The 72,089-nt window shown below is 42.3% G+C and overlaps 1 protein-coding gene and 1 long non-coding RNA gene across 3 annotated transcripts; one reads left to right on the forward strand and one right to left on the reverse strand.

The window, feature by feature from the left end:
* Positions 1–4,449: 4,449 nt before the first annotated feature.
* LOC121671082 lies at positions 4,450–8,493 on the reverse strand. Its single transcript, XR_006018381.1, has 2 exons — positions 7,702–8,493; positions 4,450–6,617 (listed from the first exon to the last, which is right to left on the reverse strand). It is a non-coding gene; the product is annotated as an uncharacterized LOC121671082 (long non-coding RNA).
* Positions 6,456–53,707, forward strand: BCHE (butyrylcholinesterase). Of its 2 annotated transcripts, none has more exons than XM_042042319.1 (4): positions 6,456–6,579; positions 28,389–29,910; positions 46,602–46,768; positions 53,462–53,707. In XM_042042319.1, the coding sequence occupies exons 2-4, from the start codon at positions 28,394–28,396 to the stop codon at positions 53,581–53,583; spliced, it is 1,806 nt and encodes a 601-aa protein (XP_041898253.1). In that variant the 5' UTR covers positions 6,456–6,579; positions 28,389–28,393; the 3' UTR covers positions 53,584–53,707. The 2 variants fall into 2 exon arrangements, with proteins under 2 accessions (XP_041898253.1, XP_041898252.1); XM_042042318.1 differs by lacking the exon at positions 6,456–6,579 and adding an exon at positions 25,428–25,517.
* The last annotated feature ends 18,382 nt before the right edge of the window (positions 53,708–72,089 follow it).

Genomic DNA, 72,089 nt, shown 5'->3' on the forward strand with positions numbered 1-72,089 from the left:
GTGCAACAGGTGTCAAGCCTTAAAATATGTTTGCAATAAAATAGAAGCCTTTGGCTTTCCTTAATTTCAATGGGTTTCTTCATTATTCAAAAGCCTCTTTAAATCTTTTATAGAATCAAATCTAGTATTTTAAGAAGAAATACATAATCCTTCAGTAATTAATCAAAGTGTCTGGATACTAAAAAATTGGGCATTGATGGTCCTTCTGTATTTTTCTCATGGAGGGAGAAAGCATTTTAATTCTTCAAAACTTGCTTATTGGCAGGCATTTGAATATATTAGAAAATGCTTTTCTGGTAATACCCTTCTAGAAGAAATGAAGGAACACCTTATAATTGGTTACTATGAGTTAATTTGAAATTCATCCTGGTGGCTGGAAATTAATTTGGATATGAAAGAAAGTTCATAGAAAGTTGCTGTTTGTTTAACCATGTAAAATAAAAAGAGTGAGGATACAGTGAGTTAATATAGACAAGAATAATTATTTTCATATTTTCATGTTTTCAGTGAATGAAAGGAATTAACGAAATGTTAAATAATATCTAAATACAACACAGAGTAGCTCTAAAACAGCCAGGCTGGATTATTTAAATTCACTATAAACAGCACTTCACTGCATGATTAGTCCCTCTGAAAGCTACAGAAATGGAGGATTAATGTCCAGCAATGAGATGGTCAAAATTCAGGTCCTCAGACCCTTTGAGGAAGAGCCCCCTGGATTTCAGAAGCCTGGGTTTGGTGGTTTGGGCACACCTGGTCACCAGGTGATGGCTGGAGGTGGAGAGAGATTTCTCTCACTGGAATAAAAATCAGTGAGTGGAATTACAGCTTCATCTGCTGCTTTTTGTATGATAAGGAATGGACAGGAGGTGTTCTCAAGCTATGTAAATTAAAATAATGGAGAGAATTGGGTGTCTGAGAGTGGATTTATCAGAAACTCCTGGTTGAGCTCACCCCAGTCACCGCAGAGTGAAGGAGAGAGATGTCTCTTCATGGTCTGCAAGCCCTGAGCTGGGTGGGCTTTGGGCAAACAGGCACTTCGAGTCTACCTTTGACAAGCACAATTTCAAAGTGATCCAGACATGGAAGAGTTGTTGATGTCTTTGTGTGGAATTAGCTTTAAACAGAGGGAGCGAGGGAATAAAAAGGAAAAGAAGATAAAGTCAGAAAAAAAATCTCAGTATGGGAGCTGACAGATATTTGGATTTTAGTAAATTATTTGACAGTGCCTCATGAAATATTAATTGAAAAATTAATGCAAGTCATCTTGGCTGCAGACAATGGTGTGTGGGTTGGATATAGGCTAAAGCACAAATTAAAAAAATGCTGATAAACACCTGGTAACAAGATGGGTGGAAATGTCCAGTGGGGTAACACACACTGATTGTTAATCTGAGTTTATATCTTCATTAATGGCTTAGAAAAAAGACATAATCAAGATCTTAATTAAATACACAGATTATGCTCATCCTAGAAAGTTTGGAATGTCAAAAAGGAGAGGGAGATAAAAAAGGATTGATAGGACAGATGGATAAAACATGGCTAAAATAGATTTGTCAAGGGAATAAAATTATTCTACTGCAAACACAAAACCAGCATAAACCAGAGCAACTCAAAAGATGAACAATGGTTTATCTTTTAGGGAATGGAACAGTGGCAATGGATAAAAGGGCTGGAGGATGCTACAAGAATTACAAAAAGTAAAATGAAAGTTCAGGATCTAGTGTCCTCTGCATCCAATGGAAGTTCAGCCATGGACTTCAAAGGATTTTGGGCATGGCTGGCAGTCCCAAAGCAGGGATTATCTGCAACCTTGTTCTGGCCACTGCATGCAACTCTAAGAGATGCTCTCCCAGCAAGATGTGAAATTGGCAGCAAATTAGAGAGGAGACAATGAAAAATGAAGGGGTTTTGTGAGAATTGAAGTGGGAAGAAAAATGAAGAGAATTAAGTGGTTATAATTTGGCCAAATACCGAATAAGCAGGAACACAACAACAGCCTTCAAATGTCTGAGGACATAAGCCTGTGTAAAGGATAATGATTATTCACTCTGTTACATGGCAGAACGATTTTAACAGGTGAAGGGAATACATTATGAGGGAAGAAAGACATTTGATGTGAATACCAGGAAATGCTGCATGTTAAACTGTTGAAGGATAGAGGAGATGGAAGTCCTGTGGTCTGGGATTTCTGAAACTCCGACTGAATGCCAGCTATTGAAATGCAGAGAGGAATCTTTTCAATTCCCCAGGACACCAGGAAATACATCTGCCTCAAAAAGATTAGGATCTTCTCCTGGCCTCTTCCTGTGCAAACTCCATATGTTTTAAAGCCCACACCAGGAGATGCAGAAATATCAGAGGATAAATTGTTCTTAATAGGGAATAAACACTCCTCAGACCTTCTGATTGTGTGATCTCCCCTCTGCTCCCACCCGTGTCTGACTGAGATCACAGCCTTTTCTCAAAGGTGGTACCCAAATCAATATCTTCAAACTGCTTTGGTCTACTCAGGCAAAAAAAACCCCTTTACTGGGGTGGGAAATGGGGATATTTGTAGCAGTAACCCAAAGATTTATTAGGAGAGGACATTTTTTATCTTAATTTGTCCCAGACTACTCTTTTCTTCTGCTAGAAATACTGTCTAGAGGTGGTGTAAGGCTTCTTTTCTGGAGTTTTTCTTCTCTGGCCTTCATTTTTTTCTTAGATCTTTAGATCCTAAAATTACTGACAACACTAAAGACCATTAGTAAATTTGCCTATTCGCATGTGCCCACTCATTCACATAGCAAAGAGTTTGACTAAAAATATGAATCAAAGAGAAAAATATAAAAATCTGACTTTTATTCCATCATGCAGTCCATGATAGGGGAGAGAGCTATTTCTATCCAGCAATTCCTGCCTTTTTCCACCCCCTGCCTTTTGGTTCCCAGCTCTCCACCAAACGTAGGAAGCAAAGACAAATTTCAGATGAGCAACAAGGAAGGTTTTTTCTTCCCTTTCAGTGTGCAAAAGGCAATTTTAAATAGAGCTAAATATTTGTAAACATGGGAAATGCCAGCTCTTACTTGGTGTAAATGATCCCAAATTGGTTCATTTTGATTCCAGCATGGCTGTTTACACTGGTGGAGGGTCCATACCCTGGGATTTTGCAGTGTGTGTTAAATTACAGGACTTCACTCACTTTAGTACCAGTTTTAATGATCAGTACTAAGCTTAGGCAACATTAAATCAGTTGTTAGGCTTTAGACACTGCTACAGTCTATGGTAGAACACATTGAAAAATACTTTTTGGCCATTTCTGTCTTGAGTTGATACTAATGCACAATGAATTGTGGATTAAGGAGAGACTAGGGAAGGTTTTCCATGTCTAAGTGTAAATCAATGTACTTTACCACAGCAAAACACGTTTTGTACATCTGCAATGCCATAAATTTATGCCTGGAAAATCAACATGTCCTGCACTGCAGAAATGAGAGATGGGAAGCTGAATATTCAGTGTCAGTACAATGCTGCAGGGAAGGCAAGGACACAACACCTGAAGGCAAAAGCAGGACAGGAAGGAGGTGGCATCTGTCCACAGAGCATTGCTGAGACCTTCACTGGAACAGTCTGTTTAATTCTGCAGCCTCATTTCCAGGCTGATACTGAAAATAGAAAATATTCTGAAAAAGGAAGGTGGGATGCCTGGAAAAGATATTTTATGGAGAGAAAGTTATGAAGCTGAATGAATTTGGTTTATATGAGTGCGGTTTGGGATGACTCTCTGGAAGCCAGGGAAGCACTGGTGTGAGATATCATGTAATAATAAGTTATTAAAAGCAGTAACTCTTCTGATCCTTACACAGACTCTGAGAGCAGCACTGGCATCGATGGAGCCCCACAGTTCTGGGAGTCAGAGTTCATAGTGGGGGCTTATCCTCAGTAAATTCAATCCCTGCTCTGATTTGCACTTGCCTGAAAAGACACTCAGGATCAGTCCCAATTCAGACTCAAGTTAAATTCAGTTTTGGATATATGCACAAATTATAAATACCTGGAAAGAAACTGATTAAGGATTAAGGCTGGTTAAATAAAGAATTAACTCAAAATTAAAGGGAAAACAATACATAAACCATAGACTGTAAAATGCCCTGACATTCTTGAAAATCGAGATTCTGTATTTCTGTACACATGTATTATGAACTTAAAAGCATGAATGTGTTTTATTCCTTGCCAGGTTTGTTCCTCTGCTTGGAAAACATTTATTCTGCTTCTTGTTTACACAGAATTCAGAATTAATGTTGCTGTTCTGGTTGAGCAAAAACAACCTTGACTTGTATTAGGCATCATTTTATCATGCCAAGATTTCTTGTGTAAAAACATAACACGAGCAGAGTTCTCAGAATTAAGCTGGTTAATTATTACTATATAAACAGGTCAAGGATCAAGAGAGACAGTAAATTCTTGTGAAGTGTGTGTAGATTGTATTTCCAAATTACAATACTGAAAGCCAGAGCTGTCTTAATGTGCACAGAAAAGGTCTGATATCCAGAGGTGAAATATTGTGGTCTCAGGGAACATTTTTCACACACTAATAATCAAAATTAAAATGCCAGTAGTTACTTATATAAAATAATGCACTGTTGCCATTAGTCAAGTATTTATTAGGTGCAATAATATTCACTGAAAAATTACATAATCCAAGCCACATTTTCTTATGTACTGTAGAAACAAACAGAAACTCCATCTGCAAGACTCCAGTCTGGTTTCCTGATGAGTTTTTCAACCTAAACCCCATTTCCCTGGTTCAGCTTTCCTCCCAGGGCCTGCTCAGACACTGCTCTCATCACCTTCCCCCAGGATTCCCACAGAGGAGATTTCTTTGGGGTCCCTTTATCTCTTTGCAGCATCACCCCACTAAAAACTGAATGTGCAGCTGTAACTTTACATTTTAAACAGACACCTTTCACTAAAAAAGCCCTGCCGGGGTGTTTTACACCTGAGCAGGGTGCTGTGAGCAGGGCATGGAATGTGGGACACAGCAGAGACTGAGCAGAGAAACCTGGCTCAGATGCAACAGGGGAAAGACTTTTCCACTGTAACTGGGTGGGGTGGGAGCTCCCAGAACAACAGGTGGCAATGAGGGTCGGGCAGCACAGATTTCAAACTGGAAAAGCAGCTGGTAGCAACTGGGAAACCCACCGAGGTCCCAGCACCCCCTCATAGTCTTCCACACCACTATCAGCACAGCTCCTGCTGTTACCAGTTAATCATTAGCAATCCCCTAACGAGCTAATTATGGTGTTGGAGTGGCTCTGCCCTTTGCTGCTGCTGCTGCTGCCAACACCAGTTTGTGGTTTACCACTGAACAAATCACAAAATCCCAGAATGGTTTGGGTGGGAAAGGACCTTGAATTCTCTCCCATTCCACCCCTGCCATGGGCAGGGACACCTTCCACTGTCCCAGGCTGCTCCAAGCCCTGTCCAACCCGGACTTGGACATTTCCTGAGTGTAACCCCTCTCTTCAGCTTTGGCCACGGTCACCTTTGAACCTTTTAAGACACTTAAAGTTTCATTTCATGGAATTAAGGGCATAATAACAGCACACTCCTTAGGCTGGGAATGGTCACGTAAGCAGCTGGAACCAGACAAGGGTTACGTCCTGCTGAGGTTCCTTGGGTTGTTCTAGATGGCCAAAATCCAGGACTAAATAAATGGCTCAGACTCCAGATTTTGTAAATACACACAGGACTGAAAATACAGTCGAGTGACAACATGAGAGTGACAACACTGCAGGTCTGCTGAGAACTGAGCAGTGGAGTTTCTTCAGCTGGAATTCTTTTTCAGACATTTTCTTTCTGGAGGTTTTTTATTCAATTATTTTGCTCACAGAAAACAGTATTACTAAAAAGCCCCAAACAACTACTTTCTTTTTTTTCTTTTTAGTGAGAAAATGGAACATAGAAAATAAAGTAGTTCAATGCTCCAGCAGCTCCCTGAGCAGAGCCAGGCCTTTCTAACTGAGCTGATGTCCCACACTTGGACAGCCAAGCAACACCAGACATGAGAACTGAATAACTGAGTTATCCTAGATGTTAAGGCTTCTTTGTCTCTAATAAAAGCAATGTAGAATCTAAATTCCATTCGACTGACACGTCAACCCCGTGAACTAAGACTCCAAACAGTTTTATAAAACAATTAAATCAACATGTATGTACTTTGTTGGGACCTTGAAAATGATTTCAAAACTAATAAAGAACTCTATCAGTAACTACAAAAAATCTGCAATAACAGGGAAAGGTCTCAGCAAAGTGGGAAAAGCACAGATGTGTAAACACAGCTGAGCAGAAATGTGTGTGTGGTTCATTCACTTGTTTGCCAAAGTGTCATTAGTTCAGTACATTATTTACAGATAAAAAATAGCATATCCTTGCAGTCATGTGGTGCTGCTGGCTCCTTAGCCTCCCACTTATCTGACAGGGTAACCAGCAATTCTGGGCATAAATAATTTGGCCACTTTGGTAGTCAGCTCTTGGCCCAGGAAAACTCTTTTATCCAAAGAAAGAAGCAGCCAGACGGGAAAATCAGCTGTCAAGGTTGGTCTTTTTCTGCTTCCTTTTCAAATCTGAGAGTGCTGAAAGTGGGAGAGGTGGAAGTGCTGATGTGATCAGACAGGCAGGTTACAGTAAATAAACAAAGCCCCACTGTCCCCCCCCCACCCCAGATTTCTGGGTTAATTTGATGCCACGGCTCTGACATTTCAGTGGGCACAGGATGAGAGCAGCGCAGCTGGAGGGGCTCCGGTGCCTCCGTGGTGTCCTTCAGTCCTGAACTCTGGACTGTCCCCTCGTTGGTCCCGCAGGCATTGTGGCTGGCACCTGACCAGAGCAGCTGGAGGGTGTTCAGAGCTGCAGCCAGCCACAAGAATCTGGGAAAACCATGGAATTGCACCCAGAGCCTGGAGCAGGTGCTGCACAAGTCTGGCCCTGGGTTTGGGCTGCACACGGGGCAGGGATTAAAGGTGTCAAGCAGGAAGCTGGGAGTTCCTCCTCTGTGGGAACCCCAAAGGACAATTAACTGATTGCTGATGGGGAGAAATGTCGTGGTGTTGGTCCTTTCCATATGCAAAATAAAGAAAGGAGTCCTAGAAAGGTTTGGGTTGGAAAGGACCTTGAAGATCATCTCTGCTGTGGGCAGGGGTGACACCACCTGGGTCAGGTTGCTCAGGGAATGCTCTGGAGAATGGATAAGCACTTAAATGTATTGCAGTACTCTACAGTTCTGTTTTACTGCTGAGAAATCTCACCTTAGACACAGAAAGGACATATAAATATTAGGGGACAATGGAAGACTCTACAAAATGTACAGGCACAGGGAAACGCAAGGGGATGGTTTGCACCTGGCTTATGTGGGGTCACCGCTGTGCAAAGGGGACTGGAGTAGGAACAAGCAGGGCTGCAGGGGAGGAAAAGACATCATCTAAATCTATTGTGGTCAAAAACCCCAATGTCAGCCTTAAAACTGCAGAGGAATATTGGAGGGACAATTAGCATTAGGTGGTGTAAAGTAACAAGATGATGGAACTGCACATATTCTTCTCTCTTTAAAGTGTTAGCAGGACATCGAGGTGGAATTGAAATATTTTGAATGTCAGTTGCTTGGTCCCACTGGGAGTTTCCCAATCACCACAAATCCAGCCATAATCAATGCACTCACACCTGTGCTGCAGTCTGCAGCTCCTTCTCTCTGCTGGTCCCCCTCTCAGGTGTCTCTGCAAGGTGTGTTACAAACACCAGAAACGGAGCTCGCCCTTCTGAGCTCACCTGCTGCTCCTCCAGGGCACAGAGTGGTGGCCAGAGAGTTGATTCTTCAAAAGTGTTTTCCTTTGTGCCACAGTCGTGCCATGAGATCACCAAAGCCCGGGTACTGAGATTTGCCATCACTCCATGGTGCTGTTCCAACCTGCTCGCTGCTTCTGCTGGGGAGGCTCTGAGATTGCAGGGCTGGGGAAGCTCCTCGGAGGCTCTTTGCAGATAATCCTTGGTCACAGCTCAGCAAGGCCCTGCTGATAACCCAGAGCTTTCTTTCACAGTTAAAAATTCCAGTTAGTAATGTAACCTGCCTGATAGCCCCGAGGAACGTCTCTTCCTTCTTCTCCAGCTTCCTCAGGGCACAAAAACTGCGCTCAGCTTTTCTCATTTCCCTTTTCTCTGCCAGTGACCCCAAGAGCACCTGCAGCCGGCAGGGCTGGCACAATTAAGTTAATCATTACCTGCTGCAGCTGTGGGGTCGATGCTCCAGGTAACTCAGCTGATTAACACTTGTGATCCTGCAGTGCTGGTTTCTCAAATCTTTGCATTCTTCCTCCTGGGATTAATCCCACTTTGTGGATTTGTGCTTAGGTCTTCGGATCCTGGAGAAGCCAGGCTGCTCCAGAGCTCCTCATCTTCTCGCTCTTTGCAAAAACACTTTTCCATAAGCAGCACTCTTGTTTTACTGAGAAATAGCAGCAAATCGTCGCATTTCTAAGAATTCTGAAAAATAAAGTTCCCAGGCTTTCCCAGCTGTAAAAGCCTCAGAAAGGCTTCTCTTCCCTTTCCTACACTCAGTTTCCTCTAGCAGAAGTATGTCTGTTACACAGCAATTTTCTTTCCATGTTTTTAAAGTGGCTGATTTTAATTTGGATGTATTTTCCCCTGCAAATCCTTTCAGTCAATACGGAATTACATAAAGTAGCTTTTTGAAGAGAAATTATATCTGGAGATGTTTCCACTGAGTGTGTCTGTATTTTACACAAATTATTTCTTTTTCTATGTCTTGGTGGCCCTATCATTTTTGATGACCTCTGCTCCACCAGCCTGATCTTAAAGAGATCAAATGAAAATAATGATGTAATATTTTTGATCCATCCACATCAAGAGTGATGCTTTCAAATGGAGACAGGGCGGGAAAAGTTTACTTGGATGATGGGAGGAAAGTAAATGTTTTTTATCCCCCAAAAAGATGAAAATAGGTTGGAATGGCTTAGAAATGTGTTTGCTTCGTAGAAGTTTAACATAAAGAAAGGGAAGAAATTGTAAAATTTAGAATAAAAAGAATTTTGTATAGATTTATCTGGAAAGGGGAATAAAGTTTCTAATCATGAGTGACTGTCAAATGCTCTTCCATAAGGGATCATCAAAACTTCCCAACTGCTAGTCTTGAACAGAAGGTGAATTCTTTGCATGTGCTATGCAAAACCTGAAGTAAAATACAAATATTGACTTCAGTTCTCCATTATTCCCAAAAGGGCAAAAGTACTGTGCAAGCTGGGAAAGCTCCCAAACGCGTTTTTAGGAACATGGGGTGTTTTAGGTGTCCTCCACCAGGCACTATTATTTATAATGCAAAGAAAAATATTCCAGAGTCTCACATATCAATGCAGGCTGCCTCAAGGCAGCTGATTTTCTGGGATCACAACTGCATCAACTGACAATGGAAATTAAACGCTTTGCCTGTGAAATAACACCTACGAGGGAACTTTTTGGCTGAGCATTCATCATATTCAAGATTTTTATCTTGCTTTATGTGCCCAGGATATTTGGGTCACGTTTCTCTGACCACTGTGCCCGTGGCAGCCTGGCAGCTTTCGGGACACTGCACAGCTGAAAGCCTTTTCCTGGTCAAAAAGGAGCAGAACCTCGTATAAAACCGCTTTTACACTTTTCAGAGCTCTCGCTGCCCTGAAGACGTTCCTGTCTTCTCCTTCGGAATGTTTTCCATATTTTCTGTCTTGTGACTGCATTTGAAATCAAGAGAATGTTCAATAACACCAAACTTTTATTTGGGGTTTATTACTTTTTGCCATGAAACACATTAACCATTTTGGGGTGGTTTTGAAGAATAAGCAGACACTTTTACTGCATTGTTTAATTTTTTTTGAACAATCAAACATCCACCTCTGAATCCATTAATATCTCTATTGGTAGACTCATAAATCTTCATCTGGATGAAAGTTCCTCCACTGTTTTCCAGTTGGCTCCATTTGCTGGCTTATTTCCATGCTGAACATCTGCACACATGGGTGGTATCACTCAAACCTTCAAGACAAAGTTTATTTTGGATTTAAAGGATCTTTTTGATGCTGATGCCATTCATTCAGACATAACAGCAACATTTTCCACAGCAGCAACATAGTTCCCAATTTTTTTTTTTTTAATACCTATACAAGGGAAAAATATGTTTTATCTACCTTGCAGAGCTTCAGACTCACAGGATGTTTAAAAGAAAAAAAAAGTCTTTGTTCTGATTTATGAGAAATCACAAGGGATACAGATTCCCCCCTTGGGATATCTCTAATGAAGTGGAACCACATCGAGACTGAGCTCCCTCCTCGTGTGCCCTGATTGTCTGCTGGGTGCTGTTACAAGCTGAGGCACAGCAGCTCGGGAGCCTGAGCTAAAGCAAGCACAAGGATTTATTGCAGTAGGGAAGTGCAGGATATTTGCTGAGTAAGCCAGGACTTCTTGCATTATGCCAGGGATTTAAAGGGACAAAAAACCTGTCTCAGCAGCAAATCTTGGGGCACTCCACATTAACCTCTCTGTATGGCAAGAATTAGATCTTTTTTCTTCTCCTTTGTTTTCCCTATCTCACGAGTACGTTTTACTCCATGGCAGAAATTTACCTTTTTACCCTGCAGTTTTCAAATTTCCCTAACAGGCTTTGAGGATGGATTGGGTCAAAAAACCTTCTAAAACCCACCACTGGATGATCTCTTTAGGTTTGCTTTTATTCTGTGGATCTTCCTGGCAGCACTCAACAGATCTGTGGGGCAAGATTTTGAACCATTCCAAAGGGAGGATGAGGATTTCCCCCTCTTTCCCCACTTTGTCAGTGTTCTGGAGTTTAATATTCACATTCATCAGCTCATCTCAGACTCTAAACTCGACACAGCAGGAGCTGCTTGTCGATAATTTAGACAGGAGGAAATCTGAGAACGTCCAACACATAATTACCCTCTTTCTGAAAGGACAGATTCACATCTCAGTGAAATAGATGGACAGGAGCAGGCTCTGAAGTGCTGCTGTGATTTCCAGTAGCTAAAAATCTGGTTGTATCCTTCAGGAGACTATTTTGGGAGAGAAAACCACTGTGCAGCAGATAATCTGCCACCAAAGTGTGCTCCACAAGCCAGGACAGCCCCAGCTCCCAGCAGGGAGCTGAATAACCTGAGTCGTGTTCCTCATGTTCTAACATCTCCTGATCTGGTGCATTCCCACTGAGGTGCATGAAAGAAAAGGATTCTTCCCCCTTCTTCTTTTCAAGCTGAGCTAAAAGCTTTTTTCCTTGGAGTGCTTTGAGGGAAGGTAGGAGACAGCGTGTGTGGCATCAGTGAGGAGAGCACACAACGTGAGGAAGCCACTCAGCACCAGGGAAAAAGTTCCAGGGTACTTGGGGAAGAGCCCTAAAATCCTCGGGAATATTGAGAGGAGAATAAACAGTCAGATGCTTAGTGATGTAAATTCAACTCAATCCTCCCCAGGTGTGACTCTGGGTGATTTGATCTAAATCTAAAGATTTGGGGCCCTGGTTTGAGTTTGTGTGGTGGGATGGCCTCATCTCTCATGCCACAAACCCATAAAACGGGTTTTATCCAATTACCTGCTTTTCTGAGGGGAAGGATCAGGATCCAGCCTTGAATCTTTGCCAGATTTGCTTTTTCCTTTATCACATGGGAGGCTGGCAGGTGGTGGGTTCAAAAGCAAACTGAAAGGAACAGTTCTTCACGGCTCATGGAATTTTTCACTAATGCAATGGATTTGGCGCCAGATGTTCGGAACACCGAATGTTTACAAGGCTGCAAAAAGTGCTCGGGTGAATTCAAGGAAGAAAAACCTCTGGGTGGCAATAGGAGACAAAAAACATCATCTCTTACTGGGATGCAGGTTTTTGTTGGCTGGAAAGTTTTACTTGTATAATTCTGTGCTTGGCCTGCTCTTCTGCTTTACTTCTGCAAACATCCCCAACATTTGGAGTGAGCCCAGAGGAGGCACCAGGATGATCAGAGGGGTGGAGCAGCTCTGCTGGGAGAGTTGGGATTGTTCAGCCTGGAGAAGAGAAGGCTCTGGGGAGGCTTTGTGTGGCCTTTCAGTATCTGAAGAAGGGCCTAAAATAAGGGTGGAAAGGGAATTTTTGTAAGGACGTGGAGTGACAGGCCAAGGGGGAATGGCTTTAAACCAAGAGCGGGGAGGTTTAGATGGGGTATTGGGAAGGAATTGTTCCCTGGTGGGGTGGGCAGGCCCTGGCACAGGGTGCCCAGAGCAGCTGGGGCTGCCCCTGGATCCCTGGCAGTGCCCAAGGCCAGGCTGGACATTGGGGCTTGGAGCAGCCTGGGACAGTGGGAGGTGTCCCTGCCCATGGCAGGGGTGGCACTGGGTGGGCTTTAAGTTCCCTTCCATCCCAAACCATCCTGACATTCCATGATTCTATTATTTGTTGATTTACCTTTGCTCAGGCTTTGCATGGCCATTCTTGAACATTCTTTATTTAATGAAAACTGTTATTAAGCCTCTGCAATTAACACATCTCTTTAGTCAGACGTCGTGGGAAAGTAATTTTGGGTCACTCCACTGTCTGAGGTGCTCGGTCCTGTAGAAACAAATCAGCTCAGTTTAGCTGTGATTTCCTTAGAAAATGTGCAATGGGAAACCTGAAAAGATTGAATTTGTCTAGAAATTTGCAAGAAAAATAAATAGGGTGGGTACAAACTATTAAAAAACCCACTAATTTTTGGGTGAGCTGTGCAGTGTTTGCATCCTCAGGCTGTGCTGATGGCTGATTTATTTTTAATTATTTTATCTTTATTATTTTAGTTTTATTTTTTAAATACATTTAATTTTACCGTTTATTTTTATTCTTTTTCCTACCTGAATTTCACGGCCAGCAAACACAGCTGGTGGCTTTCAAAGTGAGCCAGAATCCAGGGAAAAATATTGATCTGTAGAATCACAAGCTAGAAATGAGTCAGAGGCAACTGGTTTTCAAGGATTTCAGGGTCTTCCCAGACAAACTGCAGCCAGGAGCTGAGCACAGCTCTGTGGTGATGTGCATTGCTTAAGGGCAACAGCACAACCTGGTGGTTTATGGTTATTCCAATGCATCAGGATCTGCTCAGGAATTTCCCTTCCCCAGAACCCGGCTCGTTGCCTGCACAGAACTGAAGCCTGTGTTCATGAATTCATTTGTAAGATTCCATTTTACCCGAGGTTTTCAGAATAAGTGGAAAAGAGCAGACTGCAAGGGCATAAGCAAAAAAGATAAAGTAACAGGTCCTTCCCAACATACCTGATTCTGAAACCTCAAGGTGCTGGATATGTCTGAATTTTGCTTTCGAGATAATAACTAGAGGGATATAACTGAGAAAAAAAAAATCTTGCAATATGTACGATGCAAAATCCTGAGAAAAAAGAGAAAAAGGACAAAAGGAAAGTGTGAGCAGAAAAAAAAATGGAATTTTGCCTTGCTTTTTCTATTATGCCAAAGCCAAGAAAAGTATATAATGCATTTACATAGACCAAATATTCAGACACCAATAATAATATTTATTCTCTTTCTTGTGTGTCTTCAGGGTATGTGACGTTGGTCAGAGTTTAACTTCTGAGGTGGCAGTGAAATGAAACAGGCGGCAAATGTGCTCAGACCGAATTTTCAAATCTAATTAATTACATTTGCTCTTTTGCTCGCTTGTGAAGCAGGGGCTGTGCGATTGCCAGCAAGGCAGATGTGGGTGCTGAACAAAATAGCTTCCAAACTCCATATTCAGTTCATTTTCTGGTCACATAGGATGGGACAACAGCCACTGACTGTGACTAGAGAGTGTTTCCAGTGCAGTGCTGGCGCTGCTCCTGACACTGCGCAAGGCTTTTTCACGGAATATTCAAATTATAAAATGGTTTGGGTTTGAAGGCACCTTTAATTTCGTGCCTGCCATGGGCAGGGACACCTTCCACCCTCCCAGGTTGCTCCAAACCCCATCCAGCCTGGCCTTGGACACTTCCAGGGACTGGGAGTCTGCAACCTGTGTGGGTGATTCACCTAAACCTGAGACTGCTCAGTCCTGCTTGACTTGATACAAAGAACCTTTGATTTCACCTGTGTGGCCTTGGAGCCATGAACAAAGGGATTTTCAAAGGTTCCTCTCAAGGCACTGAAGGACTCCAGTGCTTTGGGGCAAAAGGCTCATTATTTTTATGCAGTGACTGTTCCTATAGGATTGTCTCCACATGGAAATGCTGAGGTGTCTCATAGCTTCCTCTTTGTCCTTTAGCCCAGTCCATGGCTGAGGAATGACTCACAGTCATTCCCAAGAAAGCACTGGAGTCCGTGTGGAGGTGTGACCCATGCATTTAAACTGATTAAGCGTTCTCTTAAGTTTCAGTTGTGTTATTGTGATCCAATGTGTATGAATTCTGCCAAAATTTGTGAAAATACTCATTATTCTGCTTTGGTTTATTAGAGAGGAAACACACTGTTACATAAATAGGACAAAATACTCTGAGGATCAGTGAGGATATTTCTGAAAAATTGTACAAAGAGCTTTGTAAAAGTGTAGATAGGGAGAAGAGAAAAAAAAAAAAAAAGAATTGTCTTCCTTTCCTTGAGTGCTGAATTGGAGGAGAAAATGATCAAAGACCAAATGCTGCCGTTCACAACCTTTCCCTGGATCCCACTGAAGCACAGGGAGGCGATGCAGTTCCTGAATCCCTCTGGAGCAGGCATGGGAAGGGTGTTGAGCTGTGCCACAGCTAGCCACAACCACGGACAGAAACCAAAGCCCTGAACGAACGCTGTGCCAGCTTCCCACACATCCTGCTTCAGGCTGGAGGAACAGGAGTATTTTTCAGCTCTCTAAAAACCTTTGGTGAGCACAGGGATGTCAGGTCTCCCTGCCTGATGTGCTTTGATCACCCATCAGTTCAGACACTGATCTGTGCTTTGCTCAGGAGCAGCAGGCAGTGTTGCTGCCTGGATGGAGAAGCTCAGATCAGCTGGGTTGAGCTGTCATTGCCACCTGCCCCTCCTGCCATGGGTGCTGGGTGGTCTGTGGCAGCACTGACAGGGTTAATTCTCTACTCTGCTTCCCCTGGCTTCCCAAAGTTATTCCATATTTTCATGCTAGCAGGAAGGATTTGTCAGCAAAAATTTAATGCACTACTGGGGACATCTTCCTATCATGGAATTATTAGGTTGGAAAAGCCCTCCAAGATCCTCGAGTCCAACCATTCCCCCAGCACTGCCAAGGCCACCACTAAACCGTGTCCCAGGGGCCTCATCCACACATTTCCAGGGATGCTTCCATTGCCTTTCACCCTTTCAGTGGAGAAATCTTCCCTGTTATCTCATCAAACCTGCCCTGGGGTCACTCGAGACCTTTCCTCTGCTCCTGTCACTTCTCACCTGGGAGAAGAGACCCACCGCGGTGTGAGCCCCTTTCAGGGACTTGTAGAGAACAAAATCTTGACAAATGGGTGTCAAACAGCCACTCAGACAAAAATCCCAGTTTTCATGCTAGGATAAAAGAAAATTTGCCTTTTTTCCATGCTAAATTGAGGGATCATGGAGAGGGTCTGCACTGTGTTTGTCCCCAAAGTGAAAGCTGCACCAGCACTTGCAGTACACACAGATGGTGAATCATCTTCTACCCAGAGGAGGACAAATTCTGTAGTAAAAATTCACTGTGTTCCCATATTTGTCCACCAAATTGTGTTCTCGTTGCTGTAAATTTTGTATTAAATTATTTAGGTCAGCTTAAATTTGGAAAGCAACAAAACAAGCACCATTTTTTTGCCTCATTTACATGTCTGTGGTTGTTGTAACACAGTTTGCTTCCTAAATTAAAGTGATGCAAGCAGTCTGCCAGGGAAATGAGCAGCAATATTTTTGGTTATATTTTTGAAAAGCTGGTTGTAACTCTCAGTCATTGACCCAAGAATAAGTGGAGAATGAAAATTCAGATTTCTTTCAGCATGCACTGGATCTGTGGATGCTCTGGTTTGAAGTTTCATAATTTTCCTGTGAATTAAGAGCATTTTCAGTCTTTGCTTAATGGTTTAAGCATATCAATATCTGTGATCCTGTGATTAAGGCCTGCCTGAGGGCAGGTATTGTCAGGATCCAGGGGATCATATTAAAAGCCATTAATAGCTGCATCCTGTGCTCTGACATGATGCAATCCAGCAGCTGCCCCGTGCAGAAACTCTCCAGGCATCGTGTCAAAGGGACACAATGCTAATAACTGAGTTAGGGTGGGTTTATGGCACCCTGATGGTGCCAGAGCCCTTCCCGTGCCTTCGGAAAGACTCATCCTCAGGGCCTGCCCTCATCCTACCTCTTGTTTTCATTGCTGGTGAGATTCCAGCTCCTGCCAAAAACTCCAGACCCCATTTCTGGCTGGCTCTGTCCCAGGCAAACACCTCTCTGTCCCTCAGTGCTTCCCATAAACATTTCCACACCGCAGTCTCAGCTCCTATTGCCTGACATTCCTGTGGGGGTACCCTGGATGTGCTGACAAACGATGCTTTGTGGGTTTCTCTGGGTGGGTTCCATCTTTCTGCTCCCACCAGATGCCACGTACCATAAATGGAAAGGCTTTTTCCACTGAGGCTGCTCATAGCTGATCTTCTTTGCATGAATCCGGCCATGGAGTGACCCAGTACAGCTTTCCAAGCAAAAGGTTCTGCTGGTGGAAGCACTGCAGGCCTTCTGCTTCCTCTTTATTTATTTATATTGTTTTTATCTGTATTTTTTCTCCCACTCTGGAGAACCTCTGTGCTGATCCCAAAGACTGAATTCCCATTGCCCATGCACCAGCACAAACCAAATTCCCCGTCCCCAGGCACCCATCACGGCAACACCTGGATCAGCAGTAGCTGAAAATCACTTATGTGGTGACACACTGGGATCGCCTAATCCCAGAAGGACAATGATTTGGGAAGCATGGAAAGAGCTGGATCCATTCACTTACATTCCCTTGGGTCAAACATCTTGGTTCCTGTCTGTTCTGGTATAATTATCCCAGCAACATTTGATAAATTTTACTCCTTGCCCATCTTCTCTGGAATAGCTTCCAGGTTTCTCTATAAAACCCTCAGATTCAGGCCCTTTTCCTATGTCATGCACCAATACTTAATTTTTCTACAGGTTTTTATTGATTGTTTCTTGTGTTAATTTTTTTTTTTTTTTTTGCTGTTTTACGGCTGCTGTTAACATTTGCTGGAGGAATTATTCTATGTAAGGATATCACAGCAGATTTTTTGGCAACAAGAATAGCAACTAAAATTTGGGATGGGAGGGTGTGGAATAAAAGGAGGAGGAGGAGAGGAAAAGCAGCATAGGAGGGTGAGCAAATTGCTTTTCCCTTTTCAGTGGTTAAATCCTAACCACTGGTAAGTGCCCTTTCAGTGGGGAGGGCAGCTATGATATGGGTATAAATGGGCTCAATCAGAAAGGCAACCCCACAGGCACTTCCATTTCTTCATGTGACATTCAAAACTTCTGACGTTTTCAGCAGCTGGTGATGGGATTTACTCTTTTTTCTCTTTTCTTTTGCGTGAACACGAGAATTAAAATCACTTGAAGGCTTTCACCGAGCAAGACCTCACCGTCGAGCTTTGATCCTCCAGGGGCACTGGGAAATAGACTGACAGTCTTTGCCAACCTTATTGATGCTGTGATTCTGTTTTATGGAAGCTGTGCTCCCGCGGGAGAGGCAAGGGAAGGCAATCCCTGTGCAACTCAGCAGCACCCACCCACCCACCTGTGGGCTTTCTCCAGCGTGAGCAGGTTGTTGCTTTGGCAAAAATGAAAGCAAAAATGCAGTTTGTGCCACGAGGTTCCATCTGTGCCTCCTGAATCCATTTCCAGGCCGAGTCATCACTACAGCCTTCATTGGGATTGATTATTGTGCACACAAGATTCACAGCTGTGCTGGTGGCTCCAACTAGAAGCACTGGCAGTTCCTGGGTGGGCTGATCCCAAGTAGTTTTCCTTCCCCAGGGGCTGGCTGCCAGCTCAGGAGCCCAGGAATATTCTGCATAACATCTTATGGTTGCTGCCTGGGGTGACTCCTAGAAAATGTAACCTCTGAATCCCAAGGGCTGACTTCTGCTTACTGTGGAAAATGGATGGAAATGCTGCTTTTATTCAAAATTACCATCAACAAGTCCTTATTTTTTAGTGATATATTGAGAGAAAACATATAAAACTGCAGCTATAAAAGTGGGCTGTTGAAAACAAACCAAAAAGGATGGTGGTGTCCTGAAATGCTGAGTGTCTGAATGCAATCCAGTCTTTCTTATGATCTTGGGCGCATCTTTCAATTGCCCGGGCTCCATGGTCTGACAACTTAAACAGAAAGTCTTTCAGGCCCTGGACTCTCTTCATGCATTTTGTCCTGAACCTGCCTCCAGGCAGAAGGGAGAAAATGAGCAGAGAATCAGAACATTCCTGCAGCCACTAAAACTCCTGTCCCTAGCCGAGGTCCGCGAGCTCTGCCAGGCTCTCCAGCACCGCACTGAAGATTTCCTTTCCTGTTTTAACCTCTTGCAACTCCTGCTAAGGGAAAGTACACTTAAGGATCACTTTTGGAGTTAAAATGCTCCGACATGATGGAGGGCAAGGGATTGGAAAAGTTGGTTTTTAGGCTTGTATGGTTTTCGTCATGCAAACAAAAGCGGGAGGAAAGAAAGAGAAGTTTATGGGGTGCATGAACCATCAGGGATCTGCATAGGGCAGGATGATCATGAGCAGGAAGTACTGTTATTAAACTAATGAAAGAGAATTCTAACTCCTCTATAATAAAATATTTCCTAATAGTTCTGCATGGATAAGGTTTGGAATCAATACGGCCTCATCATTTTCACTTGTACCGTCAAAATCCGTACTGAGCATCACATTTTGCGCATCATCTTCTTTCACTTAGTGTTATGTACTTAATATATAAACACATAGCAAGACCTGAGGGAGTGTCCTGTATTTCAGCAGGAGGCCACCTGTTCTGGCAGGGCTGTTGTCCAAGCAGATGGCCCCGTGATGGATTATCCGCTCCTCACCCATCGCGGTGTCTTCCCAAAGAATTTGCACAGATGTTCATAATGAGATTTTGGTTCTCATACAACACTTGCACACCCACAGGACAAAGGGACCTTCTGTTGAGAAGTCACCCAGCCTGAGAAGTTTGTTTCTCCGCTGGGAAGGAGCTTTCCCGAGCCTGTTTCCCAACGGGATCTGGGCATGACCCTTCGGAAGAGGTCGGCGTGTGGTGCCCCAGGGGTAACAGAATAAGCACAACCTAGTCCAGGTCATCTGTTATACACAAAGTTATATTTTTTTTCGTGAAACAAAAAAGCCAAAGAGATCAAATCTCCTAGGAATTAGAGAACATAAAGGAAAAACGGCTCTGGAATATTTTTTAGTTTTGCCATGATGCAGTAATAATAAGGAATAATAAGGAAAAAGTGTCCTGATGTTGACCAACACATCACAGAATCATTTAGGCTGGAAAAGCCCTTTAAGATCATTGAGTCCAACTACTCATTGCACCGCAAAGCCCAGCACTAAACCATCCCTAAATGCCACATCCACATGTTTTTTAAATCCTTCCATCCCCACTATTTTCCTCCTGCTGGAGCACAGCATTTGGGAAGGTGCAACCCAGCTGCACGGGGGCTGCACTTGACTCTCAAACCTCCTCTCCACAAACCTCAGACCTACAACAGGGCACCAGTGGACCTGAGGTTTTATCTCATGACAAACACCCAATTATTCCCACTCAAATCCATGGTTGTGACATATTCAGGAGCTGTGACCCTTTAATGGGATCTCAGACTGGGACACACTGAACTTGTTCCCTCTGTAACTTCCCACCTGTAGGTCCCAGCTGGTCCTGAGGTCAGGCTCAATTTTTTAACTCCTATTTTCACCATGCTGGATTCTATTGGAGTCTGAAAACTGCAGTGGCTCAGGCTGAACCTTTGAACATCCTTATGGCATTTCCATCAGAGCCAACGTCTCTTTTGGGGGTGCAGAAACTCAAAGGCAGAGGATCATAGTAGAAAAAGCCTAAAATAGTGAGAATTAGGGGGGCTGGGAAGAATTCCCACTTTTCAGATACAAAATCTGCTTAAGAGGTTCAAATGAGTTCATTGATCCACCAAACTTCTTAGTTATTTGCAGAGTTTGGGTATGGGAGGACATAAAATAGTGAATTTCAAGCTGCTGTTGTTAGGTGATCATGGGAATTCAAATATCTTTATTTTAAACAATTAGAGTTTTACTACCCACAGGAAAGAAACAGGAAGCAGAAATGGAAAACATTACACAGTCAATGAATTAATTGTCTGCAGAAATCTGTGAAACCTAACTTATAATTTAATTAGTTTTTTTCTTACAAGCTAAACACCAGGCTGTAATAATGGCGTGCAAGTCATATTGAGTACACATTAATCATTTTTTATTTTCTTCATTGAACCTGATCCCTATACGAGACAAAATTCAGAATTATGTAATACCACTAGGAATTTAGAATATGTGAAGATTCAAAAGACATTAATAATAATAATAATAATAATAATAATAGTAATACCTTTCTGTTTTCACTGGCTTTATTTTCTCAGTGGCTCTGATTTCTCCGAGACATTTATACAAGTACAGACCATAACTGTGCTAATAAAGAGGAAATTATGCCGATCTATAATTAGAGTAATAAGGAGAAAGGTACAGCAGATCATAATTGAGCCAATAAGGGGAAAATATAATCGTGTTTAATGGCTTACATGAGTGTTAGCATCTTCTGTATACTTCATAAATTGGCACCCATTTTCATGGTGTGCATCTGAGACACCTTTCCTGATATTATCAAATTACTCTTCAGATCTGTTTTTGGGAACTTCTGCTGGTCCTGAAAGCCTCTCTGGGGCAAGACCTCTTGGAATAAGTAGAAAAAGAGCAGAATTTTGGATGGTTTGACCGTTAGCTACAATCACCTTCAGCTCTGTCCAGGTTTATTTGGGGTGTCCCTGATTTAAATCCATGGATAAACAGGTGGGGAGTCTCATAACAAGGGTGAGATTTGGAAAAAGAAATACGGAAATGCTTGTGAGGTGTAAACATTCGGGGTCACTGTGTTTGGGCATCCAAATATGCTCTGCAAGCAGGATATGCTCGAAGGACAAGGCAATGATTTATTTCCTAATATTCACAGTAGAATAACGTGGCTGCAAGCCCCAGAGCTGAGCATCAGTAATTCCTTGCTGCTGCTGCTGAGCTCCCACCTTCGATGGGTTTTTTTACCTGAAAATTTCACAGCTTGCAGCTTTGATGTGTTTGCCTGCCAGTCCTTGAGCTGCTAACTGTCCCCTTCTCAGCAATCTTCCCCCTGTCTGCAGTCTGCCCTTTCGGAGCTCATACAGCCCGAGTTTACTTGTTTCCCTCACAGCTTTTTCTCACAACCTGGTGGTTTGCTCAGAGCTTCCAGCCAAGGTCACGCAGATGCTCGGTGTGAGAATCCAGCCAGGGATCAGAGCCAGAGCTGAGCCCTCCCAGGGGAGTTTACCAAGGCTGAAGTTTAAAACAGCCTCCCCACATCTTCAGAGAAATGACAGAAAATATAGTTTAGCTACAATCTGCCTTTTGATTTCCCTCCCAGCCATTAAAAAACTAAGGATGTTTCCTACTTTTACATACTGTGAGTATGTAAATATTTCCTCAGGCATGCCCACATTTGGTGAGTGACATCCTTTACTTTGAAGTGACGCTTGCCAAGATTTTCAGCCCAGTTCTCCTGGCAGGAGCCCAGGTACTCTTTTTGAGCTGTGGATGGCTTGGAAGGGCAGGACCAAATCTAGTGGATGGGACTCTTTATGCGCAGGCTCAGGGAACACCTTGGGAGAGAGGCTCATGCTTTCCACTAGAAACATCTGAGATATGTATTTTTCCAAACATTTTCTCTCTCAAAGATTTCTCAGCTCTACTAAGTCCTGAAGATGAATGGAAAGAGAGAATTTACAAGAGCATGGAGTGACAGGACAAGGGGAGATGGCATCAAATTGAGAGAGAGGAGGTTTAGATGGGATATTGGGAAGGAATTCCTCCCTGTGAGGGTGGCGAGGCCCTGGAATAGAATTCCCAGAGAAGCTGTGGCTGCCCCTGGATCCCTGGAAGTGTTCAAGGCCAGGTTGGACGGGGCTTGGAGCAACCTGGGACAGTGGGAGGTGTCCCTGCCCATGGCAGGGGTGGCACTGGATGGGCTTTGAGGTCCCTTCCATCCCAAACCATCCTGGGATTCCATGATTCTATGATAACATGGAATGTGTGTGACTTAGGATGTTAATAATACTTAGGTACCATCCTGAAGGGCAGTTAATGAACTAAATCCTAACAAAATATTATATGTTTGTAACACATTTTTTAATGTATTTCCATAAATATTTATGTATTTATATATGATACCTATTGTTCTCTAAGCTTCTTAGACTACTAAATATCAGCCATCCCTTGAGCTGAACTTGGCTTTCATTTCTTAAGGCTCTTGGACATTTCTTTGATCAAAGTTCCTATGTCAATGTGACAATAATTTCACATGCACACGTGAAGTAACGAAAAGGCACTTTCATATTTTGAGGTGATTTTTAAAAACATTGCCCTAAATTTAAAAAGTTGACATAACCTCATAAAACCTCCTTAGACAGATGGATAGAGTTATTAAAAAAAAAAAGAAAAAGTTAAAATAACAGTAGAAATATATAAATGTATGTAGGTGTACAGCACTCATATGTATCTACCTGCATATATATATATATATATATATATAAAATATTTCACCCACTGGTTTGCACCTCCTTTTCTGCCACTGTCCCAAAGGATCACTGAGAAAATGACCACTCCCCACACAATCACTGAGAGCATTAAATGTATTTAATCTCCAATTTTCGCACAGGTATTTTTAGCAAGCTAAGTGATAACTAAAAGAAGTGTTTCCTCTCACAGCACACAGTTGTGGGACTTTAATTTATATGTTAATTTTTTTAATTAAAGGGGGAAAATTATAGAAATGGGCTTAGTTTTCTTTAAAAGTACAGCAAAATGGTCTAACATTAGGCTGCAGGATAATAATGGAGAGGTCTGAAGCTGTAACCACTCTTCCCTGAAGACATCCAGGTAACCCCAAGGCTGAACTCGCAGTTTCCTGGTGCCTTGGAAACAGCCTGAGACAGGGGATTCACCCATCCCACGGTCACCTTGTCAGAAAGGCTCCACATTTTGCACTTAGGAAAGCAGTGCCTCGGAGCAGGAGGCTGCTCTGGGTGCCTTGGGCTCTGTGAAGGGGAGCAGGAGGGGAAGGCATAGCCCTGACAGCAAATGAAGGAAAAAACGGACAATGTTTGAAAATAGATGAAGCCAGAAGCAGCATTTTTAGTGTTTGAGTCTCCTGCTTCTCTACTGCTCAAGGCAAAGAGGTTTGAGAACACAAGCGTCATCATAAGCATCTGAAATTTGCTTTAAAGTGGCCTCTAACAAGATTTGGGGTTTATGATTCATCCCTCTGATGTCACAGAAATGAAGGAAGTGTGTGTCACCTGGCCACGTCCCCAAACGGGGTGAGGAGGCAGCAGAGAAAGGCAGCAAATGCTGAAACATTGAGAACTGCCTCAGTTTGAATAGCACCATTTAGTGCTTCCTGCACTTGAAAGGTTTTGATCAGCAAGAGTTGTCACCAGAAATAATTCTGAATGAACCCTGTTTTATTATTAAGTATTTCCATTACGCTGCTGACTTAACAATCTTGGCTAAGGATTCCGAAATCCCGCTGGATTGGACAGTTCTGTGCTGAAAAGTTAGGGATTTATCATAGAATCATGGAATCCTTGAAAGGCCTGGGTTGAAGGGAGCTTAAAAATCAACCAGTTGAACCTGCTGCCATGGTGGTTTAGGTTTAGAGTGGGACATATTCTCTCCAGTGAATGTATCCACACAAAATACCTCTGGAGTGTCTGAGCCTAAAGGATGCTGTAAAATTACCAGGAGGAATGAAATGACCCTACTTTCTTGAACTTTCCTCTGTTAAAACCATAATTCCCATGCTGGCTTTAAAAACTCCACTTGTAATCTCCATATTAAGGTCTATAAACTTCATCCTTAACTTTTTATTTCGGCTTTATTCCTGTTCTACGCGTTGCCAAATATTGCTTTTGTGTAATTGAAACAGAGCTGTAATTTGATTATTAAACAGGCAAAGTAATTGTGTTCAGCTCTAAAGGGGGAAGCAAATGTGGACAGCAGGAAAAAAACTTAAATTGTGGAAAAATTGCTGTTTTTTCAGGGCAGAGCTAGAGAGCAGATGCTGCTGGAGGACAGCAGTCCCAGCACCATGGGGTGGCCTTCTGGTCCTGTGGGGTGGCTCAGGAAGGGGGTTTGACAAGAAAGTTTGTAAGGGTGCTGTATGGAATTTTTTTCTTTTCTCCACCCCTCTGTTTTCATCTGTACCTTGCAGAATATTTGCATTTCAATGTTGTGTTGCAGGACATGTCCCCAGCAGTGCTGCAGCCCTGAGCAGGGGTTCAGGCTGGCTTTGCAGCTGCAGTGTGGAGGAATTCTGGTGGGAGCAATGCTCAGGAGGCTCAGGAAAAAGGAGGATATCAGGTGTGCTCAGCACCATGGGTGATTTCCTGCTTGCAGCCTAAGAAAAGAGAGCAGCCAGCATGTGACAGCACATGGGTCCCATTTTTAACCCTACCATCAGAAGGGGACAACGCAGATCTGTGCTGGGGCCTGGGTGGGCAGGAGCCAAGTGATGCAGCTGGTGCTTGCCAGTTGCTGACATGTCCAGGCAGGGCACATTCCTGCTTTATCTGCCACAGTTGCTAAAACCCAAAACAAATATTTACAGTGAAAATCTGAGGTTTGAGTACAGCAAAAAAACCAAAAAAATAATACAGGTGAGAGAGCGCTCTAAGGAAGATGAGAGGCTAGATTTATTACATTTGCATTTCTATTTATTCTTCTAAACCAGATGCCCCACGCAAGGAACAAATCCCTGTGTTCCCCCAGCCCTGTGCCTGGTTTTGCCCAGCCTGGGTTTGTCCCTGGAGCAGATGTGGGATGGGAGGCAGAGGCTGCCTGCAGACCGAGCGGCTGCTGCCAACTCTCGCGAGCTCCATGTCAGAAAGAGTTGATTATAATGTCAGCACTGGCCAATTTACGGGCTTAGAGCAGCAGCTGCACCGCTGCATCTCCCCCGAGGGATCCCAAGATCCCGACTCTTAAAAACTTTGTGCTTCTTGTAATAGGAGTGGGGTAAGTGATTCTCCGTTTGCACGTCTCTGCCTGCCAGGATAATTTACGGTTCAGCTTGATTTGCACGGGGATTGGGATCTTTGAAAACGCTCTGCTCTGCCCATTTGTTGCTCTCCGGGGGAAGCTGCCTCTGCTCTGCACATGGAACGAGTGAGCAGCGTGTGTAGCAGACCTTGGCATTATTCAAGGGATCCTGGGCTAAGTAAATTAAGCTGAGCTAGAAATCACTTATTAATTCAACCATCTTTCCTATTTAAATAGCGATTATGTAGTCGGGTGTATAGATTTTTTGGCTGGGTAAAGATTTGCAAGGGGGAGGAAATAGGCATTGAAATAAATAGTGTTCCCTCGCTGAATAAGAATGCAACAGTGGAGTCTGTTTAACTTTTGCTGGGGGAAACTACTACAGCAGCAGCTTTCTAAAATATGCAGATTCATTGCACGGTAGAACTCTGCTGGGTTGGTGCTGATGAGCTAAAGCAATCTTCTGACCCTTTTGCTCTCATTGTAATAATCAGGTAATGTTTGTTTTGCTCGCTGTGCTTCACATTGCTGAGTTTGGTTTAAAGCAGCATTAAAATCCTTATTAAATGTAATATTTGCCAGGCATTCAAGGTGTAATAATAATCCCCTGTCACTTGCTACTTTTTTTAATATTAGCAGAGTGACCTGAGAGTAGATGAGTCCTCTCATTCAGCAGCATAAAACTTCTGTGTTTTTCAAGCTTGATCCAACTTTTTCTTTGAAATGCCAGAGCTAATTTAAACGGTACAGAACTGAATTTTTTTTTATTCTTTTCTCACTAATTTATTTTCTAAAACTTCTGCCTCTATGTTTTGCAATGTTACATTGTTTTCCTCCCATCCCTTTTTAATTAACAGGAAAGACCAGGGGGAGAATTAATTTTAATTACCATTTAGATGGATTAATCTTGAAGAACTTTAAAGTCTCTTGCATTTCTTAGCTCCATTTTCTCTTCATAATGACAATATTTGAAATATCTTATTATTTCCAGCTTGTTGTGGTTTGGTCATGATCTTTCTTCACAAATTCAGTGAAGTAACAGTGTCACAACAACAGACTTAGAGAAATTACTTCTCCCATCTCATGGTACTGGCTGCTCCAAAACCCAGCTGGATCCCTCCTCCATCCCACCTCCATTATCATCCTCCCAGCTCAGGTGGCTGTTCAGGATTTTGGGTTTGGTTTTGCAGAGGGGCTGAGAGAAGCCCTGGGATGTTCAACACTAATGAATTTTTAAGTGCAGATTTACAGAGCAAAGCAAATTACTCTTCTCACCTCTGCTTCCATGGCTGCTCTTAAATCTTCTCGAGAAAGTTTTACAATGAAACGTTCTGAGTTAAAAAAATAATCCCAAGTCTGTGTTGGTTTAGCAGGCTGGAAATATTCAGCAAACTGGGTGAGTTATGGCCAATTCTCTCAAAGACAGTGGGATTTAGGCTTCAGTGTTTTAGCAAACTGAGGTAACTGCAAGTACAGGCTCTTGTTTTGGCCTCCGGGGAGATTTGGGTTGAGTACCAGAAAAGGTTCTTCCCCCAGAGGGTGCTGGGCACTGCCCAGGCTCCCCAGGGAATGGTCCCGGCCCCGAGGCTGCCAGAGCTGCAGGAGCGTTTGGGCACCGCTCCCAGGGATGCACAGGGTGGGGTTGTTGGGGTGTCTGTGCAGGGCCAGGGCTTGGACTGGATGATCCCTGTGGATCCCATCCAACTCAGGATATTCCATTTTTCTATGCCTGGCACATAGGGAGGGAGAGACAAAAGCCACTGAATGCTGTGAGTGAGCCTCCTGCCTGTGCTGACCCAAACTCCTTGGGAGCTGCTGGACCCCATGAGCTGACAACTCACATCTCTAATATTTAACAAAAAAGGGGGGCAATTGCAGGTTTCTGTCAGTCAAGCTGAAGACGGGGTGGAGTGTGAGACCAACTCTCAAGTCTATTGCCCTCATTCACCGCCTCATCTATTTTACTTTAACAAAACAACCAGAGCGTAAGCGTTTATGTTTTCTAAAATTTATCTATTTTCTGTCTAGATGAATGCTAAGAATGTTGTTCCTGAGGATTCCTCCCTGCTCCTTTGATGCTGTCTCAAAGCTAGGAACCCCTTTGCACAAAACCTTCCAGTTCCCCCCTCCACTGCATTTTCTTCCCAAGAACAGGCAAACAAGCAGGAGCAGCTCAAATTAGGCCACAGCTGTATTTTCCAGAGAAATTATCCTCGTTCCTTTTAAGGACATGAGTGCTCCTCATTAACAAAGAGTGGCCTGTTTAAAGGGACAGGACAGAGCACGCGATATGTGACAGGGCAACAAGCAAAAAAAAAAATAGAAAGGAGCTTTGTTGAGCATTTTCACATATGTAAACCACAGAAATGGATTTATGCACATAGGATTTTCCTGAATTTTTAGATTCAAGGGGATGGTGCTGAGGTGTTATTTGGAAAGGTGGGGTAAACAAGATTATTAGTGTGCTTAAATTTGATGTATAATCAACGTTTATAGCCTTAGCTTTAAGGTAATACTGATTAGCATTTGGAAAAGTTCTCAGGAAGGAAAGAGCAAATCATACCCAAATTATTAGGCACCATTGTCATATATTCAAAAATCCTTGATATTTTAGCATTTTAGTATTCATTCCAAATATGACATTCGTGCTTCATGTGACTCTGATGGTTGTAAGCTTGGTTAAGGTGCTCTAGAAAAACAAGGTCTTAGAAGAAATTATTCCTGTAGGTTTTGGTTGGTGGGTAGATCATCTGCAATGGTCAGAGCCTGCTTGTATGACTTCATCTCTCCTGGTTTGTCTTCCTCAGTTCTGTAGTTTTTAGCAAGAAAATTTTTCTGAAGTACTGGCCAAATACTAAACAAATGGACAGAGTCTTTGCAACACAAATAACCAACAAGAACTTACAGTTAAAGCCTTCTGTGCCGTGTGCAGCAGCACCTTCTCATTTTCACCGCCCCTGGGATGAGCCATGCCCTTATTTAACACACCATTGTGATACTGATATATTGCAACACTAATTCTGAATTTATTTTTTGTCCTGTTTTTCAGGCATCATGATTTGGACAAATGGTTTAAGTCTCTCTACCAGATTTCTGATGGGGTTTCTTCTCCTGTCTGTGTTCGTCAGGAAGGTGGCACCTGAGGAGAGCATCATTGCAACCAAGAAGGGCAAAGTCAGAGGTACCAGCCTGCAGGTGCTGGGGGGAACTGTGACAGCTTTCCTTGGGATCCCTTATGGACAGCCCCCCATCGGGAGGCTGCGATTCCAAAAGCCAGAACCTCGGGAGAAGTGGGCAGATGTTTGGGATGCCACCAAGCACACAAACTCCTGTTACCAGCCCATAGACACAACTTACCCAGGGTTTGCTGGGTCAGAGATGTGGAACCCAAAAACCAACCTGAGTGAGGACTGCTTATACCTGAATGTATGGATTCCTTCTCCCAAGCCCAAGAACGCCACTGTCATGGTGTGGATTTATGGTGGTGGCTTTGAGTCTGGGTCCACTTCCCTGCCTGTCTACGATGGGAAGTTTCTGGCCAGGGTGGAAAGAGTGGTCGTGGTTTCCATGAACTACAGGACTGGTGCTTTGGGATTTCTGTCCTTGCCAGGGAACCAGAAAGCTCCTGGAAATGCAGGTTTATTTGATCAAAGGTTGGCACTTCAGTGGGTCCAGGGGAATATAGCAGCCTTTGGAGGCAATCCCAAAAGCGTGACTCTGTTTGGAGAGAGCGCTGGCTCGGCCTCTGTCACCTATCACCTCCTCTCTCCGAAAAGCCACCCTTTATTCACCAGGGCTATCCTGCAGAGTGGGTCTGCAAACGCCCCCTGGGCTGCAGTCACAGCTTCTGAGGCCAGGAACAGAACAGTGGCTTTGGCCAAACAGCTCCAGTGTCCCACTAGCAACGAGTCCGAGCTCATCCTCTGCCTCCAAGACAAGGACCCGAAGGAAATACTGGAAAATGAAATTTTTGTGGTTCCATATGGCTCTCTTTTACAAGTATATTTCTGCCCAAGCGTGGATGGGGATTTTCTGGTGGACATGCCAGAAGTGTTGATCAAGAATGGTCTTTTCAAACAGACCCAGATCTTGGTGGGTGTTAATAAAGATGAAGGGTCATCATTTCTGGCATACGGAGTCCCTGGCCTCGACAAGGATAGCGATGGCTTGATCAACAAAACCCAGTTTGAAGCAGCTTTAAATCTGACCTTCCCAGGAGTGAGCAAACTTGCGATAGAATCGATCATCTTTCACTACACGGACTGGGAAAACGTGGAAAAGCCGGAGCACTACAGGGATGCCATCGATGACGTGATCGGGGACTACAACATCATCTGTCCCGTGATGGAATTCACCACCAGCTTCGCCCAGCTGGGGCACCATGTGTTCTTTTATTTCTTTGAGCATCGCTCCTCCAAGCTGCCCTGGCCAGAGTGGATGGGGGTCATGCATGGCTACGAGATTGAGTTTGTGTTCGGGCTGCCCCTGGAGAGGAGAGTGAATTACACCAGGGCTGAGGAGCTCCTGAGCCGCTCCATGATGAGATACTGGGCAACTTTTGCCAAAACTGGGTAAGTTTACTCTGGAAGTTTGTTTGGTTGGTCCGATGTTTGTTGTTTCACCAGGGGAAAAAGCTTAATGGTTTCAGTGCTGCTTTGGAGCCTGACTGGAACGATGGGAGCAGATTAATTGTTCAGTTATCCAGAATTCCTATTTTAGTTCTGACAAAAGCACTGTTATAATAAAATAAACTGTGGATGTGTTGCTGCCTGTATTGGACAAACTTAAGGAAACAATGTTTATCCACCCATAAAAGCAAATGCAAAACATTTCTTTGCCGTGGCAGCGGTTGTTGCAAAGACAGGTAATGGCTTCAAGTGTTAGAAACAAAATATTTCAAATGCTAGAAAATGCTTCCAGCAGTACAAGTAGTGACAAAAAGCCCAATTCCCTTGAGGATGTAATTTGCTCAGAACATTCAGGTGTTTAACAGGGAGGTGTGTTATGTTCACATGATGAAGAGATTGGGATTTCAGAAAGCCTCTCCTCCCCTGCGTGCTGTGAGTGCAAGCCCGTGACAAATCACTCTCCAGTTCCAGGTCACTCATCTTGAAGTGAAATATGGCCCAGCCTGCACAAGGAGCAAATAAGAATATTTCGTGTGGGTGTTTGGAATGGGTTAAATCCCCTCTCCAGCTGGAGTCCAGGAGAAGTGAGGCAGCCCTTGCTCCTCTCAGCAGGGCTGGGGGCTCTCCATGTGATGCTCAGTTTGAAATGAAAACGTTTCAGAGCAGTAACAAAACCAGCCCCCACCCCAGTCCTGTAGGGTTAGTCCCAAGCCTGGTGGGAAGGGGAGGTATCTTTATCCAGAAGTTTGGTTTGTGGTCTTTCCTGAGAAAATTATATATACAAAAGTCTGTGCCTCTGAGAACACACAACCAAATGCTTAATTCACACTCTAAAAACATTTCTTTACCTGAAATGTTAAAATCCTGTATTAATTCTCTTCCTAAGGTGGACCCTTTCTTTGAGTTGTCAAGGATATATAGATTTGTAAAGGCTGAAATCAACATTGGAACAGGATCTAATTAATTTTTTTAATAGATTAGAAACCAGAGGAGACCACTGTGCTCATTCAGTCCACCTAACCTCGTACATAACACAAAACACAGGTAGGACTGAAATGTTTCCACTGATTGAAAATGTTTCCATTGATTAAAATTCCAGAACAAACATGGTTAGGTTGTTTAAATCTTAATTCCACTTAAAATGGTTACAATTATAAAAGCGCTGTTTCTAGACTGAATTTGCCTATTGTACTACATTTTCCAGGCATTATATTTTGTTTGACAATGTGTAAGATTTATTTTATGACTTTTGGTTCCTTTTTCTTTTTTTTTTTTTTAATTGTTCATTAAACAAGCCAGGTCATACCCTTGAGACTCTCACTAACATGTTGTTTCTCAAGTAACAACTCTCCACCTTTAAACCTGTGATTCATCCACACCTTGTTGGAACTTTCCCTGCTGGAATTAAACACTGTCATCCCCACGGAGTTGTAATTCCAGGTGTCATCTCTCCCTTCCTGTTCAAGCTGATATTCTCTGTTTGTCCATCCAAGGAAAGTGCTGTTCGTGCTTTGTGGTGTTATCCAGGGAGCTGCCAGGTGCCAAGGGCTCCACCATCCACCCCAAATCCATGTTCCTCTGCTGCGTGGGTTCTCTCCAGCTCCAGGACACCCCAAACTTGGTGGCTGCCAACCCCCAGCCCTGTGTTGTCCCTTCACCTCACCCTCCACAGTGAACTCACAGTTTATTTTTATGTGCATCCCTTTTTTAACAGATTTACTTACCAGTAGGTTTGATTGATTGATTAATTGATTGATTTGCAGGAGGATTAATTACCTTAACAACTCCTGTCCCCTGTATGTTCTGGAGCTTGTAATATTTCTCTTACCGGAAGAGATGAGCATATTAAAACTCAGAAAGTAGCTGTACCAATAGCTTTACTCATCACTGACTAATGCTTTAATCCAGGTATAATTATGGTAAAATTTAATCTAAAATGTAATCCACGAGCTCTTCCTGCCTCCCTCTCTGCTCAGAGCCTGAGCACACACCTCCATGTGAGTTTGGCAGGGAAGGCTGTGATGCAGAGCAAAGCTTTCCATGGTGCACACTCTGGAACTGAGCTGTGAGGTTGATCTATCAATGCCAAAAATGCATCTGATAGATTCCCAAGATCAAGTCTGAGGCTGGGAAAGGCTTGGGAACACTTCCTGCATTGTGAAGATGTGCAGTGACACCATTCCTTTGGCACTGGTGTCATTAGGGCCTTGGTGGAGAGCAAACTGAGTGGAAGTTCCTTATCCCATCCTGCAGCTTCCCATCCTGCCCTGCAGGAGCTTGCAGCCAGGATCTTCCACCAGACACAGCACATCCTGCCATTAAATAGAATTATTTCTTAGTGGAAAAAGAGAAATTCAGGTCTACATCTGATTTTGCAGGGTGATATTTACATTTCTTTGAACTACTGGTTTCCACTGGATTGTGTATAGATTTAATTTTCATGTATATAACTTTTATGTATATATTTAGATAAATCTCAATAACCTGCTCTGCAAAACACTGTTCCTGTCACTGCAGCTCCTAAAATTAGACAACATAAGGTACATTCAGCTTTAAGTTTGTGGAAGACAGTCCTGTCACCTACTCTGATCATCATTCACACTATAATTAGATTACCCCACAGATTGAATTGCAAGTGGTTTCCACAGCAAACAGCAAATAATCCCTCCCTCTCCTTCCACCACGAGGATCCAAACCATCACTATTGGGAAAAACAGTACAGTCCTGCAATTTGTGTATTAGTAAAAGATCTGGTCAGGATTAACCCTCGGTGTGACCCTTTACTCATTATCCAGAACACGGACCCCTAAAGCTCTGTATCCCTCTATTCAGAGTGTGCAAGGAGTGGGGAAGTCATAATAATTCCTGATAATTCCAAGATTAATAGGCCATCCTTTTTTTCCTGGCACATTTGAGCACAGCAAACATTTATAAGGAACTGGGGAAGCCCTGTTTTGACATAATGTTTATAGGAAATTCTGGCATGATCAAAGGGCAAACCTCTGAGGGGAAAATTACCACTGGTGTCTCCAGCAGAGGAAGAGAAAATCAAGCAAAAATGAGGAGTATTGAACAGCACATTTTTTAGTGAGGGTGTTTGACCTAATATTCTAATGTGCTGGAGTACAAAAGCACAAGGGAGGGGAGAGCAGCCTGCAGAGGAAAGGAGATGAAGGAGAGTCAACAAAACTGGAAGAAATCATGTTTTTCCTGGTGTTTTCTGGCTGGGAGGGACTGAAAGTTGCCAGAGCTGCTTCTCATGAGGGGTCTTCAAGCCCAGACTTTGACCTTAGTGATCTCTGGGTTTTATTCTCATGTGAGGAATAAAAATGCTGATAGGGAAAGTTTAAAATGTGCATTTAGGAGCATTTTCTGTTTCTGTCATGGTTTAACCCCAGCCAGAAGCTAAACCCCACAAAACTGCTGCCCTCTCCACCCTCTGTGGGGTGGGAGAGAGAATCAGAAGGGTCAAAGCAAGAAAACTTGTGAGAAATCCCAAATGTCGTGTAAGGACAAAAGAAAAAATGCTAGGGACAGAAAGTGACTCCTTCAAAGCATCCCAAGAGGGTGAAATCCTCCATTTCTGCATTTCTCTGTAACTAAAAGGACACTGTTAGCCAGCCCAGGGGTTTCCCAGTCCACCACCATCCCCAGCAGTACTGGATGCAATTTTCCAGATCTCTGGGTAGTTCCTATTTCACATCCTGGCTAAGAATAACCATCAGTGATTACTGACCATTTTTCCTGAAAAATTACAGGCACAAAGAATTTCTATCTTTGAATTTAAGCAGGGAATGGAGATGTAGAGGATTCAGCAGGAGACAGGAACAGATATTTCTCCTGTGAGCCTTGGAGCTGGTGCTGGACTCCAATCTTTCTCTTCTGGATCCCAAGGAATAGTGTCATTTTCAGGAATCTGCCATGTATTTACACATGTGGATCTGTGAAGATCCTGCTTAAAAAGTCTTTTTCATGACTGAGTTTGGGTATCAAATAAGTCTGACCAAGTATCCCAGCCATTCCTAGTGCTATTAAGGTATTTCATAAAACCTATTTTTCATAAATTTGAGCCTTGAAAGAGCAACATTTTCATCATACCCTGAAAAATGCCTCTTTATCAGCAAGAGAAGAAAGAGACTTATTACTCCTGCTGTCTGAATAAATCAAGGCTAAGGAAATATTTGGGTTACAAGAAAGAACAGATTCCAAAATCGAAGTTCTTCGTTTACACTTTGAGGTTAAATTCCTCCCTTCACCTTGACCTGGGGTCTCCTCAGCTTGTTCCTGCATTTAAGAGTATTGGCAGTTGAATATCAATTCATAGCCTCAAAATCATTTGCTAGAACACCAGATATCATCACAGTTAGACAAATTGGATTGGGCAGATTGGATCCAGCAGGAAACCATAGTGTGGTGTCATATGAAAAGTGATGGATCAGGCCCAGTATGATTCTGTTTGTGTGGAAATAACCTTTATTTTAACAACACTGTTAATTTTCAGTGGCCTTCTCCTGAATTCTTTCCAGCACACTTGATTTTAAGCTACACCCACGGTGAAAGAATTTAAATTTCTCTTTTTAAACATTTTTAAAGTTCATTTTTCTGCCGTGCTTTTGTTATTCTTCAGAAAGCTTTTGAAAGCAGGCAGGGGACACTACCAGGTCCTACCAATCCCAAGCAGCAGGATGCTCTGCCAGCTCTGGGAAGAGGAAATTTTATTTATCCTGAAAAACTGGAGGACATCCCAAACCTATGGATGCCTTTTCTGTTCCTTTATCCATTTGATTTGGTAACTCTTTAGTCATGAGAGATGCAAAGTGACAAGAGCCAGACAAATCAGATGAGCTGAAAACTCAAGCAAGACTATAACGGAGCTCACAAAGATAATATTTTTTAAGGCTTTGTGAAAAATGTTTCGGATAAAAGGAAACGGGCAAAACTTGTCTCCCTGCCAGTTTTACAACTGCTGAAACAAATCTTTGCAGCTTTTTCTATAAAGTGAAGCCTTTGAAATATTTCCTCCTATGTTTTAGGGGAATTTGTGAGGCTTTGATTGTCCCACTAAAGCTTTGAAGCACTTTGTCTGGTTATTATTGCCTTTCCCTGATGTTCCACTGGTAGGCACATAATAAATTTCAGTGCTTTTGTTACCAACTTCTCCCACCCTGTTTATAGAGAGCAGTTTCAGAGCAGTGAGAACAAAACCAACAGCCTCATATAGAGTCCAGGCAGCACTTGAACTGGGGACCTATATACTCTGGCTGTGGGAAGGACTGAATATACTGGGAAAAAATAAAAATAAAAAACTCCAAGCACTTTTAATTTCCCTATACTTCAGGAAGTTGGAAGTTTTATGTCCCACTGAGCCATTTCAAGGGAAGAAATTTACTGTGGGCTGTATTTCTGCCAGAGATTCGCTCGTGTTCACAGGGATAGAGGAAAGTTTTTGGGTTGCAGGCATTCTGATCCTCACAGGGTCTTCAAACATTGCAAAGCCACAGCTCGGGGGGACCAAGAGGAGCCTTTCCCTGAGGCTGCCGCTCCTGAGATCTCACACTCATCCAGAAAAATGAATTTTTCATCTTAACAAGTGATTTTTCCTGACCACATCAAGAAACCAGAAGAAAAGATTTCTGGATTTAAAAAAAAAAAAAAAAAGGAATATGAACAAAGCAAGAGAGAGGTTCCCAAAATTACAAAAATGTGTATGGAAAGTCTTTCTTTCCCACGTTAGGGAAAATCAAAGCTTTCATTTCGACTCAAAAGGACACATTTATTCTCACATTTGCTGTCTTTCTTGTGAGTAATTTCTGAGCCATGAAAAAAAATTGCAGATATTATAGACTTGAACAAAAAGGGGGAAAAAAAAAAGTTTAATTTTTAAGAAAATTTCCTCCTATTGTTCCACCTTCAGTTTTGAGTTCTTAAAAGTGACTCATCATCTTTACCAGAGTTTACATCCATTGTTATATTCAGAAACGGTAATGGAAACACCTTTTTAGCAAACTGTTAGGAAACAGTGGATCATGGAAAATATCAGTAACCAGAGACTCACCTTGGCAGGCAACTCTCTCTCTCTCTGGCTTGCAAGCTGACAAGCTGTCATTGAATTTCAAAACTGAAAACAGGAGTATTTGATTCAGATGTCTTTTGAAAATAAGTCTGGGATACAAATTGTTGAGACTGGTTTAATTTTATTACAAATATTGCAAATTACAAGAAGCTGTCTTGTTCCTTTCCATATGTGCAGCAAACGCAATTCTGTCCACGCGGATTTTCCTCCCTCCAACAGATGAGTCAAACCATTATTTTCAAACAGGAGATGAGAACATCTATTAAGGAAATATTGTCCAAATATTGTAGGAGTCATTGAGTGAGAATAAAATTAAACCTAGAGCTAAAATGCAGAGGTTTGCCTGGAAAAGAACAGCGACAATGCTTTATGGAGCAGGGTAAGCCCAAATTCAATTGTCAAAGGCTGCAGGATCAAAACCATCAGTGGTGATTCACAGGCCTGGGGCTGAGCAAGGTGAGCTCCTGAGCCCTGGAAGAGAGGGAGATCTGGGGGGCTGGAGGGTGTTTGGAGAAAGAAATGAAGCTGGGAAGGGGCTGGAGCCCCAGGAGAGGCTGAGGGAGCTGGAAAGGGGCTCAGGCTGGAGCAAAGGAGGCTCAGGGGGGACCTTGTGGCTCTGCACAAGTCCCTGACAGGAGGGGGCAGCCGGGGGGGTCGGGCTCTGCTCGCAGGGAACAGGGACAGGAGGAGAGGGAACGGCCTCAAGTTGCACCAAGGGAGGTTTAAGTTGGATGTTAGGAAAAATTCCTCATGGAAAGGACTGTTCTGTCCTGGTGAAACCTGCCCAGGACCATGGTGGAATCCCTGTCCCTTGAGGGATTGAAAATCCGTGTGGATGTGGCACTTGGGGACATGGCACAGTGGTGGCCTTGGCAGTGCTGGGTCACAGTTGGACTTAGACATCCTGGGAGGTCCTTTCCAACCTAACTGATTCAGTGATTCTATGGATCCAAATCTTGGATAAGGCCTCATAACTGAGAAAGGTTGAACAGCCTGCACTGGATGGACAGCGTTCCCTGCTGTCCCAAGGGCCTGGCGGAGTCTGCACAGACACATTCCGGGCAAAGGAGAGGGATGAAGAGAAACAAGTGTTTCAAGAGTGAAATAAAACCATGGTGTCATTGCCACCTCAAATTTGGGAGTGAGAGTAACAAACCTGGGTGGAGATAATTTAGTGTTTGAAGGGAAGTAAGGAAAATGGAAAAGCGAGAGAGGGAAATGCAACTGCTGCAAGACATCAGGCGACCAAGAAATGCACAAAGAAGACAGAACAAAAAAGAGATTGAAATATGAAAGCAGAAAATGGCTGAAAGACTTTCAAACCATTTTGGGGGGAGAACAAGTCTGTGAACAGAGAGACGAAGGAAGGGCCCACATGAACTTATGGGGTAAGTCTAAGGCAGATTCACATACAAAGCCAGACACTAAAATACCAGAGAGTATTTTACAGGCACGTAAACACATGGCTTCAAAAGGCACTGTGAAATTCTAATTAACGTTCACCCACAGTTAATCCCCTTTTGGAGGGCCACTCTTCTTCCGTGCTGCTTTCCTGCAGCTTAGCCCTTGTTCCACCATCAGAAGGCAGAAATGGAAGTTTGAAAGGTCTGCAAACCCCATTTTTCCTGGTGGTTCTGGAACACTAATCTGAGGTGATGCTGAGAAGTTTCACGGGAGGAATGGAAACCTTTCAGTGCACATTTTAATTTACTCCCCAGCGCCAGAGATTGGCTGTTCCAGGGAAGTGGCAAAGGGGAGAGGAGAGGAAATGAGGAGCAGCAGAGGTTACCTAACACCACGTTTTTTAAGGGAGCTCAATATGGTGTTTAATTCTGTTTTCAATCAGCTGCAGGGGAAGGCAGTGGTGGGGAAATGTAGTCAGAAATCCGGTGCTGGGATTTGGGAGAGTCTGTCCCCAGAAATCTGAAGCTGTGTTGGTAGAAATTGGGCATTTTGTGCTCACAGTTGGGGATGTTGCACAATTCTATAAGAACATAAAATTAAAAGCTGCCATTCTCTGCTTTCCCGGACACCTCTGGCCACCATCTGTGTCCTCTACCTTTCCTTGCAGGAACATAAGAGAACTTCTTCGTAACATACAAACCCTGAAGAGCGTTACCTGTAATTTACACCTGACAGATCCTTTTCCTGCTGGAACAGCTGTTCAAATACTGTGATTTTTTAATTCTAGCAAAGTTTTTTGTTTTAATGAAGTCTTAAATATCTGCCTCTCATGCATCTTATTCATGGTGAAACCTCCAAGTGAATTTTCTGTACAACTGGAAATGGTCAGAGGTTTAACAGCTGTTTTTTTCCTAGTTACAAAGTAATCTGCATACCATAATTTCCACAAAACCCCCCTCAATTTTGAAAGTGAAGAACTTTAAACAGGTTCCTTCTGTCTTTTCATATTGTTTCTAGTTAAGAGCACCCCTTCCATGGCTCCTGGTCCATGTGTTGGTATTTGGAGGTCTCCCTCTTGCTGCAGTTCAAAACAGAAGATGTTACAAGAATGGGACATAATTTGAATTTGTTTACCAAAGGAAGTGTCACATCTAACTTCCACCCATAAATGTCAGGCCTACAATGAATTTATGCCATAAGAAAATATTAGATTATCATTATTATTTTTCATTAATATTAATATTGATATTATTAATATTTTAAAACAGTTTTTGGGGTGTAGAGAGCACTCTGTCTTCTTGTCTACATTTCCCAGCATGAAGCTGCAGTGCTTCTGTTTCTGATGAAGCAGTAACACAAATTCGCCCTGCTGACAGCTACCCAATAGTTTCATTTTTAGGACTGCTCAATTTGGCCTAGATTACATGGTCGTGAAAGTTTGTGACTCATGCACTTCCTCCCACTCACAGAAATACAGCAGTAGTAGAAAATATAAAGAAAAATGCCACTGTGATGAAATCCATCAGGACACAACGAATCCAGAGGATTTTGGTTGGTGCAGGGCTCTGTGGAGCATCCGTCCTGAAAATAAATCATGATTAGGGCAATTTCTATTGAAAACAAATTTGAACTATCATATCCTGGTTTAGTATCAACTACACACTCTCAATTGCAAATTTAGTCTCTAGCGATAAGAAAAGCATTGAACACATTTATCCAACAATTTCTGAGGGCCTGGGATGAACTTTATTAATGGGAAGGAAAGGAAGGAAGGGAACAAGCAATAATATCCATGAGCACAGTATTTAGTCTTTCTCAGAACCAGCTGGGCTGACAAATTTTACCAAAGGCACTGGGAATTTAAAACCCGGTATTAATGGCTTTATGGCTATAAAAACATTTTTCTCTCTCTTCACGCCCTCTTTGTTGTTTCTGATGAAGCCCTGGTTTGTTCCAGGGAGCAATTCTGGTTCAGATATTGCGTAGGTTTGTGTTTTTCCAGGTCATGAAGAGGAAGAGAGGTTGCAGAGGAGATAAAACAGCCTCAGAGAATGACTAAAAGGGCAAGTGCCAGGTGCCTTCCTACCTACTTTTTCTTTTACTTACCTGCTATGGAAGGTACTTCCTCCAAGGTCTCAGTGGGGTTCAGGACCTTCTTCCATTTCCAAATATCCCTCTTCAACCTCTACAAGATAAGAATAAAACTAGAGTTCCATTTGATTTCTTGCTGCAGCCAGGAGTGTTAAGAAATAGCAGCTTTGAAAAGCGGCCCTTGAAAGTGGAAATTGATACCACACAAAAGGGCCAAAGGGTCTTACAAAAGGCTTTACAGGAATACTGGAAAAAAAAAAGGCAGAGCTGTTCCTCCAGCACGAAGAAGGACTAAGGTGCAGCGCTGCCTCTCTCATGTCTATCTAAAAGTGGTGTAAATATGACATGTGAATTTCACCACCAGGACCTGAGTCCTGGAGAAGGTGTGAAATCATCTCTGTGGCCCTTACACAGAACAGCGGGACAGTTCCAGACCTCGTATGATAAAATCCCGTCTCATCCATGCTCTGCATGGAGTTTGGGGTTCCTGAAACAGCCCCAAACTTGGCTGGAACATTTCTGAGTGAAGGAGACCCATGTGCAGCATGGCCCAGGGGGTCAGAAATGCAGGCAGGGGTTGAAGGGCTCGTTAGCTCTGGCTCAAGCTCTTTATTTCTCCTGACACCAGAGCAGGCTCCCATCCAGGAGCCAGGGGTTGGAAGCACCCAGCTCCTAAATGCACAGCAAACAGCTCAGGCAGAACCTCCTGCATCTAAATGTCTCAAATACTCCATCATTTATGACCCATGTCTTGAGGCCTACCTTATATATAGCAGGAATTCATGACCTGCATGAGCAAGAATTGTTTCAGCTCAATGGGTGCTCCATGAGGCTCTTTGGAGCACAACACAAGACAAAAAAACATAACAAATAGCACAAAATAACACGAATAACACCCCCCAAAAAAAGGAGTAACAACTTGTTGCTTCATTTCCTGAAACTGATATTGGTCATAATAGCACATACCACGATAATTTATAGTTTAAGGCATTTAAACAGGCAGCTGCTGTCAGCAGGCTGGAATCTGGAAGGAACATCCTGAGCTTTATTTAGCCTGTGAAGGTGTAAGAAAGCCTAGCTGCAAAGGTTCTTCTCCAGTTTCTGTCGGTTAAAGACTTTGCCAGCTGGATCCTGCTGCTTTCTTCAGGGATCAGCAGAAGGAATAATATTTACCCAGGCTAGAACTTGCAAAGCAGTTTCCCTTCGCTCTGGCTCAGGGACACTCTGTAGTCACTGGATTATGGACTCATGTGTGTGATCTGGGAGTGAGAACTGAGCACAGCAGGGCATAATGAACTTCCCCACCCAGCTGATTAAAAAGGGAGTTTGAAGGATTCAAGTCTGCACATCCCTCAGACTCGTAGTGCTCATCAGAGGAGCCCTTTTATTCCTTGATGTGGGAATCTCAGTAAGGCTCAAATGCCACAAAATCAGGGTTTTTGTGCCTCACTAAGGAGAATTACATGAGAAATTTTTTATTTCAATTCCATGAGAATTTAAATCAATTCTATGATAAATGTTTAATTACTTACAATTTCAGAAACTGGTTGCTATTTTCTCACAATAATTAAATTCTAATAAATAAAATGATTTTAAATATGATTTTTTTTCCCAGGTTCCCCAGTTCTTCATAGTACTACAGGTAGTGATACTTTGGGAAGAGCAAAACTCCAAGGAAGTTCATGAAACTGAAAATCATGGATGCTTTCCAATCACCCAGTATTCCACATGCTGACAATCCCCCTGCCTGAGCTGTTATCTTTCAGTGTGATAGTTTTTAAAGCTTGGCTGCTAATAATAATAATAATAATAATAATAATTTCTTTTATTTCAGCTATAGATTGGATAGCTGCTGTCTGTCCCATTAGTCTAGGAGGATAAAGAATGTAACTTCCCCTTGCTTGTTATTCCAGATAGGTCAACTCATAAATTTTGAATAATGGACAGAAAAGTGCCCCTCCCATTTTTGCTTTTGCAATTTCTCATAGCAAACAGCCTCAGAGTCTACAATTTAGTGTAAAATATTTTGGCATAATGTAAGGATTTTACCCATCCAGCCACTTCTGTAGGTGGTAGAAGAGTAGCTGATTTGGGAAAACATCCTGGGTAACTGCCCGAATTAAAAAAAAAAATCTAAGGATAAGTTCATTGTACTGAATCACAGAAACAGCGACCCAATTGGTGGTGATATTGCATCAGATTCAATCTACACATTCATGCAGAGAATTTCTGATTGGTAGGGGCTTCAGTCTCTGAATGAAAATTTTGTGCATTAGTTACAGCTTCAGGGGATATTTTATAGCTACCTTTTTTTTTTACCAGTTACAGATATTTCTTCATCCTTTCCCTTTCTAACTTTTCTAAGGCAACTTTCCAGAGCAGGTTCATTTTCTTTGTTCCAAGAGCTGGAGCTGCTCCTCAGGTTAAGGACTTAGGGTTTTCAAACTCATGGACCTCTCTGGTGCCTACTTAGCAGCGAGTCATCTGAAACGAATGGCCTGGTATGAAAAACTGGGATTGAGCCAAATTGTTTGAGGGTTTGAGAAGACTCAGCCAGGAGTTAACAGTAAAATCTGCTTTTCTTTTTAATGGCACTGGACTGGGAAGTGTCTGTTAAGCTCCCAGTGGTGCTATCCAAGCACCTTACACAACCTTCTGCTGTCCCTACCCAATCACCCCCCGGGGACCACACCACCACCCCAAACTGAGATTAGCCTGGCAGCCAGTGTGCTGCAATGGGAAAATGAGCATAGGTATAAATATCACACGTCCTGGCCTTTAGAAATCATGTGAGACATCTGGCTGCGTTGGCCTGACTAATGCCACAAACACTTCCCGTCCCTCCAGGGTGGGGGGCTGGGGCAGCACAGGGGGGCCTGGTGCTCCTCATCAGCATTCCTGCTAATTAGGAGTGTCCTCCTGGCCAAGTGGGAAAGAGGGAAAACAACAAAATGTTTTCTTCCAGAATGTGTGTGTGTGTGTGGGGGGAAATAAATATCATCTGTGTGGTTTAGACCTTAAAATCACCCAACCTCAGACGTGTGCAGAACCACCCCTTTTACTCCCAGAGCTACCCTTGGGGTGAAACTTCTACACTGTGCTTCTTATTTGATGCTGAGCTGACTGTTCCGTGATTCTCCGAGGTTTTGCACTGCAGCTGCAGGAAATCTGCAAGAGTTGGGGTTATTTTTGCTGTTGCATTCCCTCCAAGGCCATTCCCCCTCCCGTTTGTCTAGAGCCCATGGTAAGATTCCATAAAACGTCATCCCATGGGAACCAGCTGATTGCCAGTGCTGCCCAACAGCCACCAGGAATCCCAAAAGCCAATAAAAAGGGTTCACATTCCCTCTCCCCTGCCTTTAAACCAGCTTTTAAGAGAAAAGGGGCCAAATTGGAAACGAGCATCAGCAGGTCCAACCAGGGTGAAGCCAGTGCAGTCACACTGGGAGGGACAGGTCTCCGTTGGATTTCAGTTCTTCCTGCACAGGGTGAAGCAGAATTATCATTAATTTTCATTCATCTTAGTGGGCACTGAGATGTGGGATTGTTTTTCTTGTCCTCTGGAGAAACACACAACAAAAGTCACAAAGAGAGCAGCTAAATAGGAATGTGGAGAAAGCTTGGGACAGCCTAAGCTGGAGTGTGGGACAGTGGTTTTACAAAGGTAAATCCTAAAGCAGCCTAAAAATGTTTGCAGGAGAGTTAGCAGAGAATATTTTCCATTCTGGCCTTCTTCAAAATACAACTGAACAGTACAAAAGAATGTGCTAAATGATGGAATTCACTCTTTGAGTCTTCACTCTGCTGTTCAGAGCTCACTCACAAAAATAAAGGGAATATTTTCCTGGTACTTTATATCCTAAATGTTTACCAAAACCAGTCAGATGATGAATGACATTTTTTTGTGTATGATAAAGCATTTGTAAAGGTAATGCTGTGTGAATATTAATAAAAATGCAGTGAGCTGGTGTTGTATCTCAGGCTATATTGATCATATTAATGAGAACGGTAATGTATGTATGTTTATTATGATTAACAGAACTCTGTTCATGTTGCATTTTCCATTTGAATGAAATTAACTTTTTCTAAAGTTGCTGAAGATGAATATTAAATACAGAGAAATGATTGGTGAATAATCTCTTCCAAAACCCTCTTCACACCCATATCAAATCTCATACACTTGCTATAAATTAATCTTGAAAACTAAAAGTTATTGGCAATTGTGGATGGAAAAACCCATAAGGGAAAGAACCTGATCTGAGTAACAACAAGTGCAATCAAGAAACTTCCACTTAAAGACATATCTTAACAAAATAATTTGCTATTAATGAGCTGCTGTGCCACTACCAGAGTAGAGAGAATCCAGCCTGTAATTTCAGGGCATATGCAAAGAAAAAATGTAGCTGAAGGAATGAGACAAATTCTGTTTACACCAAAGTTTAAACACAGGTGGTTTGAGTTTATTTTGTTTTGTTTTGTTTTTCTCTCTTGCGTTTCTTTTCTGGGAGCAATTCAAAGAATTGTATTTCTTCACTGCCTTAAGAGGTGCTCCTGCAAACAGTAAAAGGGGTAGAAAAGGAGCCAGGTTCTTTCTAAGATACTCAGTGAAGCTCATACTCCTGGTCTCTTTGAAGATGTCCCTGCTCATTGCAGGGAGTTGGATCTTCCAAGGTCCCTTCTAAGCCATATCATTTGATGACTTTGTTCAAACAAAATTAAGGTCTTCCCTGAATAAAGCTTGTCCAAGAAAGGTGATTTGACAAGATAAAACCACAAAATTCAGGCCTGGACTGAAGATGCGCAGCCCAAAGCCTTTCAGGACACACCATCAGACCCCAGCAACAGCACTGAAGTGGCAAAACTGTAATTACTGAAGCAGAGGTGATTAAGCAGTACCAGGAGATGAAAGAGCAGAGGTTTGAGGACTTGATAAAAGATGATAGAATGGAGGTTTCTATGCAAACTGAACTCGTTTTTTTTTTGGTAAAAACAAGTTTCTGTAATCTGTCAGCAAAGATTGTCCATCCAAACCTAAATGGGCAGAGACAAGTTTGTGCAGGGTATTGGATTCCTGTCTGCTCGCTGAAGGTATTCCCACCATACTTCCACTGTTCTATTCTAATATTATTTGACTTTGAATTTGGTGCAAAGAACAGGGAATTTTACAGCCTATTCTGGGCACTGCAATTCTCATCATGAAGTTATTAGCAAGAAAGAACGAACAGTAATTGTGAGGGAACAACAAGGTTATAATCATAACTTGTTCCAAATTATACTCCTGTGATCTCCCTTTTGCTCCGACCGGGAGCTGCTTTTTAACCTGGGAAATTTTCAATAATGAAGCTAAGAAGGAAATTACTGGGCATTTCTTTGAGCAGTAAACTTCCTAGAAATGCAGAGATTGTCATAATCAGCAGGTTCATGGGCTTCAAAGTGCTGTGTTCACCTGACAGTTCTTTCAATCATTTTTTAGTAAAATACATCTGTAGCCATCGAGGCATTGTGTAATCCCCCCACACACCTGTAAATTATAATGTGCGATGTCATGATTTATTTCATAGCATAAAAGCTGTTAAATGAATACTGACAGCACCATTAGCGTCCTGATCTTGAGCTCAAGTGCAAGTCAGCTCTGCTTAAGTCATCATTCTCAGGAGCCACAAATAAATGTGCACTTTAGAAAGGTGCCATAGGTTAATCAGAGCTGAATTAGTCAAGAAAAATCCGTGAGGAAGGGTGCAGTTCAGGAAATGACAGCCTGAAGCTCTTATTGCAATGCTGGTTCTTGCAGCAGCCAATGCCAAAGATCCCACAATGGAAAAAACATGGGCTGAAAACTTGATTAATTCGGAATTAACTGAGAGATATTGATATTGCTTCAGCATCTTGTGCTCTGACTGCTCCCACCCACACCTCATGCCTTGTTCCCACTTTTGGGAAGCAGAACCCAAATGGGCTCCACTCCCTGGACTCCTCTTTGCCTTCTGCCTTCTGGGAAGTGTCCTGGTGAAAAGTAGAGAGAACCAAATTTACTCAGCTCAGAGTTAATTTCTCCCACCAAGAATCATCAATTACTGTTGCTCTGCCTTAAATCCCAGATTCCTTGATATCAGCTTCTAGGAAAGAAAATGGCTCCTGTGCTTGCACTGAAATAAAGTATTTCATTTCTATCCTTAACCTCTTCTGAGTTAATGGTGATCTTTGACTGTCTGAAATACAAATCTACTTCTATTCCTGTAAATCATATTCTGTTTTGTTTGTTCCCTAATGTGATGCTGCCCATTTTGTTGTTCTCCTACACATTTAAACCATTTTTTCCCCTCATACAGATACTGACATTTTTGGAGGTGAAAATCTGGATGCCTGTCCTTAGAGCCGTATGAATTCTGTTGTATTATAAATATTTATCCCAACTCTTGTAGTACCAACAGCTGTGCTCATTTCCCATGCAGAGCTGGTTTTATAAAGGGTCAAGCACTCTGTACCTCTTCCCAGTTTCCACAAGATTTCAGACTGTTCCCATCTGGCCCTCCACTAACAGGACTCAACAAGCCTCAAGGATGGCGCTTCCTTCGTCATGAGGAATAATTGTTCTCTCTCCCAATACAGATCTTATCCAAGTTTAGGCATTGTTTCTACCTTTACTTGCATGATTATCCCTGTTGTTTATCCCAATCTATTTGTCCATCTAAAGGGATCAGAAGCATTCAAACTAAAACACAACCCACTCAACCTCTCAGACAGGCAGGCTGGTTTGTTCTTAAGTCATCCCTAATAATTCACAACGTCTGTGAGAACCTCCAGATTCAGAAAGTTGATTGAATATGATTATTTATTAAGTTTTTCCCTTTGATGAAACCAGAACACCTTGAAAGGGGATTTCTTTTTTCTTCAAATGAGGGTAAATGAAATTTATCTGCTGTTTTTCCCCTGTTACGAAAGGATACATCAGTCATTCCAAACTAACACATTTAGGCTGAACAACTGTTAAATAACCCCAAATCATGCTTTATTGTGTGCTGAGGTGATTTCTCATTCTAAATGAATTGTTTCTTTTCTCATTTAGAGCTCCAAATGGGACTCTGACTAATGGAATAAAATGGCCAGTCTTCACTAGTACTGACCAAAAATATTTGACACTGAACACCAACACTTCTGAGGTACTGACAAAATTACGAGCTCAGCAGTGCCGGTTCTGGAAATACTTCTTCCCCAAAGTCGTGGAAGTGACAGGTAACAATTCTCTTTAATATAAGATGCTTTAATATAAATTTTTTGTGCAAGGATTATTTGCTGGACATTAATGTGATCCTTGAGTTCAGATCTTTGTGTTCCTGTTTGTGACTGAGATGTTCAGTTGGACAAAACTGAATTGGTGTTGGAGAAAAGTGTCTGTGGGGTGGTGAGGGTGGACCCCAGAACGTGCCCTGTGCTTCTGGCTGTGGGGACACCACCCTGTTTTGTACCAGGACAAAACCTGGACACACACCCAGGGCCAGGACTTTGCAATATGGATTTTCTCTCTCCCAAAATGCAGATGCAGCCACAATGTGAGACACTGAGTGCTGAAACCTCTGTTCTTTGGTACCCCCTGCAAGAGTCTTGGTGCCACCAGGCTCTGGGTTCCCAGATGCTGGAGAGAGCAGTGCTAAAGGAGCGCTTGCACTGGGAATTCTGGAGGCTTTAGATGTTCTGTACAAACTGTGGGACCTTATGGGATGTTTTATTTGGATTATATTATCTATTATTTATGGGAGTCTATTTTATGTAACTAATCCCCCGAGGATATGAAGTACACTGCCACTGCCAAGAGGGGATTGTGGTTTCCAGCTCACGTGAGAGCCCTGTGTTTTATTTCTGGAGTGTCACCGCTGACAACCCCGAGGCTGCAGGATTTGCTGATAGAAAACCAAACTGATTTGTGCCATGTATACAATGGATTTATGAGATTCACTGCCAAGAAAAGTATAATTGTTTGGAACTTTAAGGTCAGTTGAACACAGAAGACTCAAATTTTTGGAAGACCGATGGCACTGTTTTCCCAAAGCCCAGGAACAGATGAAGCCTCTGTGCTTTGGATTTCAAAAGGAATTGATTTTATAAAGTGGTTTTGCAGCTCTGAATCACATTCTGCAGATTGACTGGGGGAAATTCTCATTTCAAAAACGAGATACACTTTAAAGATGTTAATTAGTAATTCAAAATCTTTCTCTAAGACTCGAGTTTGAATGCTCGTCTTAAAAACCACGTAAGCATTAAAAGTATGTAAACTGTCATGGTGCACAGATGATTCCTTCTGAAATAATTTATTCCTTCCTCATTTGAGTCTGTGACTGTATTATGGCTCAACTTTTATCCCCTCTCAATTCAACAGATGTTTTTCAATTAAATCAAGAGACGCGAAATCAGTAGGTAAAATGAATAATTTATGAAGCCTACTCTGTGATTTTAAAATCACAGCGTTCCCAATTACTGATGGATTTCAGGGAGGTTTCAAAGATTCCGACAAGTTTGTGCTGAGCCAGAAGAACTGAACTCTTTTACATATTCCTTTAACCTGGCTGGGAAACCCTAGGGAAAAATGTGGATCCTACAAATGGGCTGAGCTTAACTAAGTCCATGTGGAGCAGGAGGGAGCAGAGCACCAGAGTTCAACACGTCTTGGAGGAGAGCAGAGCTGCTCTGCCTGGTCCTGTGGGGTGAGGGATGATGAAGCAACACTCAGGATCTGCCAGCAGACATAAATGCATCACTGTGCCACACTCAGTAATTCACAACATAAATTTACATAATTTAATTAAAAGAAATTCACGAGCGTATTCTTAGCAAAAAGAGAAGAATCATCGTGTCTGGATCCTAATATAGAACTGAGGCAAGAATGTTGTCAACAAGTGGCACTGCCTTGTCATGTATCATCTGTCAGTCCCTGAAACATTGCAAATATAAAAGCATTTCCATTATGTTCCCTATACAATATTATACAATTCTGACAGAAAACCCTTTAAAATCCTATGTACAAACATGATATAATAGCTTATATTGCAATAATTCTCTTCACTGCAATCACTTCCTCACTCCTTTTATGCCCAAAGGACAGTGCACACCATTAATACAGAGATCTCTTCATGTTCTAGGGGCCTCTCATTTCTATGACTCCTTTCATTGAAATATTGTTAGAAAAAGAAGGTTGCCTTAACGTGAGGTGATATAAGATGACAGGGAACAAATAAGGAATTTTTATGTTCTCATTATTACAAGTTCAAGAGGGGTTCAGATAGGCAAAGTAGAATTCTATCAGGTAGAACACAAAGAGGATAATCAAAACAACTTATTTTGCAGAAATTATGAATTTTCAGCCTCAAGTAATCAGGATTTGCCATGGATGTGCTTGGTAACCCCTTGCTCAGTTCCTGACCCACTCCTAGCCCAAGCCTTGCCACCCACTGAGGGATTTTAAAGCCTTTAAAGTCCAGCTCCAAATGTGTCCTGGATCTGAACCAGCCTGTTCCCATCACAGGCTGGGTAAGACAAGTTCCCTGAGGCAGTTAAATAGATGAGAAATATGTATCTTTATTGTTAGATAATTCACATTTTCCTCAAGCAATCCTATCAGATTTTTTTTTTTTAAATTCTTATGGTTGTGGGGTGGGAAAATAATAAGGAGAAAATAAGGCTCTCACAGTAACACAAGAGTAACAGCCATATGTAAAATACAGCCTTGTTATCTCTAGACTATTTTGGAATGATTTTGGTATGATTTTGGAAGATTTCTCAGTGTCTTCTCCTCCAATTTCAACACATAAATCCATAACTGAAGACATGAGTCAGAACCTGCAGTTCTGTGTCCAGCTTGATAATAATCACTGAAAATATAAATTGGATGTAGACACAGGCTCTCGACTCCAACCAGACACAATTCCTACCCATATTTTAACCCAATTTCCAAGGCCCTGAGCACACCCTGCACCCTACTCACCCCGAAGCAAGCTGGGAGCACTCAGCATTTTTGATTTCACTTTGAAACCAGAAGGGTTTCTGCTGGCTGCTGCTAAAAGAATCACACAGGAGGGGCAGTAAACAGTAAGTGACTTTTAAGTAGCTTTTAGAGCAATCATATGTTAATTATGAAAGCATCAATGTTAGACTTTACCTCCTCAACACAGCCTTTAATGCATCTAAAGCCTTTCCTATTTATATGTGCCCGTTTCCTCTTGATTGTAGAACGCTGCAGGCAGCCAAACTTTCCATTTACTCTTCCATTCCTATTTTAGTGTGCCTAATACATATTTTCCTATATTTTTTTATATTACTGCGTCATGTATCATCTATGAAGAAATCAAACTAGATAATACAAATGCATTACTTTTTAAAACCACCCTAAAAAGAGTTTTTATGTGGAGGCAGAGAAAAGTTCAACCTCTTGCCCAATGAGTAACAAAGGTTGTTGTGTTTGCTGTGATCCTCCAGCCAGTGTCTGGATTCTACAGAGATAAATACTCAGGATGGTAAGAATATTAAAAATTTAACTAAATAGAAAATTCACCATCAGAATTAAATTAAACTTCCACAGAGCTGGATGCATGAAGAAATGTGAATTAATCACAAATAACCTCACCAGTACTACTACACCTACCAACAGAGACTTCACTCATTGCACCTATGAGCAATACGTTTCTGTACCTAAACAATCTGATTTCTTTACAAAATTTCCAATATGTCATTGGAAAGAGAACAGCCCTTAGAACAATTCATCTCCCAGAGAGCTCTGCTGGCTTCTGGAAGAATCAAAAAAATAAAAGAAAGGAATCTGAAGTCCTTGAAAACATGTGAAAATGCATATACTGCTGTGCCTAACAAAGTTTTGATATCCACAGAGTGTGATTAAAGAATATTGAATATAGATATTATTTGTTTCTTCTTTCTGCACCTTCGTGAAGAAACTCTCACCACGACAATCTACAGCATGAACCTGTGGCCTTTATCATACTAATGAACCCAGAAACTTGCAGGTACTTCCAATCATCAGCTGTTGAGGACAGAAAAATTAATTCTAACTTGTCATCCCTTATTAATTAACAGCTATACGGCCTTTATCCCAATCCTAAATGTATTTTTGTGTGTTAACATTAAGATTAGCACTTTATTGGCACATCCAGCAGTTCAAAGGATGGGATGGTGATAAATTTAACTTTGCTGTAACACCATTAAAGTAAAGGGATGGATGGAATGATAGGAAATTCCAGCTGATTGCACTGGCATTGCTGAAGAATTAAAAAAAACCCTTTTTTGTTTTGTTTTGGTTTGGTTTTTTGGTCTGTTAAACCTTTCAGAGCACTGATTCACTGCCTACAGAATCTCCCCTTTTCTCCTTGTCCACCTCACTGGGCTTTGCATGGGGCTAATGGGAATTAAGGGAAAGTTTGGGATTGCCCCAGTGGCGTACAGCAAATTCCCTGTGAGCACTGTTGGCTGCCTCCGTGGCTCTGCAGGCACCCCCTGCTCTCAGCTGTAATTATCGGTCAGCTTGGACTCTCTCATCTTTTTCTTTTCTGCCTCCCAGCTGTCAGCTCATCTAAGTCATGGGTGGTTGCTTCCCAGAGATTGATGATGTTGGTGATAATGGGATGCATTGACTTGTGACTTCAATTTGGATCTTATCACTGGGGGAAAAAAAGCAAACAAATGGGAATTCAAGTTCTTATTTCAGTGTTTTCCGTCCCCCTTTTGTCTTTTAGATTCATAGTGGTGGCTCCTCTGAACTTTTTGATGTCTCCTTTCTCTAGCTGGTGCATTTCTTCACCATAATCTTTAAGAAGCACTGAAAAGCCCCATAATTCATATATATTACTCCAGAACAGTGACTTTTAATTCAGGATGTGTCTATGATAGAGATATTCCAGCATCTTTGGGCAGACTTCAAACACCTCTACACCTGAATAATTAAAGAAGGGGTGTTTTTAGGTTTCCTTTTTAATTCATTAGTGGAGCTTTTGCCTGAATAAATAAAACTGGATACCCAAAATCAAGAATAAAAAGAAACACGGTTCAGGCAGTTTTCTGCAAATAATGCTGCTGCTGCTTCATACACTGAATTACCAATCTGTTTGACTTAATGTGGAAAATTTGGCTTTTCCTGAGACCCTGACTACATCTTTAAATTAAATATGTGCAAAGGAGAGTTCTTAGAGTCAGGAAAGCAGAATGTTGTGCATGTTTTGTCCCTTTAGTTATGAGTTCTCTCTGCATAGCTTAGCAGTGAAAATGAGGTTTTATTGTTACCAGCATTTCCAAATCATCTCCGAGTTAACGGTGGTTGTGGCCTGCAGAAAAAAGAAATTTCAAAATATCTGAACTTTCCTTTGATGTCTGTTGTAACCAAGCTTATTTACAACTTTGAGCTGAGGGAGAAGGACGTGGTTAATTTATTGACATTTTTTCTCATATTTGTTCTTCACACTTTCCCTTTTGACTGCATGTAAAAGTACAGGACTTCCTGGAGAAAAAGTATCTTGGTTTTATTTCTGGTCTCACTGGAACCAAGAAGTAAATCTCATTTCAAAGTCTCATTAAATTGCCATCTGGATTTCCAGACCAAAAAGGTTTGGAAATGTTGAGCTAAACTGCAGATAAGCGACCAAATTACTGGATGCTTCTCCAAGCTAAATCTCAGAATCAGTGAACTCTCTCTCCCGAATATTTTCTCTAGTGATGTGTAAAACACAGAAGTATTTCATTTTCACATCACCAGTTATACTTGCAGTGCTGGCAGATCATAAAAAAGGGGGAAGGGGTGTATTTATGGAGGGAAAGGGCCGAGGCTCTGCTGCAGCAGGAGAACATAAAGCCAAAGGAGCATAAAGAAACCACAGAACTGTTACCTCAGGAACACAATTACCAACTTTTTCTGGAAGTGAGCTATGCCAGGGTGGGACACCGTGAGAGTTAGGACCAGAATGAATAAAGATCATAGACCATCAGTGGCTTCTGAACTTTATCCTAAAGTCTACAGCTGATACAAAATTGTGAGCCTCGGTGACTGATAGAGCCTGCAGGCGTTATCCCCCTTTCTGGTGGTGTATGGGATGTACTGGCAAGGCCCCTGCCTTTCCCCACAGGGTTAACCACCTTTTGGGGCTGCAGGAGGGGATCCCTGTCCATAAAATCCTCTGGGAGCCCTGTGAAATGCTGTATTTTTAAGACTCTTCTCATCCTCACCCTCTGCTCCCATGCTTATAAGAAGTTTGGCAATAAGTATTTCCTTGGGACACAGGATTACTTGGAAAATGCTTTAAAGGTGGGGATGAAAAAGAAAAGAGAAAACAGCTTCGTGTTGACATAGTGCACATTTGGCAGCATCCTGCTCCAAACCTGCGCCCTTTATGCTTTAAATTTGGGGATTTATTCCATGGGAGGGTGAAATCCTGGGCATCCATTGAAATCCATTAAAGCAATGGCAATCCTGTTGTTGCCTTGAACAAAGCTGTGATTTCACCTTATCTTTGCAAGCATCTCTCCCATTTTGCATTATTTAGTCTTCAGGGTATGTAGGTTTCACTGCAGGGTATATTGAACCAAAGGAATATTTTGAGCATAAAAAAAAAGTGGCTTTAAAATGATGGATTTGATGGACAGAAGAATTATCCAAAATTATTAAATGTATGCATATTAAGTATATACATATATATTTTAAAAAATCCAAAGTAAATTTATTACCCTGCCAGAATGCTATCTTTGCACTCCTTCCTTTCTGATGGAAAGACAAAATGCTAACCACTGAATTTTCAGTCATCCCAGGTTTAAGAAAAGAAGCAAAAACCACCCCATAACGTATTTGGAGCAGATGACACTGATAATCAAAATTATTTTTCAATTAGCATACAAAGAGATTCAAATTTAGATTAATGTAACCCATTTCATGTTTTACAGGAAATATTGATGAAGCAGAACGAGAGTGGAAAGCAGGATTCCATCGCTGGAACAATTACATGTCAGACTGGAAAAATCAATTTAATGATTATACCAGCAAGAAGGAGCTGTGCAGTCTCTAATTAATATGTTTACTCTTTCCAGTTTGTCCCTAGAACTGTTCATCAGGCAAATATCCAGGTAGCTTCCCAACATGTTGAGCATTAAATATGTTATGCAGATTAAAAGGAACTGTTACAGATACAATTTTGATTCCAGATCTTTCATTTCTATTTCACCTCCTCTCCCAATAAAAAAACATAAGGCACCCACAGCCTTTGAAGCTTCACTGGGTTAGGTAGGACCACAGAGATTAAAGGCTGGAGATTAATGATGTACGTATTGTTATAAATACTGATGCTGAAATTCACCCTTCAAAGGAACAATGCAAACTGTTGGAGGAAAATGGAATCTTTTAAAACAGAAATGGCAGTTTTACAGCACTGCCATGCAGAGCTCAATCAGATTTAATCTTTAACTGCAACGCCACCGCACTCAAACCTTGTTTCAGACATAATTTCATCGACATAAACACAAAGATACAATAACTTTGCTGGGCATACCAGGCAATATTTGCTTGTTAGACCAAAAAGTTTTAAGAACTGCCATAAAAGTGTGAATCACTGCTTCTTTCTGGCCAAATCTGTAGGACAAATCCATGGTAGGAGAGGATTTGAGCTTTGCCTTGAATGCCTAAATCAAGTGCTACAGTGAAACAAGCTGGAAAACCTGATGCCTTTTCCACAATCCTCATTTTTCAGGGAGTAAAGAAGTATAGATTCACAATTAATGAATTCACACCTTTCCAGCTCAGGCACCCTGGGAAATGTCCCTCCTATGGAGACAAGCTCCAATTATGATTTTTTTTTGCCCACTGAGTTGCCCCCTGGTTGAGGGACCCCCCACATTTACTGGAACACGAGGGGCAGGTTTTTACACCTGCAGAAGAGCCTCAATCTCTGTGTCAGCAGCTTCTCAGCCCCCAGAAACTGCCAGGAGAATGGGGCCTGGCCAGAAATCTCCTGGGAGCAAGGCTGGGAAGGGGATCCCTGCAGAGGGACGTTGTGACCTTGGTGGGAAGGACCCAAAGGACTCTGCCATGGCCAGGTGAGCCCCCTGCCCTGTGAGCTGGCATCTCCCACACTCCTTTCCACCTGCTTGAGCTGAAGCTATTAAAAGCTTCTAAAGAAACCCATGGATAATTCTTCCTACTTCCCTGCTTCTGGATGGAGCTGGAATTTTTCTGCCTGAACACCACCTTAATTGGTTGCTTTTCACTGGCCCAACTGGGAAGAATAAACGCCAAGAATTTGATGAATGTAAGTAGTATGTAAGAGCAACAAGCCATCTCATAAATAAATTATCCTGTAGCTTTCTGTAAATGCAAGAGCATTTCAGTGCATCTATTTTCTGTGCTAGTGATTGCAAAATGCCTCCTTGGATTGAGCTGAAGAACTCCAGATAATGAACTGAGAGTGTTCTCTTCCTGGCAATCAGTTTGACCACACAGGATCCCTGCTCTGAAAGGATTTATTTATACAGGAAGGCCAAATTCTGCAAGAGAGGATGGCTTATCATCCCTTCAGTTATTTCTAAGAGAACATAGTTATTTCCCTGACTACATTATGGAAAATCACCTTTTAGCACAGGATTTTTAAAGGCTGCAGTCAAACCTGCACACAGAGAAAAAATCTGATCATTTTTGAACATGCTGATCAAAACTTGAAAGTATCTGGGATACAAAATCCCTCTTTATGTAGCACTACTTGTTTATACCACAGCTAATTAATTCACTACATACATTAGCATAGTATTTATCAAATATTCTCCATGCTGACGGTCGGATACTGAAAATAAACACAGAAGGATGAACTTTCTGCCCATCCCTGAGCAGTTCTCTCCCCATTTTATTTCTGTGCTGTTCTTCATGGGTGTGTTGAGCGCTGCTCTGCCACAGTGAGCCTTGACAGCACCATCAAAGCAGCATTTGTTTCTTTAGCCATCCTCTTCCCAGCAATATTTCCCTTTCCATCTCTCTGATCAGCCCAATCAATGGGGGAAAAATATCTGAGCCAATTAGAATGTAAAAGAACCTTTGGAAAAGAGAGGTGGTGAAGGAGTTTATAAAATATTTGGCTGCAAAGGTGGTTTTTGTTTGAATAAAACAAAGGTTAAACCATCTTTTGAAGTGTGGTTTTACTGATTTTCTTGGTGTGACTTGCTAGCTTTGCATTTAGTCACCTGCTGGGAAATAATATCTCCATTTATCATTCAAATGAAATCAATAAATCATGTAGTCATTCATGGCTCATGTCTGCAAAAAAAAAAAAAGGAAAGCCTGAAGTACTTGGGTGTAAATGGTTACAGTAATGGAGAGTGAAAAAAAGACTGTGATTGCTGAAAATGATGATTATATATTAGAGGGATATCTCACCCAGACCTTCCTGAAGATGGAATGTTGTTAATTGATGCTTTATTTTCACTCCTGAGAGCCAAGAAACACAGGTTTCTCTGTGAAACCTGAGAAAATGTGTTGATTCTTTCTTACCATTCTTGACACCCAAAGCAAGAATTCTGAATTTAGTCACAGAGTTCATGAAAGATTAGAACAAAATGATCTGCAGTGCCAACAAAAATGTTGGCATTAAACCAGTTGTCACTGGGTTTATAATCTCCCAGGTTTAATGACAGCTATTTCACACTTATTTTAGATATTGGCAGAGGAGGGCTGAAGTCAGATATTTCCCAGCAATTAAACTCGCCATTTTTTTTGCATTTTAAATGTTTTGCCTGAAGAAATTTCTGTTAGGTAAGCTTTCAGTAAAGTTAAGCACTATTTGTGTGAAGTCCAGTCTGTTCTCCTGCTGCAGTATCAAACTCAGAAGGAGTTGGGATGTTCACGGTACCTGATCCAGGGCTGGTCTGCAAAGATGGCCCAACCAATGCTGAAGATTTCTGGCTTTCAGTGGCAGCCAAAATTGTCTCTGTTATGACTTAGACCCTCCCAGAATTTCCAGGCTTGCTCCCAACTGCAGATTTTACCCTCATAACTTGTACCCCCCTTGTAGCTTTTTACTGCTCTTAGCTTGGATTTTTGGAGTGGGTGCTCAGGCCTTGCTGTCCCAAGCCTTGGCCATCACTCCAATGTTATCACACTAAAAAAGGCAAATTTCAGAAGTGGAAGCCTGGGTTTTGGCCTTCTTTGGTCACTGGAAGCTCAGGCTATTTATACAGCAGATATTTCTGCTCTATAAACACATGGATATACATACCCAGTTAAATCTTCATGAAGAGGCAGCTCATCCCCACCAGCTCAGAGCTGGAAAGGTGTTTTTTCAACAGAGGGAATCTAAGTGGCTTTTAAAACAGAAAAATTATTATTTGAATTAGAGTTTTGAAGAGGAAATTAGTTTATAAAATAGAATAGGCCCTTCTGATGTTCCTGTCCCAGATCATCACCGAGTAGTTTGGCTTCTATCACACACAGATTCCACTTAGATTTATCTGAACGTAACACGGAGGGAGGAGGGATTGAAATTTGTCTCTATCAACATCATAACGTCGTCTTCTAGGGTTGATTATGTTTTATCATTTCTCCTGGCTCAGCACCAGTTCTGCACCATCAGCAGAGCTATTTAGAGGGACATAACAAATGTCACCATGCTTGAGTTACACCTGCAGTGTGTCCAGAGAGTGGGGAGCAGCCTGGGCTGTCACTGCCCCCTGACACTGTCACTGTCCTCCTCAGCTAAAGGGGGGAAAATTTCACAAGTGAGGAAATAAGCACCCCCCAAAAAACAAGGAGAGGAAATAAATAAAGAGAGGGAAAAAAAAAAAAAGAAGAAAGGAAAAATAAAAATTCGAAAACTGAACAAGAACCACACCAAATCAACCAAAAAAAAAGCCCCCCAAAAAACCAACAAAATGAACAAAAATACCCCCCTAAAGAAGGAAAAAGCACCAAGGAGGGGAATCAAAAAAAGAAAAAGAATTTAAAAAAGCAAGAAACAAACAAGGGGGAAAGAAAACATACATGCAGAAAGAAAACAAAAGAGGGAGGGAGGGAAGGAAGGAAGAAAGGAAGGAAGCAAGGAAGGAAGGAAGGAATTCGGAAGGAAGGAAGGAAGGAAGGAAGGAAGGAAGGAAGGAAGGAAGGAATTTGGAAGGAAGGAATTCGGAAGGAATTCAGAAGGAAGGAAGGAAGGAAGGAAGGACCAATGTGGGGGAAAAGTGAGGGAGTGGTAAAAAATAAAGTGTAAAAAACCCCAAACAAACAAGGGTGCAAGGAATTTTAAAAAGACCCCACACAAGCACATCTGCCCCAGAATGATCAACAGTGGAAGGGTTTGACACCATCCACAGAGGCACTAAACATCCCAAGGTCTCAGTTCCAATAACTCCAGCCAAAAATTCCTCCCCCTGAACTGCCAAATAAGTTTAGGAATTTGACAGTGATTCAGAGCACAGGGTGAGGAATGAGATGGGCAGGTTTGGCTCAGGCTTGGGGGCTGCTCTGGAAGGCGCTGCTGCCAGCTGACTCCTTTCTCCCTGTCTTTTCTCTTCCAGCCCCTGGAATTCTGGGCATTTGCCAAAGCCCCAGTGCCCTTGGCCAGGCAGAGCCTAAACCCAACACCTGTGTAACAGATCTGTGCAGCTGGAGGTGTTTGCCATGCCTGCTCCATCTGTTCTACATGCCACAGGTGTGCTGATTTACTCCAGGTGGATTGGGAGCAAGAATCCATTAGGAAAAAAAAGTTCCTGGCTGAATTAAAAGTATTTCTCTCTTTCTCCATGCTCTGTTTTTATGTATCCTCATCTGCAGCTCCAGGTGGGTTTTCCATTACTGCTGGATGAGCATAATGAAACTTAAAGACAAAATTTCTAGGAAAATATACAATTTTAGGCTGGATACTGCAGCTTTGGGATCTACAACAGGAATTTGGCAACTGTGTGCACAGGGTTGATATTTCACAACTTTGTGAGGTGGGAGACCACATCGTGTGTCTCTTAGGGAATATGCACCCATGCACACAGATATCCAGAGAGATATAGGTCCAGCAGCAGCTGCCTCCAAGCCTTTGTCAGCAGCATGGAGACAGAATTTTATCTGCTGCACTTTGAGAACACAGCCCCAGTACCTTGCTTTTAGCTGAAGAATAAACGCTCACAGAACTTTCTGATATAAATCAACACTTCAGCCAAATGAGTTATTCACCATTAAAAGTTCCAAAGCTTTTCCCCCAGATTTCGGTTGGTTTAGGCCCAAGTTTTATGAACAAACATAATTAGCCCTTTTGAAATGCTTGGTGAGACAAGATAATTCCTGCCTGACCCCTGCTGAAACGCTGAAGCGTGAGCGCTGATGATCCTGGTTCAGCACGGGAACCTTGCAGCACTTTGTTGATAAACCAGATTAGCTGCACTCATCAAAACTTTAACTCATGGACTTAATGACTGCAAAGCACTGATGTGAATCTACAATTAGTGCAGGTGCAAAGTTTTGAGAGGCTTTTAATTGGATTGCAGGTGAGATTAACTGAGGCTTCCAGGCACGCTCTAAGCAGTGCTGGGCTAGGGAGGGTTTAGCCACGTGATGGGTTTGGGGGGTTCGGGGAGAAGCAGGAGCAAAAATGAAGTTTAATTCCTGTACAGGGTCTGCTACACAAAACTGAACAATGAAAATATTCCCTCTCTGACAGCTTGAGGACACTTCCAAAGGCTGTGGGCTCGCTTTTGGGATTTACTGAATTTTGTCACCACATGTATCACTTTTTAAAAAACCCTGGCATTCCTTTCAGGCATCTGGAGCTAGCCAGAAAATTATTATTGTCCTAAGTCATTGTTGTATTGCAAATTATCCATCTATTCCTTCCAAATCCATATGTTTGCCTAGAAAAGAGCACCAGCTCCTGATCTTTCCAACTCGGTTCCATTTTAATATCTGCCCTGGTTGCAGGAGTTAATGTTTTATCCCCTATTAATAGAACCATGTATTAAAGGTGTAAGTGGTCCACAGTCTGGGAGTGCTGGGGTTAATTTCTTTAATTTATAAAGTATTTATAAGTCCTCAGTTAGAGTGAGAAGTGGCAAAAGTGTGTAGGCAGAGAGGAGTTCTCAACGCACCTCTCAATCTCCCAAATGAAATTCCTCCTTGCAGGATGTTTAATCACCTCATCAACCTCTCTCCAGCACAGCCTGTGCAGCACCATTTCTTACAAAATAGTTACATTTCAACTGCATTTTAACACTGATCTGATTTTATCATCTCACATGTGAGAAAATTAAGGTTTTAACCCAGAAAATGCAACAAAAGATGTGACTGATCATTTATCAAGAATTGTTTAGAAAGTAATTCAAAGGTTCTTATTCAGGACTGTGAGAACCAGCTCAAATTACACATCCAAAGTGACACTTCTGAAATATTAAACTTTTCTCACTCACTAATTGCAGAGATATAAATTTTATAGGTACTGCTAGCAGAAGTTACATCAGTCATTAAATAACCTTAACCATGCCTCATTTTTCATGACCTAAAGCAAATATATTTAAATTATTTTATTTTTTTAAATTAAGAATAATAACTGCGGGGCAAAAATGCTTCTTTTTTATCTTTCAGCATATTTTTTATCTCGACTTTCATCCCATTTCATGTCTCATTTTCAGTGCTACAGAGATGAGCACAGTTAGAATTTTCCCCTCTCTGGTCTCAGAAAGAGTTTGACGCCGGAGCTCTCACTGCAGGTAGAATTCTGGTTGCAAAAACGATTACTACAAACCAAAATCACAGTTTTATATACAAACACTCACCATTGCCTCCATTCCATAAAACTTCTATGTTTGTCTATCTCTGGGAATGACACAGCACTCCCACTTTTGGATCATTGGGTGACTTTCAGTTAATTAAAATTTTGTCATTGCCTTCAGCAGAAGCACAAGAGCTCCTCTGAGTGACGTTTTCAATCTTCCCTATCACTTAAGAATCAGGGAGGTATTTACTATTTAAGAATAAAAAATCCACACCTCAGAACCTACTTTTTTTCCACAGATTTCTCTTAATGATGAGCTAAATGGGAGAACAAAGATGTGAACAAATCGTATTTATCTGCTCCTCTTTGCAGAAGAAAATCCATTAGGTGCTAGCTACAAATGCCATTTCCTTTACATATTCCACATTTCTGTTATTTGTGAGTAAATGGACTCTGAAAAAATAGAAGCAGAAACTAAAATTATCCTCTGCCAATCCCTGGTAAAACTGGCAGTGTCTTCAGCCCACCTGAGGAGCAGCTGCTCCCTCACCAAGGCTCTCAGCAGATTTGTGTCACTGTCCCATAAATCTGATCCACTGTGGCATTTCCCATCCTTATCCACACTCAGAGTAGGTATTATTTCAAATATTATAGACCAGCATATCCAAAAATTCCTTTCTAAAGAGGGGTCTTGACAACAAACCTCTCCAGGAGGTCCCAAGCCTGGGACTTGTTAGTCCAGAGTGCAAAGAGGGATCTCAGACAAAACTCAGCCTGCAGGAAAGGGAATAAAATTCAGAGCAGTGGAGGCTTTAGCCCAGGATTTCCCCCACTGCAGAATAACCTCTGCAATTTCTGTTGATTCAAGAACAAAATGCCCAAATCCCCGAAAATCCCACTCAGTGTTATTTTTCCACTTAAGAGAAGATCTCTTTTACCACGGGTCCAACCCCTGCAGCCTGAATTCCTTTTCTTTCCCATTGGCACTGGTTACAAACCCCTAAAAGCCAGGTGGCAGTCAGAGCTCTCCAGTGAATTCATGGCATTTGACACTCATAACTCCACTTTTATAAAAACAGATTAGTGCATTAAAAGCCTCTTCAATAAGGGCTCCATCAAAGCAGACATTGCCCAAAGCAATACAATTATTGGTCAATAATTCCTCTTTAGCTGTCTCTATTACCACCACTTTATTTCAACACTTGCCTTCTTACCCTTTGATCTGCTAATTATATTTTTACCCTCTGATCCTCTCTACAACTCCCTGGCAATTTGATCTGTTAATTACAGTGCCCATATTCCCCATTTTCCACAAAATGTGCAATTTTTGTGACCTTCTTCACCTTCCTTCATACAAACACTTGCCATCTTTCTCTAGAGTATAGCTACTTCTGTAAATATATAGATAATGGTACAAAATGCTGTAATTAAAAGTATTTTTACATTTTCCTTGCGATCCTTTGGGCTTCATGAAAAATGTCTTAATAGTTTGTCATTGACTTAAACTTCGATGGAAATGGGCAGTCTGGTAAATTCTTTTGACTCCATCTTTAACACCATAAACACTTAGATTTTTTCCCAGTATTAATAAACATTGATTGTACTTCCATCCTGGACACTCTATGAAAAACACAGTTTCTGCTATAATTTCTGTAAGTATTATAAAAATATTTTCTTATATAAAGCTTTTCTCACTTCATGAGCACATGACCCATGAATTACTGAATACTCTGCATTGCCAGTTTTCCACTCCCTTCTGAGCCAGACTCAGACTTTCAGAACTAAATATGTTCTAGAGAGGAAGAATTTTAGGAAGATAAACTCAAGCTCTTTAGTTGTACAATCCAGAAATGATGGTGCTGTGGAAGAGGGGCACTTTTGGGTCTGGGGAGCGAAAGTTTGGCAGCTGGAACAGAACCTCGGTGTTTGAAAGCTGGATTTGATGAATTTACTGTGGCCAGGATATCCCATATGAATTCCAAACAGTCTCTTGTTCCACCAGGAAGTCTCTGACACTGTCAGGTTTTCTGCAGAGTTCGTGCAAAAGAAGGACACTCTCATTTAAACCTCCTGTGCCTCAGCTGGTGCTGTGGGAATTCTTCTGTTAATATTTACCTTTTTAACCTCAGATTTAGTTCAGAACTGAGGGCTTGGTAATTCCCCATCAATAAAACCCAGCAAAACACAGGCATTGCAGTTAATTTTTTTCAGTTTTTCTGTGCAAATGCTCCCTTAGTCCTTGGCCAAAGTTACCAGATGCTTAAAGTAATGGCTTTGTGCTGTGTCCACTCAAATGAACTCAACAACTTCTCATTCCAAAGAAACCTGTGCGAGGCTGCCAAAGAAGGATCATTAATGCAACATTTTTCTTTTTGACAGCTTTTCTGCTTGGAAAATGATTGATTGGGCACTTCTTGCATAAATAATCTTTGCAGTTTTTAATATAGAGAATCCATTTTAATATCTACATTGTAAAAACGAAGAAATTCTCATTTCTGTGCATCCAATTCTTTTCAATCAGATTATTCTTATAAATATGAGGATTGCAAAAGCAAAATGTGTCTTGCAGAGCAGAGGTATCTTCTATAATCCAAAGGAAAATCTGCTAAGGAATAAAATTCTTCTTGCTCAATTTCAAACCAAAATTGTACTTATTGAATATAGTCCTGTCTAATCATATTGACTTATTCCTCCTTTTTTCCCTTTCAGACCTAGCTGGTAGCATATAATTTGCCATTTTTCACATTAGTTCTTAAATAGCTCACACTTCCTTGCATCACGAGGCACTTAACAGCTTCTCAGTAATCTGATTGTTCAATTGTCTGAAGATTTCTCGACACAGAAAAGCGAAGTACAGGATCAGCCTGAAATACTTTGAAATACAGGAGGCCATTTCAGTGTAACTGAAGCAAGTAATGGAGAATTTGTAAAATAAAACACAAAGAAATGAATTGTGGTTGGCAGTAAATACGTGCACTGCTCCAAGGGTGTTTCTCTCTGAGTTATGGAACTTCTCAGGTGCTGTTTGGGAATCAGGACTGGTCTGCTTGGCTACACTTTATAGCCCCCCAGCCAGGTATCTCAGCTGCTTCTGGGACCTGGAGTGATTCAAAGCCACAGGAGAAGCTCAGACCTGATTGATGGCAGAGCTCAGACGTGCCAGACACAACCACAGAGGTGCAGAGCTGCTGACACCGCAGTTTTCCTTCTCTTCCACCTCCTTTATGGAGGAAAACTTTTTGCTGCTTCCTTCAGTGGTCCCATCAAATATTCCAACCTGAGCTGCACCATCTCCCACAACCACGCTGAACACCTCCTGAGCTCCAGACCTGCATTTGTGACTAACCTGAAATGTTCAATAGGAAAAGAAAAGACTCATTTATAGAGAAAATCTTCAGAGAGCAGAACCATTCCCTCAAATCAAGCAGCCTTTCTTTTGTGTGTGTGTGTGTGTGTATAACAGTTATCCTCATCAATATTTAGATTATTATCTAGCAAGCCACACAATATGAACACATACAATTTTTTCAGCATTAGAATCCAGAGTTCAGCTGATTGTAATGCCTTTTAATCTCCAGTTTCAATCCAAATTCACATAAGAAAACCACGTAATATTCCTTTGCCATTAATTAATATCTCTCACTAACAACTAAGTAATCTCTCTATTTTCCTTTTGAATCTCTACAGCAAATTACATCAGGTAGGCTTCAGCTACTCAGGTGTTTTTTTACCCTTTCCTTTCTGTTTCTTGCTTTTCCTCTCCACGTTGCCTGGACTCTCATTCAGTGTTACATAATTTTGAAAAATTAATTCTTTGTTTTGCTTTATGATGAAAAAAAGACAAGATGATTGTCTGTAGAGGTTGCCAGCCAGGGTGTTCCCATACACAGGATTCAGCTGCAATTAATTTCTTAATTCTTTCTTCATTCTGCCTTTCCTACCACTCCAAGTAGTTTAAAACTATTAAAGCTTCATCCTAGAAGAGCTTTCCCTCTCCCCAGCTCTTGCGTTTTCCCTTTAAGCTCTCAATAGCAATTAAACCCCAAGATTTAAGAAAACTTTATGGTTTTATTTTCAGTCATCTTCTGATTTCATTCACTAAGATGTTTTTTGGTGCCAGTTGCTTCAATATTTTGCACTAAAAACCTCATTTAAAGGTGATTGAAGTCTGAAAGCCTTTCAGCTGGGGTTTGTGGGCTTTAAAGTGAACCCTAATTTACCAGCTGAGCCAGCCCCAAACCTTTCAACAGTGGATCCATGGGTTGTTCTTGGACTGAGGCACACACAGACTCCAGAACAATTAAACATTTATTTATAACTGAAGCTGAATGTATAAGTAAGTCACCCACACTCAGGGATTGCAATGCTTCGTTGACCATAACCTTCCCCAGGAAGATTTAGAAAGGAGTGAGGTGCCAACTTCATATTTGCAGCAGTTGCCTCTCCTATTTCTGCTGGGAGAGGCACAGCCTTTAAGCCTGGTTTATCACTGAAGTATTTACCTACCTTTCCTCTCTTCTTTTCTCCCTGTGCTATATAAGCTAGAAGCTTTATTTGAGCAAGAGCTCTTTAACCTCATCATAGTGAGGGTTTTTTCCCTCATTTCAAAGTTGTGGTTAATTAATACAAACCCCAGTGATCCTGCTGCCCCTGCCTGCAGAGGAGCTGACAGTTTGCCTTTTGATGAGGAGGAAGCAGTCTCCAAACAGAGCTGGGGCTGCTCAGCCTGGAGAAGGGAAGGCTGAGGTGTGATGTTATTAATGTTTGTAAATCACTGAAGGGAGGGTGCAAAGGTGACAGAGCCAGGCTCGTTCCAGCGGTGCTCCAGGACAGGAGGAGAGCGAAACCTGAAACAGGAACATCAGGAAACACATTTACTGTGAGAGTGGGAGCACACATTTACTGTGAGGGTGACCAAACCCTGGAACCAGCTGCCCAGGGAGGTTGTGGAGTCGTCGTTCTTGAAGTTATTCAAAAGCTGTTTGGATGTAGTCATAGAATTATGGAATATTTTGGGTTGGAAGGGACCTTAATGATCATCTTGCCAACCCCACTGCCACGGGCAGGTGTGTCACTCACTCGACCCAGTTTCCTAAAGTCCCATCCAAGCTGACCTTGGCAACAGGCTCTGGGTGGTCCTGCTTGAGCAGAAAGGTTGGACCAAGTGATCTCTGGAGTTTCCTCCCAACCTGAACCATCTTGAGATTCTGTGAACATGTCCATTAGCCCAGAATGTGAAGCACATCAAACCTGAAATCTGAGGATGTCAAGTGCCTCTGAGGCTACCCTGGAATGCAAATGTGCTGCCAAGAACAGTAAAAAAGAGGCAGAAGCCATATTAGATTGGGTTCCCCGCATCCAATAAAGTTCTTGAACTGCGTAGCACCCCAAATATCATAATATTTAGGTCAATATTTTGGATGTCTTTGCTCACTTACGGAACCTCTTGGCTTGTTCTTTGCTCTCCGATTTCTGTAATAGGAAATAAACGTTTCTCTGCCTGGCCAATTTTTTTGAACTGAAAAATAAACCTGTAACTTGGGGCATGCTTGGAAGTGTTTACAGATGCTCGGTAACCCTGCGAAGACTCTCCTGTCCCTCTGAATTTAATGGAAGCTGACACCAAATTCAATGAAGTGCAAATTTCCCTCTCGATCTCGGGAGCTCTTTCCCTGGATTTGTTATGCCTGTGCTTCCATACAGTGTCTGTAAATGGTGTTATAATACAGCCACCAACTCAGCCAGGCTATTCCAGCTGAGAAGTTAGAGACCAAAATCTTTTGCCATCAGCTGCCTCCAGTCCTCATCTGGTGTGGATAATCTGGATTTAGCATCCTTGAGATCTGCCTTTTATTACTAATTGGTTTCATTTACTTTTGAGCGGTTTCTTATTTTTAGAAAGGGTGAATCCTCTGCTTTTAAAGACATATCAAGTTCTGTGTGCCCCATCCCTGGAAGTGTCCACGGCCAGGCTGGAAGGGACTTGGAACAACCTGGATAGGGGTGGAACGAGATGAGCTTTAAACCCAACCCAATCCTTCCAACCCAAACCATTCTGTGATATCAATAATACACTATAAGATGCTGCAGAAGGGTCTCACAAACCAGAGAAGCCTCAGCAGTTCCACCCTCCTCCTGAGGATCCATGTCAGGAGTGCTGGATGGTAACAAACCCCGTGGTGGGACAATCCGAACTTCTCCCCATCTCACAAACAGGGACGTGTGACACTGCCAAGACCAGTGTGCCATGGGATCACCTGCTGGGCTGTGACTTCAAAATATGGATTTTTTATTTATTCATTTATTCATTTTTTATCTTGTGAGCATGAGTAAACTGCCATCGGCTGGTTACTGCAGTCCTGGATCGTGTGTGGGACAGAATATTTGGCCTGCAAGTTCCTCTTGCAGACCTGGCAGGGGAAGGTTTAGCTTGTTATCCCTCTAATCCTGCTTCAAGCAGGTGCCTGGGAGGAAATGGAGTCAGATATCAGATTTCTGTCCCCAAGTGTGCTCCGAGGAGTGATGAGAGAGTTATCCTGGGGTGGGGGCGAGCGGGAAATGGGAGGGAATGGCAGAAATGCCATGCCTGGGTCACGTACCACAGGGAGCTGCTCTGGCAGAAACATCTCCTCCCCAGGCTGGCACAGTGACAGGCCTGTCCCTTGGCCAGCAAATGAGCTGAGGGCTCAGAGAGAGGCAAAGTTGCTGTGCTGGCAGGGAGCAGAACATCATCTCTGCTCCAGGGTGTGGAGAGAGGGGAGCGAGTGTGAGAGCTGATGCCTCTGCCAGGAGAACTGGGTGGCCTTTGCTAAACTGTTTTCCTGGTTTTAGTTTCAACAAACATCTGAGCAGCAAAGCCCTCTTAAACTCAACTGACTTATGCTGGTGCTGAGAGCTACCCACAGAAAGACTGGACTTGAGCTGAAGGCCTTTGCTGCTTGAAGTTCTGAGCCAGTGTTTTAACCAGGCTGTGCAATTTGCCATCGCTTAATCTGAGGCCCCTCCTCGTGCCTTCAGTTGCAAACAGTCCTGCACATATCAGGAATGCTGTGCTCATCCTATGCCTCACTACGTCTTGTTATGAAATTACAATGCCACTCTCTTAACCTTGCTGGAGGGAGAGTTCTGAGCTGAGGCAGGAGAGCTGGCCTCCCATACTGATGAACAGAGATTTTAAAGGAGATATCTCTGAATCTCCGCCTCGGTGCAGACAGCTGCAGTGGATTTCTCTTGGTTATCTCAAGAGAGCTGGAGTTCATAGCTTTAAATATCACCAGCCCCAAAGTCTGCTCAGAATATTAGAAACTTAGTTCTTGGGGGTTTTATCTTATATGGCATTTCTCATGTTGCCTAATCATGCTGTTTGCACATTTCAGCCCCAAAATTATATGAAATTATGGACTTTCAAGCAGCCTCTGGGAAATATTTCACCTCTTTGTTTGCTTCTGATAAAAATTTGCCAAAAAACCCTTCAGCCCCACCAGTCAAAATGCATTAAAATGTAAAATTAAAGAATCAGGGCTTTTGAAAAGCCTAATCTGGCCTGAGCTGTTTGAGACAGAACTTCCCCAGTGCAATAAACAGTGGGAACATTCCCTGTGAGCCTGATAAAACCTGCTGACGTCTGCAGGGAGCTGTGCTGCTGGAGAAATATTGTAACTACTCCATCACTGCTCATGTTGCATATACAGTGCTGGAGCCAGCTTGGAAATATTCAAGCAAGTTATTCCCAGTCTCGTTGACAATAACCACTTGTCTCATGTAAAATATCCACTCCTATAGGCACAGCAGTTCCTTTTCCTAGGCTAGGATATCCAGGATGTCGTGTTGCCTGAGTGATTTCCAAACATGTGCAAGTGGAGGGAGAAGGAAAATCTATGGGAAGCTGTAAAAACATCGCGTGCAGTCCCTGAAGTCGCCAAAATAATTCTGTGAAAATTATTCCCCCTCTCTTTGTGCAGTCCCAACCTTTCTATTTCAGTACCAAAAAAATAATGTATATTTGGAAAGCAGACTGGCATAATTACAGCACAGAGAAACTTGTTAGAAACGGCAAAATAGCACTAAAAAAAGCCACTGGGAATAACAAGCAAAGGCAAAAAAAATAAAAGGAAAATAATGTTATTTATACCAAGTTTGCACGTAACAGATGCAGAAAGGAGAACTCTGCTGAGTAAGTTCAGAATTGTCCTGCTGGCCTGTGCTGTGCATTAGGCAGAGTTTAGTGGGGACACTCACACTGTGATCCATGGAATTGGATCTGTAAGTGCTCTCTGGGGGTGTGAAACTTATGGAAGAGTTTAGATTTTGCTCAGAAGTTGGTTGAAATAATCTGGGTTATTTTCAGGGCTGAAAACGATGACAGTGTCAGGTTTGGACTTTGCAGAGGTGTTGGAAAAGTGCTCCCCCGAGCAGATCAGCAAATGGGCTTTAAAATCCTTGGAGTTTGTACAGCTGCAGCTCTCATCCCATGCTTCCCTTACTTAAGCAATAGGAAACACCAGAGAAGAGGAGAAGAAATATTTTCCAGTGCTGGTAATGTGTGTACCTGGGTAATTCCCATCCCATTTTCCAAGGATTTGCCTTGGCATGGAGCTGAGGAGCCTCTCTCCTCTCCGTCACCACTGATCCAGTAACTTGAGCAGTTGCAAGTTTTCTTAAAGTCCTTTCAAGTGGAGCTCGGTTCTCCTCACAGCTCATTTCTGGAGAGGTTCCTGCTCCCTCCACGTGCCACTGGGAAGCAGCTGCAGCATTCCTGCTCCTCTCCTGGGGATTCCCTCAGTGCCCTCCCTCCATCCCAGGGCGTTTCACAAGGGACACTGAGACACAGGAATGGCACGTCTGGAACTGCAGCAGGAAATCTGGGCGTGCTGAGGCTCCTGTTTGATCCGTCCCACCATCCCCACCAACATCACCCTGCTCTGACCCAGAGGGAGCAGCGGCAGGAATAAAAATCCCGTTTATCCTGCCAGGGAGGAATGCTATGCACACAGCTGGAACACAGCAGGTTCAGCCCCAGCCTCCTGAATTTCAACATCACAGAGAGCAGTGAGCTGAATGAGTTCATTATTGGAAATGTTGTAAGCTGGGCTTTGCAATTAATTTTCCCTTTTTCTAACACAAACCCTGGCTTACTCGACCTGTGTTATACTGTACTTTCTCTGACAGAAGCACCACAGATAAGCCTCTCATCAGCAGTGGCCATGGTTATCTGGGTCTGTTTGGGAACAGAAATATGCTATCAGGATCTGCTTAATGTCAGGTTCTATTCCAAATTATGGCATGAGAAAAGGAGAACGTTTCTGATATGATTTTCTTTTTTTGAATAAACTAAAGCAGGAGAGATAAAAAGCTGTTTCATGAAGATAAATGCAGAAATGAAATTCTGCTGGCCATGAAGATCACAGAATAAAAGAGTCATTAAGGGTGGAAAAGCCCTCCAAGGTCATGGAGTTCAAGTTGTGCCTGGTCCCCACCTTGTCCCCAGCCCAGAGCACTAAGTGCCACCTCCAGCCCTTCCTTGGACACCTCCAGGGATGGGAACTCCAAACCTCCCTGGGCAGCCCCTGCCAAGGCCTGAGCACCCTTTCCATGAGGAAATTCCTGCTGCTGTCCACCCTGAGCCTCCCCTGGCCCAGCCTGAGGCCGTTCCCTCTCCTCCTGTCCCTGTTCCCTGGGAGCAGAGCCCGACCCCCCCGGCTGCCCCCTCCTGTCAGGGACTTGTGCAGAGCCACAAGGTCCCCCCTGAGCCTCCTTTGCTCCAGCCTGAGCCCCTTCCCAGCTCCCTCAGCCTCTCCTGGGGCTCCAGAGCCTTCCCCAGCTCCCTCAGCCTCTCCTGGTGCTCCCTGTAGGACCATGGATGGTCTGGGCCCAAGACCTGATGACTCTTTTGGACTCGTGCTCTGTGCAGGGTTGGTTTTGAGAGGGTAAATGTTGAACAAGCTGCAGAGAGTGGGGAGCAGAACAAGAAGGGCTTTGCCTTTCAGATGTGCATCGAATTGAACTTTCGGTAACATTTTCCAGATGGGCAGAATCTTCATGGTTCACAAATTATCCCTGTGTTTTCTGGGCCCAATTCCCCACACAAATTCCTGTTTCCAGGCATCCTGAGATCTGTTCCTGTTCCCCTTCACACATTTCAATTTCTATAAAATGTTTACATTACATATGAGATAACTGTAATCTGTGAAGGGATAGCGAGATCAAGAGAAGAATGAGATTATTCTCTTTGCTTGTCAAAACAAACAGAAATAGCATTTCTTCTTCTCTGCAATGGGTGATAGAAACAGAAACACAGCAAATATATTCATTTTTCTGCCTCTTGAAGCTGGATATGGTTCTTATGAAAAGTTCTCAGTGACTTCTAGCTGGTAGAAGAGTTTGGTCTAAAATATATTAGAGTCACTTGTAACCATTAAAGGGAAAAAAAGAAAAAGCAGTGGCAGCAATAAAAATGCTGACAATAACATAGTGTCTTAGTCCATGGAGATTTGGCAATAATCAATACATGATGCCCTCTCTAAAAATACTTTGGCTTTTGGCAGCTTTAAAAGTTTTCCTCCCCATAGGTGGAGATCAGACAAGTTGAAAAACTCAGGGAAACTTTGAGAAATTACTGAAAGAGCAATAAATATTTAAATCTCGGAAATTCACTGAACACCTCCAGCTGGGTGGGAGCAGACAACATTCCCGATCTGCAGCAGCATGGAAAATCAATAGGATAGAGGCCATGGCTGCTCCTACTGCAAATGTAATACTGGCAGCTTTATCTTCAGGCAAAAAGCAAAGTTTGTTGCAAGCACTGCGGGCCTTCCTTTGTCTCAAATATGTGAATAAGGAGTGTCTCCACTGAACCCAAGGAAATTATCCCGGTTAGTGGGAAACCAGCTCCTGTTTTTGCAGGAATGATGTGTCTCCAATGTGTGTCTTCAACTCCAGCAGCTTCATTGAAGCACAACACAGCATCGGTTTTGTCCTTCCTGTTGGGTGCAAAGGGTCAGAGAGCACCACCAGAGTTGTCTAAAGTCCTCTGTTAAGAAAAACTACCAAGAGAAATAAAATATTTGGTTTATTTCCTTACTGTAATTTAGTAGTTGTTTACAAAGCAGGGTTGTTTGAAGTGTTTAGAATAATTTATCAAAACCACTTCATCCTGGTGAAGCTCAATATAATCCTCACTTTTGGAGCATCAGAATATTTTCCTCACAGTGTTTTTCCTATGGTTCTTCCCTTCAGACTTCAACTATCACAAGAAGAATCATCATAAGACTCTCAGGCCATCTAAAACCAAATCCTGTGCCAGAGGTTGAAGTCCAAGTCCGAATCCTTGACAACTTGGGGCTCAATATTCTTCAGAAATATTATCCCCAAGATACCAGGGCCATTCATGCCTGTGTTTGATTAACTAGAATTAACTTTGCTATCTTAACCAGCTCATACAAAGCACATCTTTTAGCTCATGGACCATCCAACCTTTGGGATCTCTCTTCCTTTAAAAAAACACGATATTGTTAGGAATTCCCCCTGCACACTTAAAGAGCTCTTGTAGAGCTGTGAAGAGACAAATTATTTTGCAGGGCAGTTGCAAAGTGTTTATGGGAATGTTTTGCTGCACAGCCTCAACAGGGCTTCAGGAATTGCCCAAAAACAGAGTTTGGTGATTACAAGTGAAGAGATGGCTTTGTGTCCTCCTGTGTTTAAGAAGCAAATATCATGTTTATGGAAATAATAAGGATGAAAAAATGTTATCCAAGAGTAGGAAATTTAGACAAATATTTCTTAGTGTGATATTGGATATAAGATTCCAAAACGATGACTGTAGGAAGGAGGTGATTGTTTGTTCC

Source organism: Corvus kubaryi, unplaced genomic scaffold, assembly GCF_017639235.1.
Source record: "Corvus kubaryi isolate FWS band 111438036 unplaced genomic scaffold, C.kubaryi_AGA036_p1.0 37397, whole genome shotgun sequence".
NCBI classification, from domain to species: domain Eukaryota; kingdom Metazoa; phylum Chordata; class Aves; order Passeriformes; family Corvidae; genus Corvus; species Corvus kubaryi.

Coding starts and splice junctions, on each gene's coding strand:
- BCHE (XM_042042318.1), top strand. CDS start 25,457: ATGGAACGAGTGAGCAGCGTGTGTAGCAGACCTTGGCATTATTCAAGG. Junction 29,911..46,601: donor GCAACTTTTGCCAAAACTGG/GTAAGTTTACTC, acceptor TTTCTCATTTAG/AGCTCCAAATGGGACTCTGA. Junction 46,769..53,461: donor CAAAGTCGTGGAAGTGACAG/GTAACAATTCTC, acceptor CATGTTTTACAG/GAAATATTGATGAAGCAGAA.